This window comes from Zea mays, chromosome 6 (genome assembly GCF_902167145.1).
Source record: "Zea mays cultivar B73 chromosome 6, Zm-B73-REFERENCE-NAM-5.0, whole genome shotgun sequence".
Lineage (NCBI taxonomy): Eukaryota > Viridiplantae > Streptophyta > Magnoliopsida > Poales > Poaceae > Zea > Zea mays.
The window spans coordinates 170864118-170935966 of NC_050101.1; the positions used below are offsets into that span (position 1 = coordinate 170864118).

Genomic DNA, 71849 nt, shown 5'->3' on the forward strand with positions numbered 1-71849 from the left:
CACGCCAGACAGTCCGGTGTATTCTGACTTTGCAAACTGACTTCTGACTTCTATGCTGCAGACTGCGCCATAGTCAACGCAGTCGACCGTTGGACGAAGTTGACAGTTGCTCCGTTGTCTCACCGGACAGTCTTATAACTTACATGTAAAAAACCAACTTTGATTTTATGTTTTTTTAAAAAGAAATCCAGCTACGTGAAGCACGTTTGACCATACTCTATACAACACATAGGAGCAACATAATTGAAACTAACCAAAATTGCGGCTTACATTCAAAAACTACTTAGTTGGACAGCAACATATCAACAAATGTATGTTCCCCTAATATGGTCCAGATTCGTAGACACTGCATGAAAAAAACTACAAAGACAGTAAAAGATTACTCCCTCCGTTCTAAAATATAATTTGTTTTAGACTAATTAAATATTTATTAAATGATATATGAATGTAGTTTGCATGTATGTCTTTATTATTATTTGAATAAATATGGAGAGAAAAAGGCTAAAAAGAACTGTATTTTAGGACCGAGGAAGTACATTATCTCTGTTGAGAAACCCTAAAAGGGGTTTAATGGGCTAATACCGAAACTGCCCTTAGGGGGTACACAGGTTATATATATGTACCCATAACCATCATAATAAAGATAGACAGAAAGAGCTTCCATCCACTGTGTCTCTTGTTCCTCTCTGTGTTGGGTTGCTGGGAAGGGAGCGGGCTTCTACAACTTCTTACGTCCCTACTGCTGTTGGGAGGGTTCGGAGTCCAGATCGGGGATCTGCGACAACTACGTTATTCAACACGTCATCAGCACTGCTCTACCCCGACTCGTGGATCCGATCGGCACCGACTCTCCATCACGCCGGCAGGTCCTCTGGCCTTGCCGAACTGTCCTACGCGACAGGCTTCGCTTCCGTTCATCGACACAAGAAAAGCAGTATGAAGTAGATCTGTAATTTACTATCTACCGTGGAAAAAGAGTAGTAATGCTATGCCACCATCTTGTCGCAAGCTTGTGCTTCTCATCGTCATAGACTACGCAGTCACCGGCTCTCGCGCTATGCCTCGCATGGACTATCCCGCTGGTGGCCATGCACACGCCGCGCCACACAAATTCGCTCCGCCCATCGGCGAAGCTCATGCTCGATACATGATGGCCCTGCTGGCCACACGTTGTGTGATCCGCCGCCGTCGCGAGGCCTGGAGCCGCACCTTCATGGCATTGAGGCCTGAATTAGCGGCACTGCCACCGCCCATACTGCCCATATCCGTGATCCTTTTTTCTAGGATCTGCATGATTAGTTGCCACCTTTCTCGCGCGAGATGCGGTTCGTCTGTGGCTGCATGCCGCATATGCTCATGGTCCATGCATGCCTCGTCCATGCACGAATCTATTTTTGAGTGCACTCAGAAAAATCTCGCATGGTGCATGGCCGCATGCATGCATATGGCGGTTGACGTTCTTTTAGGAAAAAAAAGGAAAGATAGCCCCCCGCATATTCCTGTGGCATGCAACATTTTCTGATCGGGGCCGTTGCGATTGTGACCTGCATGTCGTCCGTCCTAGGATCCCTGTGAGTGCATGCAGCAGCACCAGGAGGCAGCGTTGAACTGACTGCTGGAGCTGGGAAATATATTGGCCGACATTCGTTTCAGTCTCAAGTCTCAACAGCAGCTGGCGGCCCACCAAAAAGACATGGATCATGTACCGGCTGACGTCCCGCAAAAGGCCCATGAGCTGAAACAGTAACCTACATATTAATCCCTTGCACCAATTTTGTGATCTTCTGTGATGAAAAATCCCTTGTGATTGCCCCCTATTAACCAGCCTGAGTTTTTGGATTTAGTTACGTATGAGTTTTGCAAGGTGGCTAGCTGCATTATTTATTTTGTGTTTCCTGTTGAAAATAATAAAAATGCATGCTTATGATTTTTTTATATATACGTTCCGTACATCATTTTATTCTATTTTATTTATATATAAATAGAATAATGCACGTATAACCATTTAAATTTATGTTATGGATAATTGGCACGCCTAATTAACCTGGAGTTAATTTTGCGTGACATGTTATGGCTGAAGGCAGCAAGACTGACTACGCAGAGCTTGCCCTAGCAGAGGCAAAGACAAAGGCAAAAGCAACCCCCAGCAGGGCGATGCAAGTGCCTTAAAGCATGGTGGCGAAATATGTTTCAGGTGCGGGTCTCAGCAGCACTTGTCCCGTACATGCACCACTAAAAAATAACTGATTGACATATATCAGGAATGAAAGAAACGCCAGAACTCAGAGGCTCACTTTATCCAGGCGCCTGTAGACGCCACAACTGGAGAGCACCTTGAGTTGCCTCAGCCTGCTGCACAATTTGAGCATGCTGCCATAAATGTCGATGCCACAGCTAAGAACGGTACTCCGTTAGGCAAAGTCGACTTCGATTTCGATACTGATGATCTCCCGTAGTCGATCACGTTATCAGTCATTAGCTCCACATTTATTTCCATAGCAATTTTATTTCTAGAAGAACATTTATTTGGTTATGATGTAATAAATGCTCCTGCTGAGCCCATACTATTTGGTTGATTGAGATTAATTGCTTTGCAATTTTATTTATTCCTCATTCATGGTTTAATTGTTCTTGCTCTATTATATGTTGTCATCATGAATGATGAACTAAATCAATATTATATATTATTTATATAGAACAAGACTTACTTCCCACGATGGAGGAAAACGATGAACCATGCCTGATTGATAGCGCAGCCACAAATTCGATTCTTAGAGAGACGAAATATTTTCAGACACTCCTGAAGAGGACTGAGAATATCACTACAATTGTCGGCAACAATGGCCGCATTGTAGGCTCCGGTCGAGCCATTGTTGTCCTCCCTAACGGTACTAGGATCTTTATTGAAGAAGCATTCCTATACCCAGGAGCAACTCGTACTCTCCTCACGTTCAAAGATATCCGTCGTAGCGGCTATCACGTTACAACTGCATGTGTGGGTGGTGCTGAATACCTCCATATCACATCAACAAACGAATGTGAAACAAAAGTGGTAGAGAAAGCGCAAGGCACCTCCTCTGGGTTGTATTACTCAAGAATTAAACCACCCCCTGAATTTGTTGCGATGTCTACTATATTTAAGAATCCTGAGTCTTTTCGAGTATGGCATGAAAGACTAGGACACCCTGGATTAAGAATGATGCGGAACATCATAACTAGCTCTATTGGCCATGGCATGAAAACCACACAAATTCCTAAAGACTTCCTATGCGTCTCTTGTGCTAAAGGAAAACTGATAACTAAGCCCTCTTACCTGAAAGTAAAGGCTGAGTCCCCGAATTTCCTGCAGAGACTTCAGGGTGATATCTGTGGTCCAATCAACCCCCTATCAGGGCCCTTCAGATATTTTATGGTTCTTATAGATGCTTCTACTAAGTGGAGCCACGTGTGCCTGTTGTCCACGCGGAACCACGCATTTGCAAAATTTATTGCCCAAATTATCCGTTTGCGTGCGAGCTTCCCGGAGAACCGCATTCAGTCAATCAGGATGGATAATGCTGGAGAGTTTACCTCAAAGGCCTTTAATGACTATTGTCTTGCTTTGGGCATAAATGTAGAGCATTCTGTACCGCATGTCCATACACAGAATGGACTTGCTGAGTCCTTAATTAAAAGAATAAAATTCATAGCCAGGCCACTTCTACAAGATAGCGAACTCCCGACCAGTTGTTGGGGACACGCAGTTTTGCACGCTGCGGCCTTAATCCAATATAGACCATCTGCTTACCACTCTGCTTCTCCCCACCAGTTAACGCGTGGTCAACAACCAGTGGTTTCCCATCTGCGAAAATTCGGCTGTGGTGTATACGTGCCGATATCACCACCCCAGCGTACATCTATGGGACCTCACCGGAAGTTGGGGATCTATGTTGGTTATGAATCTCTGTCCATAATCAAATATTTAGAGCCTAGAACTGGGGATTTGTTCACGGCTCGGTACACTGATAGCATCTTCGATGAAGAGCATTTCCCGGCATTAGGGGGAGGATTGTACCTTAATAACAAAGAATGCCGAGAAATAGAATGGAGTGCTAGTAGCATCCAATCGCTTGACCCACGCACTAGATAAACCGAACTTGAAGTTCAACGAATAATACACCTGCAAAACTTAGCAAATAATCTGCCAGATGCCTTTACTGATATAAGAGGAGTGTCGAAGTCGCATATTCCTGCGGCAAATGCACCGGAGAGAGTGGAGATACCTCTGTAGGGTATGGACTCTACTCGTACTCCCCATCCTAGGAAAAGGGGGAGAAAACCGGATGATTCAGTATCAGCTAAGCGGGGACGCCTGCACCAGCAAGTTACTGAAGATAATGCAACACGCTTCCTTTCAGATGTTCCAGCAGTAACACACCTTGAAGTTGAACGTCCTAGTGCAAATGTGCGCACAAATAAAAGCACAAGGACTTTGGAACAACCGGTTTCAATTAACTTGGGAAATCACAAAGAACCGGATGATTCAGTTGAAGAAATTGCCATAAACTATGTTGAGACGGGAGAGTTATATAACCGAAAGACTACAGTTGTCGACATTGATTTCGTCTCTATGATCGCTGTTGTGATTGCTGAGGATCCTGAACCAAAGTCCATGGCAGAGTGCCAGAAGCGCTCAGATTGGGTCAAATGGAAAGAAGCAATAGAGACGGAATTGCTCTCGCTTTCAAAGAGGCAAGTATTTGGGCCTGTCGCCCGCACGCCCCCCAATGTTACCCCAGTCGGGTTCAAATGGGTGTTCGTCCGAAAGAGGGACGCGAACAACGTGGTGGTGAGATACAAAGCGAGACTTGTAGCACAAGGGTTCACGCAGAGACCCGGCATCGATTACGATGAAACTTACTCCCCGGTAATGAGTGGCACAACGTTCCGATATTTGATATCACTGGCAGCAGGTTTAAACTTAAAAATGCAGATGATGGACGTAGTGACCGCATACTTGTATGGGTCATTGGATTCGGAAATCTATATGAAGGTCTCGGATGGGCTGAGAGTTCCGGATGCCAAGTCAAATCGCAACATGTACAGCGTTAGGTTGCAGAGGGCGCTGTATGGGCTTAAACAATCTGGGCGGATGTGGTACAATCGGCTCAGCGAATTCCTCCTGAAGAAGGGATACTTAAATAATCCAGATTCTCCTTGCGTATTCATTAGAAAATCCTAAAAGGGTTTTTGCATAGTTTCGGTCTATGTTGATGACTTGAATATCATTGGATATGCTGAGGATATTGAGGAGGCCAGCGCCTACCTCAAGACAGAGTTTGAAATGAAAGACTTGGGAGAAACCAAGTTTTGCTTGGGCCTACAGATCGAGCATCTCCCAGAAGGAATATTTGTACACCAGTCGACCTATTGTAAAAAGGTCCTTGAGAGATTTAATATGATTAAAGCTCACCCTTTAAAGACCCCGATGGTCGTGAGATCCCTTGAAATGGATATCGACCCATTTAGACCAAAGAGTGATGATGAGAAATCGTTGGGACCTGAAGTTCCTTACCTTAGCGCTATTGGAGCACTGATGTACCTTGCGAATTGCACCAGGCCTGATATTGCATTCGCGGTAAATCTACTAGCTAGATACAGTGCAGACCCAACCAGAAGACATTGGGTAGGTGTTAAGACTATACTTAGATACCTCAAAGGCACTCAAGATCTTGGCCTGTTTTTTCCAAAGAATCAGGACCAGACTATGGTGGGCTATGCTGATGCTGGATATCAGTCAGATCCCCATAATGGTATATCTCAGACTGGCTTTGTATTTCTATGTGGTGGCACTGCTGTATCCTGGAGATCGTGCAAACAGACATTAGTAACGACGTCTACTAACCACTCAGAAATAATCTCACTATATGAAGCCGCACGAGAATGTGCTTGGCTACGACGGATGACTAACTACATCCAGAAGTCATGTGGTTATAACACCGCAAATACCCCCACCATTATCTATGAAGATAATGTTGCATGTGTTGCACAAATGAAAACGGGCTATATTAAGAGCAATATGACTAAGCATATCTGTCCTAAGTATTTTTATCCTCATGAACTCCAGAACGAGGGTGAGGTAAAAATCCTGCAAGTCAAGTCTTGTGATAATCTGGCTGATTTATTCACTAAATCCTTACCTGCAGTCACATTCAGAAAATGTGTACGAGGTATAGGGATGAGGCATTTGAGAGACCTGCGGGGTTCAGGGGGAGATCACCTCTGAATTTTAGCCCTTACAATTCGACCTGAAGATCGTATATTATACACCTTGAAGGTTATAGTTGTCCTGAAGACACCCGTTGTACTCTTTTTCCCATTGTGAGTTTTTCTGAAGTTTCTCACAGATGGTTTTTAACGAGGCAACAAGTGCAATACATCGAGTGGCACTATGCTCTCTTTCTCCATTTTTTCCCACTGGGTTTTTTCGGAGTTTTGATGAGACATAAGTCGTCACGGTATTCGCCCAAGGGGGAGTGTTGAGAAACCCTAAAAGGGGTTTAATGGGCTAATACCGAAACTGCCCTTAGGGGGTACACAGGTTATATATATGTACCCATACCCATCATAATAAAGATAGACAGAAAGAGCTTCCATCCACTGTGTCTCTTGTTCCTCTCTGTGTTGGGTTGCTGGGAAGGAAGCGGACTTCTACAACTTCTTACGTCCCTACTGCTGTTGGGAGGGTTCGGAGTCCAGATCGGGGATCTGCGACAACTACGTTATTCAACAATCTCTGTGGTTATCTTTGTGGCGCTCATGAGTGACAATACAGTTAGTGATCATGGAACACGGTCTTGTGTTGTGTCTCCCCTTCTAGAGGCTAGAGCGAGGCTACGGCCCAATCCGAAGCCCATCGAGCCGTAGGCAGCAACCTAGCACTAGGCCACTAGCAGAGACTGCCAGCTAGGACTGGGCATAAAACCCGAGCCCGAAGCCCATTACCCAAAATACCCGAACCCGTGCCCGTTTAGCCCGAGACCCGTTACCCGAACAGCTCAAACGGGCAATAAAACTGGATACCCGAACTAAGTTCGGGCCTAATCGTGTATTAACCCACGGTACCCGAAGTACCCATTGTACCCGAAATTAGCTAGCACGCGCTAGGCCGAGCGTTAGCCGCTAGCCCAACAGCGACACAGCCCATGGGCTAATCCCTTTCTTGCACTCCGGCTATCCCAGTATCCCTGACGCGGCACCAGCAGCAGCTAGGCTACGGCGGCGCCACCCCCTCGGCTATTGCCAGTTTGCCGCTGCAAGTCTACAACTTCAAGTCTTCTCAGGCGGCGTCCTCCCAGTCCCAGGCGGCTGCAGGCGCACTGCGGCACCGCACAGTCGCGCACCAGCCAGTCCAACACAGCAGGTGGCACGCGCGCAGCCACCAGCCAGCCAGGCGGGCTAGCCGGCGGCCAGCCACGAAGGTACGTATTCTTAAATCTTGCTTTGCTTGTATCTGTAGATTATTATTAGGTAGTAGTGTAAGTGTGTAACATTAGTATTTTGTGATTTTATTGTCATATAGATGCTAGAAATTAAGAAACACACAGATATAGAGGTTGAATCAGGTTGAGAATTAATAATAGCGGGTACCCGAATTTTACCCAAACCCAAACCCGAAATTGCGGGTACCCGAAATTGCGGGTACCCGAAATTTTGGGTACGGGTACGGATTCAACTGTTGGAAACCCGAAATATAAAAAATCCGAAAAGCCCGACCCGAAATTTCGAGTAAACCCGAACGCCGAGTCCTACATCATCGCACCAGCCCACCTGTCCCGTGCTCGGCAAATATACACTGCGCCCGTCCGCCTCCGCAATCGACAACGAACCACTGGGCACCGGCCGCGGCTCGCAAGTGGCCTGCGTTCCTCTTCCACGCTCCGCCCACCCGTCCCGGGGCCCGCCGCAACCCGATCCCTCCCCGCGCCCAACGATGCCGGCCGGCCAGCCGCACGCGCACGAAGCCGCTGCCGCCGCCTGCGTCGGCAGCGGCGCGAACCACTCCAACCACCGAGTGCCGGCGCACTCGCCACCGCCGCTCCCCGCGGAGGTGGTGCCGGCGTACCCGCCCCCGGAGTCGGAGGACGACGAGACCTGGGTGTGGACGCAGATCAAGGCGGAGGCCCGCCGCGACGCGGACGCGGAGCCGGCGCTCGCCTCCTTCCTCTACGCCACCGTGTTGTCCCACCCGTCCCTGCCCCGCTCCCTCTCCTTCCACCTCGCCAACAAGCTCTGCTCCTCCACGCTCCTCTCCACGCTCCTCTACGACCTCTTCCTCGCCACGCTCACCGCGCACCCCTCTCTCCGCGCCGCCGTCGTCGCCGACCTCCTCGCGGCCCACTCCCGCGACCCCGCCTGCGTCGGCTTCTCCCACTGCCTCCTCAACTACAAGGGCTTCCTCGCCATCCAGGCCCACCGCGTCGCGCACGTGCTCTGGGCGCAGCAGCGACGGCCCCTCGCGCTCGCGCTCCAGTCCCGCGTCGCCGACGTCTTCGCCGTTGACATCCACCCCGCCGCCGTCGTCGGGAAGGGAATCCTCCTCGACCACGCCACCGGCGTCGTCATCGGTGAGACGGCCGTCGTCGGCGACAACGTCTCCATCCTCCACCACGTCACCTTGGGCGGGACCGGGAAGGCGGTGGGTGACCGGCACCCCAAGATTGGGGATGGCGTGCTGATTGGAGCAGGGGCCACCATTCTTGGTAACGTGAAAATTGGTGCCGGGGCTAAGATTGGAGCCGGATCCGTGGTGCTGATAGATGTGCCGGCGAGGAGCACGGCGGTTGGGAACCCTGCCAGGCTGATTGGTGGGAAGAAGGCCGAGGGTGCGAATGAGGAGGACATGCCAGGGGAGTCCATGGATCACACGTCCTTCATACGTCAATGGTCGGACTACACCATTTGAGAGCGGTTATCCAAGGTCTATTGCTCTTCTTTTGTATCACTAGTAATGGTGATGTACCAAATACCGAGTACTTGCTCTTTGTTGTGTGCTATGGTTTGTGTATTGTACTTAGAAGCCTAGTGGTGTTTATGATCATTGTCAGCTGAGTGTGCCATGCCTGAATACTGGTAAATTTCGATTGATGGATGGACAAATCTGTATGAGAGTTGGTTGGAATTTGTCACATTCCTTATGAAACAAATTCTGAGGACAGAATGAAGCGTGTAAAGCGATTATCTTATCTGATGCAGTTTTTGTTATTTGATATTATGCCATTTATTCTCTGAAGAGACTTATTAATCTTAGAATAGCCTCTCATCAAGTTTGTTTTGCATGTCCACTCTGTAAATAAGTACAAAGTTGGTTGGAATTTGTCACAGTCCTGAACCAAGCTCCAAGGACAGAATTAAGCATGTAAATTGATATATTATATATTGCAGTTTTTGTTATTTGATGTCATGCTATTTATTCTCTGATACTGTGGTTTTGTTAATTGAATAATTGAATGTGGTGCATTGTCCCATCTAGAAGATACTAGATCTTAGAATAACCTTCCATTGAGTTTATTTTGCATGCCTACTTTATAGATAAGTATGCTTTACTGCCACAAACTTGTTATGAAACGTAGTCCTGGAGTATTTTCGTTAGTAACTATTATCTGGAAAAAAATATGTCTAGAGGTGATGCATGTCTGTATGATATATTCTGTTTCGTTGGAACACTTAGGGTGTGGATACAAGGGCTAATTATTAGCTAGCTATTTTTAAGCCCAAATTAGTTCTAGTGCATTCAAACAAGAGAGTTAGTAGATGAGATAATTTTTAGCCAAGTCTTCAACTAGTTATTATACAACTAGCTAGCCAACCACAGCTAATTTGGGTTATATTTTAGCCTCACCTAGGAACAAACAGGCCCTTAAAATTGCTGCTGCTCTGTTCAGGAAGAAAACTAATGTTAGTGTATTATATAAACAAGTTTTCGCTGTTCGTGATGGATGCGGCTTTAGTTCATTCTCATCAACTTTCACATGTTTTCTTATTCATTCATTTCTGGAAGGACACAGATTCACCATCGTTTGTCTGCCCAGAGGGAGTACTTAACTACCAAATTGGTCAGTTCACATTTTTGTTAAACCTTTTTCTTGGTGTGTTTCTTTTAACTTTAGTTATTTGCTTTGACAATTAATGTCCAAGTATCAGACAATGCGGAAGGCACTGGTTGAAATCACATGACATCACATGTGACCTTTTCAATTTCAAAACTATGGATTTCTATATCTGAAAAGTAACTCTCATATCTGTTTTTTTCCAATCTCAAAACATGTGACCTTGGTATCTGTGATTAAGCACAATTATATTTATATGCAATAGGGTACATATAGTAAGTGTTTATTCTTGGTTACCTTCTGTTTTGTTGTGTTAATTTGTTCAGATTTTTGCACAGTTTAGTATAAGTAGTTTATTTCTTACATAAGGGGATCGGGGAATCCGATTCTGAACTCTAAGGACTATTTACTCAACATCCCTCGCTCTCCTGGACTCTAGTTATCTGGGCAGTATTCCATCTGATTCAAATACATGTTGTTTACTACATCAACATGGTAAACTTTGCCAACTTCTTTAAAACTATGGATTTCTATATCTGAAAAGTAACTCTCAGATCTGATTATTTTTTATTTCAATCTCAAAACATGTGACCTTGGTATTGGTATCTGTGATTAAACATAATTATATGCAATAGGGTACATATAGTAAGTGTTTATTCTTGGTTACTTGTTCAGATTTTTGCACAGTTTGGTATAAGTAGCTTATTTCTTACATAGGGGGATTGAGAAATCCGGTTCTGAACTATAAGGACTTCACTTAGAACATCCCTTGTTCTCCTGGACTCTAGTTATCTGGGCAGTACTCCATCTGATTCAAATTCATGTTGTTTACTACATCAACATGGCGAAAGGGCCTCTAACGTAATGGTTAAGGCTTTCGAGAAGCACCACCAGGTCTCGGGTTCGATTCCCCTCGGAGGCCTCGCTATGTCTTGTCCGCTCCCTAGTTACGTCCTGTGCGGTTGCTAGTGATGCGGGGCTAAGGTTTAGAGATTTTCTCGATCGGGATCATGTTTTGATCTCTTAATACCGGGAGTGCAGTCTTTCCCTCCCTAGCCGAGTTTTTTTTACTACATCAACATGGTGACATGGTAAGCTTTGCCAACAACTTCTTTAGAAGAATATGACATTTCAAATAAATATTTTGGAAGGACTTTCTATGACAAATCTAATAACATCCATATAAAAAGTGTGTCAATCTATGTAGTCTTTTATGTCTTGATTGGTAGTCAAAATTTAAAATATGTGATCAACAGGAATCCTAAAACGACATATATTTTAGGGGCTATTGCGTTTCTATCCCTGGATGGAAGTTCAATTGTGATTACCCTCTAAAATTTAACTTTGTGATTTTAGGCCTCCTTTTAGAAACAAAGAATAAGCTTGGGATTATTCTGTTAGAGGCACTTCACGGTGTGAAAAATGGTTCATTCTTTTTTCAAGTGTCCTTCCCTGTCATGCTCGCCCTGGACTCGCTCCTGCGGCTGTTCACGCTGGCCTCATGCGCCATCCTCAGGCTGACGCCCCTCAGACCGTCCATCTACGGCCCAAAAATATTGTTTTGCACCCGTAGATTGTACTGTTTGTATAATAAAATTTAAATATAGGTATAATAATGAATAAGTTGATGGAGATAGTAGCCGACCCTCGGCACCCAGTGGGCCCACCTCGCCCCTCCCGCCGTCCGCACGTCCTTGTAATTTTTGAGTGGGGTGTAAGCGCCACTCAATGGATTTTCAAATTAGGTCGCTGTCTTGGTACAACAGTCTTGCCTTGTTGATGATGGATATAGCACCTTGTTTTCTCAAAGTATTAGATCCTGTGTGCTCCAATGGGCCTAGTTGCTTAAAAATAAGCATAGAAACTACTGGTTCTTGAACATCCTGGTTTATGTACCACTCCAGTTGTGCCAAGTTGACGCATCACAGACGTTATGCATTATTCTGACTGAAAAGTACTAGTGATTTGCTTAGATTTACAGCGGAACTGAAGCATCATGTTCTCTACCAATTTTGGGATCAATATCAGCAGTGACATCCTACTACTGTGCATTTCAATTGAACAACTACATAATCTGGTGCTGCTTACATGTGATTTCAAGTGTGAGTTGAGGTTTTATTTTGCCGGACCAAGCACCTTGTTATACATGTGCTACACATAGGGCTGAACGATATGCTCGTGGCGCGTCGGCTCGCTCGATTCGTGGTCAGTTTGGCTCGGATCGGCTCGTTTAATTTTTTTATGAACTGAACTGACATTCTAGCTTGGTTCGTAACGAGCTAACTCGGTTTGTTAACAAGCCAACGAGTCTTTTATATGCACTTTGTCCTCACTCATGCGCACCCAGGAAAATCGCCCATCCCAAGGTTGCTTCGGGCTAAGCATCGCTAGGGACCCTCAAAGCCTTCTCCCAACCGCTGATGCCAACCTCTAGCTGCGGTTTCGTGTGTCGCCCTCTCCACGCATTCGTGCGTGTGCGTCTGCCATTCCCATTCCGTCTTTCATCTTGGGAACCACGAGTGAGAGTCTCGTGCACAAAATGGGACGTAAAAGCCCACGAACCATGAAGGAACTTCTCGACATCATGACTAGCCATGCGTCAGGGGAAGATGCGGTGGGGGCGATTTTCGATCACCACAGGCAGAGTGCCAAGCGCGACAAAGAACTCGATGGTGGCAATGGTGGATAGCCCGTCAAAAAGAAAAATAAGGACATGTAGCAGCATGATGATATTCTAGTGGCCGCAGCAGGTCAGAAAGGGAGGAAGACTCCGACTGAGTAGGCCACCGACCATTTTGAGAAGATGCTCGAGGCCCCATGTCCGGACCAACATTACCTCATCCAGCACGCCTACAAAGACTGTGAGCTGCTCAGGAAGTTTCTAAGCAAGGAGGCGTTGCCCCGGAGGGGTTTCGAACCCCAGAAGAGGCGACGAGAAGGAAAGAAAGGGCCTCGTTTTTTTTCGACGAAACCAAATGTCTCCTCAGGAAGTTTCCGACGAGCAAGTACCTGATGTGAAGAGGGTGGGCACAACTTTCAAACTAGCGAACGACACGAAGGAAGTACCGTTGGATCACGAGCGTGTCGACGGACGAACGATACTCATCAGGGAAGTACGCTTGTTGGTTTCCTCCGTGTGAAGAAGGATATATTTGCATGGAAACCCTCCGGCATTAGGGGCATCTCAAGGGAAGTTATTGAACACTCTCTATGGGTCAAGCTCGAATCCAAACCCATGAAGCGGCAGTTGTGCCATTTCGATGAAGAAAAACGAAGGGCCATCAGGGAAGAGGTCGACAAGCTCCTCATGGTCAAGTTCATCAGAGAGATGCACCACCCCAACGCTCCTAGACATTTGAGTATACTAGACTAAATGTCTAGATTTGTCTCAGCTTATTGATAGACTAAGGGCATGTTTGGTTCACTACCTCAGTTGTCACACTTTGCCTAACTTTTCTGCCTAAGGTTAGTTATTCAATTCGAACGACTAACCTTAGACAAAGTGTGACACATTTAGCCACAAAACAAACAGACCCTAAATGTCTAAATTTGTCTCACACTTTAGCTTATCGAAAGTTGACTACTTGATCCTTCGTCAATGAAACTACTAGGTACCTATCACAAAATATTCTAGACGGCCTTCGTAGTGTTTTAGAGGTAACTAACAAATATGCATGTAGGTGAATTGTAACGTGATGTACATTTTTTTTTGCACGATGTCTAAATCGATGGTAATGAGATAGCTATTTTTTGTTGAATTTATTTAGGAATGGCCTAATTTAATTGAACAGATTTCAAGGCTCATATTAAATGTTAGTGCATTAACGAATTAATCATGTACGTGGAATTGTTTTAGCATAGATAGATAGCTATTATGTGCACTTATTGCGAGTTTAAAAATGATGGAACGTGAGCTATATCATGAAGCGAAGGGAGAGGACGGACAGGCCATGATATGAATGATTTTGCAGCTCTAAAAACTTTACTCCCTCCGTCCATGAAAGTTGGACGTTTCAATTCCGTTCAAATGTCCAGGACGCTATGGGCTTTGAGCCCATCGGTTGAACGCGGCAGGGGTACAAAAGTGACGAAAGAAAGAGGTGTCACTTGGCTACTGCTGCTGTAGAATGACATTAGCTTTAATTGTAATTACTCCAAACTTGTAATCAAACAGAAAAAACAAGGGTAAAAGCGTATTTTAGTAGTACTGTTAATCTGTCTTATAATCCCTGGAACATCCAACTTTCGTGGAGGGAGGGAGGGAGTAAGAGACAAGAGCGAAATGAGGGACAACGTACGTAGCAAGGATAATAAAAGTGTGATAGTTGATTTTCTTCTTGTCAAGGGTAAGACAGGCACAAGGGAAGAGGTTGAAGGTCTATCGGTGTCATCTTACCGTGACAAGAGAGATGCCGGTGACAATAATGGCTTAGTGACTATAGCTGTGAATCAAGAAATATGATGTAATGGTTACAGGAGATCGAGGGCTTGTTTGGACAATCTCGGATTGAAGTCGATTGAGCTCGTATGGAATGTATGGAAGTGTAATATGAACTAATTTCTCTTTCAAACCCTTCAATACACCCCAATTCACTTCAATCCCTCTTTATCCAAACAAAGCCTAAAGGGGATCAAATATTGTTCTATTGCTCTCACCATGATGGGGTGTCTATTATCGCCACATCGTCAACGTGAGTAGTAGTATATAGGTAAGCTAATCACTATCGCTAGTTTTGATAAAAGGGGATAGAGTATTTGATTTTATAGAAAGTGTATTAAGCTAACTTGGCCCAAATAGATGACAGTGAAGGTGTAATACTCAAAAGTATAATAAAAGTGGATAGAGATAAACCCATTAGTTTATGGCCTCTACTATTCATTGCATGTGATCAACACTAGTTAAAAGTGGGTAATTAGAACCAAGAACACCTAAATAATCTGTGCATCATGCTGGATCTTACTTTGTGTGCATTTTGTGATGATATAAAAATATGGTAAACAAAAAAATAATATAATAATTATGTTAATACCCCAATGGGAAATTAAATCCTAAAAGAAATTCTAGAGTTTGGAAAAGAAATTCTAGAAGTGAAACCAAAAAGAGAAAAGATATAAAAAATAATATAAATAATAATATATCTTCAAAGTAGTACTGTTTATGGCGCAATATCATCTGAGAATATTTGGTCACAAGAGTTTGAATTAAATTTGAACACAACTTGAATTTGAAAAGAGAAAGAAAAAGAAAAAGAAAAGAAAAGAGGAAGAAATCCTGTTTGGGCCGGCCAAACCCTATTCGGCCCAATAGCACTTTTCCCCCTTGCGCAGCCCACTTAACACACGCACGCCTCCCCCTCTCTGCGGCTGCCAGGCGGGGCCCGCAACCCAGCCTCAACGCTCCTGATCCCCAGCACGCAGTGACTTCGCGGTGGGACCCTTGTGCCAGTAGTGTTCACATCTGGCCGCGTAGGCACTGACGGTGGACCCCATTGCCTGGTCGTCCGCTTCCCCGAGCTCGTAACAGACTTCGCCGAACTCTTGGGAGATCCAGCCGATTGTCCCGGGCACGCATGGAGACCCCCCCCCTTTCTCGGACCGTTGCGGTGCCCTCGCGGGAATAAGGTCGGGCGTCGCTATCCTCTCGAGCATCTACCCCATCTAGCCGTGCCCTGGTGAGCCCCGTCGCCGAGCACCCCCATGGCTGGTAGCGAGAAATTGCCGCCGTCATAGGGCCAGCGTACGCATCGACCTCAGGACCACGACATGGGTCCAGGGAGTTTCGCCATTCAGCGCTGGACTCGACTGTGGCCTGTATTGGGCGATGCCGGGCTCCGGGCTACTGGGATTGCTCGCCGGAGTCTCTGCGCTGCCGTAGATCCGCTCTCCTCCGTGGGCGAGCTCGCAACCTCCTCCACAGCCGGTGAGACCCCTCTCCGCAGTTTCGCCATTTTCCCCTCTCAGTGTAGTAGCGATCAATTTCTAGATGGGGCCGGTTTGGCACCGAATTTCGTGCTCGCCAGCGAACCGGCCACCGCGTTGGGCTCAGTCCCGTCCGCAAGCACTCGTGGGCCAGGCTCCATGCGGCATAATCGAAGGTGAGACCCCCCTCCATGTAGTTCGCGTTGCCTTCCTGCACGTTTGGCACTAGTTCGTATTAGGATTCGTGCTCCGGTTGCCGCTCAAGGCTGTAGCCGTCCATGGCACCGCCGTGGGCAGTGCCCTCCGCCGTGCTGGGCGCGTCGAGTGAATGGAAGATTGGGGAGGAAACGTCAGCCGTTAGATCCTTAGTGTGCGGCCAGGATTAGAGTAAGCATACCCCCCCTCCGCGCGTGTAACTCTGGGCCGTAGATTTGAGGGTAGACGGTTGGGATTAGAAATTGCTTATTCCTTCGCGATATTGAATCCGGCCCGTCCATCTGAAATCGAGCAGATCCGGAGGGCTTGGGTCTTGCGCTAGCATCAACCGTCGGATTTTAATCTAGCAGTCCACATCCGGTACCGGTTCGGGTAATGAATGATCTAATTCGAGCCCTTGAATTTGGATCCAATGGCTTAGATGGCCGCGTACCCCTTCGCGGAACAAAATTGCACAAGAGCCCCTGAAGTTTTAGATTAACAACCCGCCGTCCATTACAGCTATACACTGTGTCTTGAGATTCTTACCCCGCAGCCCCTCTATTTTACAGAATTTGATGCCCAGTCCAGAGATTTATAAAATTCAGAAAAGGGATTAGAAAATGATTTTAATGTGAAAATAAATGATAGAATTTGTTTAATTCATATAAAATTCATATGAAGTCCAATTTAATCCATCCCAGTTCCTAAAATTTTGTAATTTTATTCTCCATCACTTAGTGCCTCTGTTTTGGCATGAAAACAGTAAGAAAATTAATTTCTCATCTAATCCTATTTTAATCACATTAAATCTTAGGAAATTCATAACTTGAAATCTATAACTCCAAATTTAGTGATTCCAGTTCCTATGATCTTATTTTAATGTGTAGATTTTTACTGTATATTTTATTCACATGTTTGATGTAATGTTAATTTATGCTATACTATGTATGTATTGTGTTGATGCGAGTAGACGAGCAAGCCACTGTGGATTCTGAGGTTCAACAAGTAGAGATAGCTGAGCCGGAGCTCATTAAAGGCAAGTTGTGCCCTTGATCACTTACTTTTCCCAGACATGTTCTTATTAATTTTAATGATCTGCATAGGTTAATTTTGATGGGAGCCTTTATGTTACCCCAGTTTTGATTACCTCTATACCTTGTTCACCCCTGAAATATTTTTGGGTAGTACTTGCTATTGCGTTATGTGGATTGGGTATGGAGATACACTATTCATGATTATTCTGTTATTATCTTGTTATTATTACTATTCATGTTAAGATCATTAAATTAATGGGAACATGGAGCGACCACCCGGGAAAACAGTGCTACCACAAGGGTATAATGGGACGCCCTTGGCTGATTAACTAGGAAAGCTAGTGGAGGTCTTCCTTACCCGAAAGGGGCAAGGGCAGTAGGGGAGTGGTCAGTGTAGGGAGGTCCTTGTTTGATTTTGCTGCGATGGCGGTCAGGCAAGAACCCTACACTGGAGCTTTCTATAAACTGTAGCGGGATTTCTGAAGCTAGTGGAACTTTGTAAAGGCCTCGTAGTGTTACCCTGCCTCGCCTCCTCGGTAGAGGTGTATGGGATTGGCCATCTCTTGGCAGATGGGTAACATGACTTGTGGGTAAAGATGCGCAACCTCTGCAGAGTGTAAAACTGGTATACTAGCCGTGCTCACGGTCATGAGCGGCTCGGACCCTCACATGATTAATTATGGAACTTAAATTTAATTTGACATTTGCATCGCATTTGGGATTATTTTACTATTACTGTTCTTTATTATTATTAAGGTTTGGTATTTACTTACACTTAGTAATTGCTAATAAAATTTTGACCAACTTATAAAAGCAATGCTCAGCCTCAGCCTTTATTTCATTGATCAGCCTTACACTACATGAACTCCCACCTCTGGTGAGTTCATGCCACATTATTCCCCACGACTTGTTGAGCTATGAACGTATGTGAGCTCACTCTTGCTGTCTCACACCCCCCACAGGAGAAGAACAGGTGGTTTCAAGTGGAGTCAAGTATCGAGGAGTTTGATCTGATCTAGGTGGCGTTTCTCAGTCGACATTGGCGCCGACGATCCTTAGTTCGTTTTATATTTAGTCTTTTACTTTGTAATAAGTCTTCCGCTATGTAATAAATACTCTGATGTTTTATGACATTTATCTCTGTACACTCTGTCATTATATATGTTGTCTTCTTTGGCGCATGTATGAGATGCACCCGGCTTTGTCCTTTAAAACCGGGTGTTACAGAAGTGGTATCAGAGGAAATGTTGACTGTAGGACGAAACCTAGATAGAAATGGACCAACCCTTACCTACTTATCTTACTCTGATTCATTTTATACTTACCTTACTCTAAATCTCTCTATACTTATCTTGATCCTGTCTCACCTTCTACTGTTCTACTCTGATTATTCTTATCTTTTCTACTTCAAGACAAGATGGATTTCACACTTTGGAATCCTACAACTATGAACTTTTTCAGAGACAGGGAACCTAAGACGAAATTTAAAATTATTTTATCTATTTAAAATGTTGGTTGATTGTTCTGATGATCAATGTCTGATTTGCTTCTTTGATTGATTGAAATAGTATAGACGAGCATCTTAGCATGTACCACCATAAGGCAATGTATTAGCTTTAGTGGATAACACACTAATCTACTTAGCTAATAAATCCCCCGCAGTAACATTTCTCGTAATTACATGCCTTATCTACAATTCTTCCCTTCTTACCCTGTGTTTCTAACCCAGATGGGCTATACCCCTATAGTGTTAGAAGAGAGCACTATAGACGTAATCCTTGGTATGTCATGGTTAAGAAAGTCAAATGCAGTTTATACACTGTGCTAAAGGAACCATAGAACTCACCAGTTCCAAAGAAGAAAGATTTGAAGTTGGAATTGCAGTAACTATCGCCACCAAACTAGCGGCATTCTTAGTAGATGGGAAGTTTGTTAGTGACAACATCCGTGTGGTTAGAGATTTTCCGGATGTCTTCCCAGAAGAATTATCTAGGACTGCCCCTATTTCTAAACGGCCATACATGATGTTCGTAGAAGAGCTAAAGGAACTTAAAAAGCAGTTAACGGAATTATAGGATGTTGGGTACATTCGTCCGAGTTCTTCACCTTGTGGAGCGCCAGTTCAATTCATACAGAAGAAAGATGGATCGCAAGGGATGTGCGTGGATTATAGATCCCTTAATGATGTCACTATGGAGAACAAGTGTCCATTACCCCGCATTAAGGATTTATTTAATCGGATGAGAGGTGCAAGGGTATTCTCGAAGATTGATCTCCGATCGGGTTACCATTAAATGAAGATTAGTGAAAGGGAATTAGGCTTTCACCTAGTTCCTAAATAATTTTGGTGGTTGAATTGCCCAACACAAATAATTGGACTAACTAGTTTGCTCAAGTGTATAGATTATACAGGTGTAAAAGGTTCACACTCAGCCAATAAAAAGACCAAAAGTTGGATTCAACAAAGGAGCAAAGGGCCAACCGAAGGCACCTCTGGTCTGGCGCACCGGACTGTCCGGTGCACCACCGGACATGTCCGGTGCACCAGAGGACCCCAACGCAAACTCGCCACCTTCGGGAATTCACAGAGGCACTCGCGCTATAATTCACCGGACTGTCCGGTGTACACCGGACAGTGTCCGGTGCGCCATGGAGAAGCGGCCTCAGGAACTCGCCAGCTTCGGGAAACTCCAACGGCTAGTCCGCTAAAATTCACCGGACTGTCCGGTGTGCACCGGACTGTCCGGTGCGACTCCGGAGCAACGGCTATCTCCGCGCCAACGGCTCTCTGCCGCGCATTTAATGCGCGCTCTGCGCGCGCAGAAGTCAGGCGCGCCCATACTGGCACACCGGACAGCAAACAGTACCTGTCCGGTGTGCACCGGACACCCAGGCGGGCCCACAAGTCAGAAGCTCCAACGGTCAGATTCCAACGGCAGTGATGACGTGGCAGGGGGCACCGGACTGTCCGGTGTGCACCGGACTGTCCGGTGCGCCATCGAACAGACAGCCTCCCAACGGCCACTTTTGGTGGTTGGGGCTATAAATACCCCAACCACCCCACCATTCATAGCATCCAAGTTTTCCACTTCCCAACTACTACAAGAGCTCTAGCATTCAATTCTAGACACACCAAAGAGATCAAATCCTCTCCAAATTCCACACAACGCCATAGTGACTAGAGAGAGTGATTTGCTTGTGTTCTTTCGAGCTCTTGCACTTGGATTGCTTTCTTCTTTCTTGATTCTTTCATTGCGATCAAGCTCACTTGTAATTGAGGCAAGAGACACCAAACTTGTGGTGGTCCTTGTGGGAACTTTGTGTTCCAAGTGATTGAGAAGAGAAAGCTCACTCGATCCGCGGGATCGTTTGAGAGAGGGAAGGGTTGAAAGAGACCCGGCCTTTGTGGCCTCCTCAACGGGGAGTAGGTTTGAGAGAACCGAACCTCGGTAAAACAAATCCACGTGTCTCACTTCATTATTCGCTTGCGATTTGTTTTGCGCCCTCTCTTGCGGACTTAATTATATTTCTAACGCTAACCCGACTTGTAGTTGTGATTATTTTTGAGAAATTCAGTTTCGCCCTATTCACCCCCCCTCTAGGCGACTTTCAATTGGTATCGGAGCCCGGTGCTTCATTAGAGCCTAACCGCTCGAAGTGATGTCGGGAGATCACGCCAAGAAGGAGATGGAGACCGGCGAAAAGCCCACTACAAGCCACGGGAGCACTTCATCGGAAGAGTCCCGCACCAAGAGGAAAGAGAAGAAGAAGAGCTCCTCCAACAAAGGAAAGGAGAAGAAATCTTCTTCGCACCACAAAGAGAAGAAGGAGAGATCTTCCTCCCACAAGCCACATCGGAGAGGGGACAAGCACAAAAGGATGAGGAAAGTGGTCTACTACGAGACCGACACTTCATCAACATCGACCTCCGACTCCGATGCGCCCTCCGTAACTTCTAAACGCCAAGAGCGTAAGAAGTTTAGTAAGATCCCCCTACATTACCCTCGCATTTCTAAGAATGCACCTTTACTTTCCGTCCCATTAGGCAAACCACCAACTTTCGATGGTGAAGATTATGCTAGGTGGAGTGATTTAATGCGATTTCATCTAACCTCACTCCACAAAAGTATATGGGATGTTGTTGAGTTTGGTGCACAGGTACCATCCGTGGGGGATAAAGACTATGATGAGGATGAGGTGGCTCAAATCGAGCACTTCAACTCTCAAGCGACAACAATACTCCTCGCCTCTTTAAGTAGAGAGGAGTATAACAAAGTTCAAGGGTTGAAGAGCGCCAAGGAGGTTTGGGATGTGCTCAAAACCGCGCACGAAGGAGATGAGCTCACCAAGATCACCAAGCGGGAAACGATCGAGGGGGAGCTCGGTCGGTTCCGGCTTCGCAAAGGGGAAGAGCCACAACACATGTACAACCGGCTCAAGACTTTGGTGAACCAAGTGCGCAACCTCGGGAGCATCAAGTGGGACGACCACGAAATGGATAAGGTTATTCTAAGATCTCTCATTTTCCTTAACCCTACTCAAGTTCAATTAATTCGTGGTAATCCTAGATATACTAAAATGACCCCCGAGGAAGTTATCGGGAATTTTGTAAGTTTTGAGTGCATGATCGAAGGCTCGAGGAAGATCAACGAGCTTGATGATTCCACCACATCCGAAGCTCAACTCGTCACATTCAAGGCGACGGAGGAGAAGAAGGAGGAGGCTACACCAAGTCGACAACCTATAGACGCCTCCAAGCTCGACAATGAGGAAATGGCGCTCGTCATCAAGAGCTTCCGCCAAATCCTCAAGCAAAGGAGAGGGAAAGACTACAAGTCCCGCTCCAAGAAGGTTTGCTACAAATGTGGTAAGCCCGGTCATTTTATTGCTAAATGTCCTATATCAAGTGACAGTGACCGAGGCGACGACAAGAAGGGGAGAAGAAAGGAGAAAAAGAAGTACTACAAGAAGAAGGGCGGCGATGCCCATGTTTGTCGGGAGTGGGATTCCGACGAAAGCTCAAGCGACTCCTCCGACGACGAGGACGCCGCCAACATCGCCGTCACCAAGGGACTTCTTTTCCCCAACGTCGGCCACAAGTGCCTCATGGCAAAGGACGGCAAACAGAAGAAGGTTAAATCTAACTCCTCCACTAAATATGAGTCTTCTAGTGATGATAATGATAGTGATGAGGAGGATAATTTGCGTGTTCTCTTTGCCAATCTTAACATGGAGCAAAAAGAAAAATTAAATGAATTGATTAGTGCTATTCATGAAAAGGATGACCTTTTGGACTCCCAAGAGGATTGTCTAATTAAAGAAAATAAGAAACATGTTAAGGTTAAAAAGGCTTATGCTCTAGAAGTAGAAAAATGTGAAAAATTATCTAGTGAGCTAAGCTCTTGCCGTGAGATAATTGACAACCTTAGAAATGAAAATGCTAGTTTAAATGCTAAGGTTGATTCACATGTTTGTAATATTTCAATTCCCAATCCTAGAGATAATAATGATGATTTGCTTGCTAGGATTGAAGAATTAAACACTTCTCTTGCTAGCCTTAGAGTAGAAAATGATAATTTGATTGCTAAGGCTAAAGATTTTGATGTTTGCAAAGTTACAATTTCCGATCTTAGAGATAAGAATGATATACTTCGTGCTAAGATTGTTGAACTTAATTCTTGCAAACCCTCTACATCTACCATTGAGCATGTCACCATTTGTACTAGATGTAGAGATATTGATGTTGATGCTATTCATGATCACATGATTTTAATTAAACAACAAAATGATCATATAGCTAAATTAGATGCTAAAATTGCCGAGCATAACTTGGAAAATGAAAAGTTTAAATTTGCTAGAAGTATGCTCTATAATGGGAGACGCCCGGGCATCAAGGATGGCATTGGCTTCCAAAGGGGAGACAATGTCAAACTTAATGCCCCTCCTAAGAACTTGTCTAACTTTGTGAAGGGCAAGGCTCCCATGCCTCAGGATAACAAGGGATACATTTTGTACCCTGCCGGTTATCCTGAGAGCAAAATTAGGAAGTTTCATTCTAGAAAGTCTCACTCTGGCCCTAACCATGCTTTTATGTATAAGGGTGAGACATCTAGCTCTAGGCAACCAACCCATGCCAAGTTACCTAGAAAGAAAACTCCTAATGCATTAAATGATCATGCTATTTCATTTAAAACTTTTGATGCTTCTTATGTGCTTACTAGCAAATCCGGCAAGGTAGTTGCCAAATTTGTTGGGGGCAAACACAAGGGGTCGAAGACTTGTGTTTGGGTACCCAAAGTTCTTGTGTCTAATGCCAAAGGACCCAAAACCGTTTGGGTACCTAAAGTCGAGAACTAAAATTGTTTTGTAGGTTTATGCATCCGGGGGCTCAAGTTGGATACTCGACAGCGGGTGCACAAACCACATGACAGGGGAGAAAAGAATGTTCTCCTCATATGAGAAAAACCAAGATCCCCAACAAGCTATCACATTCGGGGATGGAAATCAAGGTTTGGTCAAAGGTCTTGGTAAAATAGCTATATCCCCTGACCATTCTATTTCTAATGTTTTTCTTGTAGATTCTTTAGATTACAATTTGCTTTCCGTTTCACAATTATGTCAAATGGGCTACAACTGTCTATTCACTGATGTAGGTGTCACTGTCTTTAGAAGAAGTGATGATTCAATAGCATTTAAGGGATTGTTAGAGGGTCAGCTATACTTAGTAGATTTTGATAGAGCTGAACTCGACACTTGCTTAATTGCTAAGACTAACATGGGTTGGCTCTGGCACCGCCGATTAGCCCATGTTGGAATGAAGAATCTTCATAAGCTTCTAAAGGGAGAACACATTTTAGGATTAACAAATGTTCATTTTGAGAAAGACAGGATTTGTAGCGCATGTCAAGCCGGGAAGCAAGTTGGAACCCAACATCCACACAAGAACATTATGACGACCGACAGGCCGCTTGAGCTGCTCCACATGGATCTATTCGACCCGATTGCTTACATAAGCATCGGCGGGAGTAAGTACTGTCTAGTTGTTGTGGATGATTATTCTCGCTTCACTTGGGTATTCTTTTTGCAGGACAAATCTCATACCCAAGAGACCTTAAAGGGATTCTTGAGACGGGCTCAAAATGAGTTCGGCTTAAGGATCAAGAAAATTAGAAGCGACAATGGGACGGAGTTCAAGAACTCTCAAATTGAAGGCTTCCTTGAGGAAGAGGGCATCAAGCATGAGTTCTCTTCTCCCTACACTCCACAACAAAATGGTGTAGTGGAGAGGAAGAATCGAACTCTATTGGACATGGCAAGAACCATGCTTGATGAGTACAAGACTTCGGATCGGTTTTGGGCCGAGGCGGTCAACACCGCTTGCTACGCCATCAACCGATTGTATCTACACCGAATCCTCAAGAAGACATCCTATGAACTCCTAACCGGTAAAAAGCCAAATATTTCATATTTTAGAGTTTTTGGTAGCAAATGCTTTATTCTTGTTAAGAGAGGTAGAAAATCTAAATTTGCTCCTAAAACTGTAGAAGGCTTTTTATTAGGATATGACTCAAACACAAGGGCATATAGAGTCTTTAACAAGTCCTCAGGACTTGTTGAAGTTTCTTGTGACGTTGTGTTTGACGAGACTAACGGCTCTCAAGTAGAGCAAGTTGATCTTGATGAGATAGGTGAAGAACAGGCTCCATGCATAGCGCTAAGGAACATGTCCATTGGGGATGTGTGTCCTAAGGAATCCGAAGAGCCTCCACATGCACAAGATCAACCATCCTCCTCCACGCTAGCATCTCCACCGACTCAAAATGAGGATGAAGCTCAAGTTGATGAAGTAGAAGATCAAGCAAATGAGCCACCTCAAGATGACGGCAATAATCAAGGGGGAGATGCAAATGATCAAGACAAGGAGGATGAAGAGCAAAGGCCGCCACACCCAAGAGTCCACCAAGCAATCCAACGAGATCACCCCGTCGACACCATCCTCGGCGACATTCATAAGGGGGTAACTACTCGATCTCGGGTTGCACATTTTTGTGAACATTACTCCTTTGTTTCCTCTATTGGGCCAAACAGGGTAGAGGAAGCACTCCAAGATTCGGACTGGGTGGTGGCAATGCAAGAGGAGCTCAACAATTTCACTAGGAATGAGGTATGGCATTTAGTTCCACGTCCTAACCAAAATGTTGTAGGAACCAAATGGGTCTTCCGCAACAAGCAAGATGAGCATGGTGTGGTGACAAGGAACAAAGCTCGACTTGTGGCCAAGGGATACTCTCAAGTCGAAGGTTTGGATTTCGGTGAAACCTATGCACCCGTAGCTAGGCTTGAGTCAATTCGCATATTATTAGCCTATGCTACTTACCATGGCTTTAAGCTTTATCAAATGGACGTGAAAAGTGCCTTCCTCAATGGACCAATCAAAGAAGAGGTCTATGTTGAGCAACCTCCCGGTTTTGAAGACAGTAAGTATCCTAACCATGTCTATAAGCTCTCTAAGGCGCTTTATGGGCTCAAGCAAGCCCCAAGAGCATGGTATGAATGCCTTAGAGATTTCCTTATTGCTAATGGCTTCAAAGTCGGCAAGGCCGATCCTACACTCTTTACTAAAACTCTTAAAAATGACTTGTTTGTATGCCAAATCTATGTTGATGATATTATATTTGGGTCTACTAACGAGTCTACATGTGAAGAGTTTAGTAGGATTATGACACAGAAATTCGAGATGTCTATGATGGGGGAGTTGAAGTATTTCTTAGGATTCCAAGTAAAGCAACTCCAAGAGGGCACCTTCATTAGCCAAACGAAGTACACTCAAGACATTCTAAACAAGTTTGGGATGAAGGATGCCAAGCCCATCAAGACACCCATGGGAACCAATGGGCATCTCGACCTCGACACGGGAGGTAAGTCCGTGGATCAAAAGGTATACCGGTCGATGATTGGTTCATTGCTTTATTTATGTGCATCTCGACCGGACATTATGCTTTCTGTTTGCATGTGTGCAAGATTCCAAGCCGACCCTAAGGAATCACACCTTACGACCGTAAAACGAATCTTGAGATATTTGGCTTATACACCTAAGTTTGGGCTTTGGTACCCTCGGGGATCCACATTTGATTTGATTGGTTATTCGGATGCCGATTGGGCGGGGTGTAAGATTAATAGGAAGAGCACATCGGGGACTTGCCAGTTCTTGGGAAGATCCTTGGTGTCTTGGGCTTCAAAGAAGCAAAATTCGGTCGCTCTTTCTACCGCCGAGGCCGAGTACATTGCCGCAGGCCACTGTTGCGCGCAATTGCTTTGGATGAGGCAAACCCTGCGGGACTATGGTTACAAACTAACCAAAGTTCCTCTTCTATGTGATAATGAGAGTGCAATCAAAATGGCCGACAATCCCGTCGAGCATAGCCGCACTAAACACATAGCCATTCGGTATCATTTTCTTAGGGATCACCAACAAAAGGGGGATATCGAGATTTCATACATTAACACTAAAGATCAATTAGCCGATATCTTTACCAAGCCACTTGATGAACAAACTTTTACCAAACTTAGGCATGAGCTCAATATTCTTGATTCTAGAAATTTCTTTTGCTAGTTTGCACACATAGCACACAAGTATACCTTTGATCATATCTCTTTTGTCTATGCTATGACTAATGTGTTTTCAAAAGTATTTCAAACCAAGTCATAGGTATATTGAAAGGGAATTGGAGTCTTCGGCAAAGACAAAGGCTTCCACTCCGTAACTCATACTTCGCCATCACTCCAAGCAACTCTCTATTCTTTGGGGAGAAATGAGCATCAAAGAAAAGGACTTCGTCTTTGGGAGAGAGTAAGAGCCTAAAGCTAAAGGACCGGACTTCTCTTTTGGTATAATCTTAACTCATTTATTTATGACCAAAGGGGAAGATAGCACTTCAAAGGGCTCTAATGATTCCACTTTTGGCGATTCATGCCAAAGGGGGAGAAAATATGAGCCCAAAGCAAAAGGACCGCACCACCACCCTAATTTTAACATATGATTTTCAATTGGTTGAAAATTTCAAAATTGGTATCTCTTTGTGTTCTAAAGGGGGAGCAAGTAGTATTTTCAAAACTTCATATCTTAAAACCCTCTTGAACACTAAGAGGAGAATTTATTTGAGGGGGAGTTTTGGTTAGTCAAAGGAAAAGCATTTAAAACAGGGGGAGAAAATTTCAAATCTTGAAAATACTTTGCAACTCTTATTCATTTACCTTTGACTATTTGCAAAAGAACTTTGAAAAGAATTTACAAAAGAATTTTGCAAGAACAAAACATGTGGTGCAAGCGTGGTCCAAAATATTATATAAGAAAGAAACAATCCATGCATATCTTATAAGTATTTATATTGGCTCAATTCCAAGCAACCTTTGCACTTAAACTATGCAAACTAGTTAAATTATGCACTTTGATATTTGCTTTGGTTTGTGTTGGCATCAATCACCAAAAAGGGGGAGATTGAAAGGGAATTAGGCTTTCACCTAGTTCCTAAATAATTTTGGTGGTTGAATTGCCCAACACAAATAATTGGACTAACTAGTTTGCTCAAGTGTATAGATTATACAGGTGTAAAAGGTTCACACTCAGCCAATAAAAAGACCAAAAGTTGGATTCAACAAAGGAGCAAAGGGCCAACCGAAGGCACCTCTGGTCTGGCGCACCGGACTGTCCGGTGTGCCACCGGACAGTGTACGGTGCACCACCGGACATGTCCGGTGCACCAGAGGACCCCAACGCAAACTCGCCACCTTCGGGAATTCACAGAGGCACTCGCACTATAATTCACCGGACTGTCCGGTGTACACCGGACAGTGTCCGGTGCGCCATGGAGAAGCGGCCTCAGGAACTCGCCAGCTTCGGGAAACTCCAACGGCTAGTCCGCTAAAATTCACCGGACTGTCCGGTGTGCACCGGACTGTCCGGTGCGACTCCGGAGCAACGGCTATCTCCGCGCCAACGGCTCTCTGCCGCGCATTTAATGCGCGCTCTGCGCGCGCAGAAGTCAGGCGCGCCCATACTGGCACACCGGACAGCAAACAGTACCTGTCCGGTGTGCACCGGACACCCAGGCGGGCCCACAAGTCAGAAGCTCCAACGGTCAGATTCCAACGGCAGTGATGACGTGGCAGGGGGCACCGGACTGTCCGGTGCGCCATCGAACAGACAGCCTCCCAACGGCCACTTTTGGTGGTTGGGGCTATAAATACCCCAACCACCCCACCATTCATAGCATCCAAGTTTTCCACTTCCCAACTACTACAAGAGCTCTAGCATTCAATTCTAGACACACCAAAGAGATCAAATCCTCTCCAAATTCCACACAACGCCATAGTGACTAGAGAGAGTGATTTGCTTGTGTTCTTTCGAGCTCTTGCACTTGGATTGCTTTCTTCTTTCTTGATTCTTTCATTGCGATCAAGCTCACTTGTAATTGAGGCAAGAGACACCAAACTTGTGGTGGTCCTTGTGGGAACTTTGTGTTCCAAGTGATTGAGAAGAGAAAGCTCACTCGATCCGCGGGATCGTTTGAGAGAGGGAAGGGTTGAAAGAGACCCGACCTTTGTGGCCTCCTCAACGGGGAGTAGGTTTGAGAGAACCGAACCTCGGTAAAACAAATCCACGTGTCTCACTTCATTATTCGCTTGCGATTTGTTTTGCGCCCTCTCTTGCGGACTTAATTATATTTCTAACGCTAACCCGGCTTGTAGTTGTGATTATTTTTGAGAAATTCAGTTTCGCCCTATTCACCCCCCCTCTAGGCGACTTTCAATTAGGCCATCAGATATTCCCAAGACGGATTTCTCGACTCGATATGGATTATATGAGTTTACTGTTATATCGTTTGGATTAACCAATGCACCAGCTTATTTCATGAACTTGATGAATAAGGTGTTTATGGAGTATTTGGATAGATTCGTCGTGGTTTCATCAACGATATTTTTATTTGAAGAGTGATAGTGATCATGAGAAACACCTGAGATTGGTGCTATAGAAGCTACGAAATAATCAACTCTACGCCAAGTACAGCAAATGCGAGTTTTGGATAGGCGGGGTGCCCTTTCTTGGACATATCATTTCTAATGGAGGAATATCAGTGGATCCTGCTAAAGTCAAGGAGATAGTGGTGTGGAGCATACCCACTATAGTTATGGACATTCGGAGTTTCTTGGGACTTGCAGGATATTATCGGAGATTTATTGAAGGGTTCTCTAAAATTGCCAAGCCTATGACATCGCTTTTGAAGAAAGGAAGAGAATTCAAGTGGGATGAGAAATGCCAAGAGAGCTTTGATCAATTGAAGGAGAGATTGATGTCACCTCCAGTATTGATTATGCCAGATCTGCAGAAGGGATTTGACATTTATTGTGATGCATGTGGCCAAGGCTTAAGATGTGTGCTCATGCAAGAAGGACATGTGACCGACTACGCGTCTCGACAGTTACGGAAACATGAATTGAACTACCCCACTCATGATTTAGAATTGGCAGCTGTTGTGCATGCGCTTAAGATTTGGAGACATTATATCATGGGAACCAAGTGTCAAGTGTACACCGATCATAAGAGTTTTAAGCACATATTCACTCGGAAGGATCTCAACCTTAGGCAACGTCATTGGTTGGAGCTTATTAAGGATTATGATTTGAAAATTCACTATCACCCGGGCAAGGCGAATTTGGTTACAGATGCCTTGAGTCGAAAGGAGCATGTTCATTTAGCTGTTGTTGCCCAGCTACCTGATGAGATTATCGAGGATTTCAGGAGACTTAACCTGGGGATAGTTGCTCACACTAAAGGAGTTACTATTGATGTGGAATCTACTTTGGAGCAAGAAATCCGCAAAGGACAAATTGATGATGCTAAGATACAAGAGATTAAGGATCTGATTACTGAAGGTCGAGGTCCAGAATTCACGGAAGATGAGCAAGGCACAGTATGGTTCAAGGATCGGATATGTGTTTCCTGAGATTGATAGTTTTCGTGAGGCTATTTTAAAGGAGGCCCATGACTCAGATTATTCTATTCATCCTAGGAGTACCAAGATGTATCAGGATTTGAAGCAGAAATATTGGTGGTATGGACTAAAGAGAGATGTGGTTGCACATGTGGCTATGTGCGATGTGTGTCAAAGAGTTAAGGCCGAACACCAAAGACCAGCTAGACTAATATACCCACTTAAGATACCCGAGTGGAAGTGGGAAGAGATTGGTATGGACTTCATTACTGGATTGCCTCGAACCTCGAAAGGATATGGTTCTGTATGGGTTATGGTGGATAGACTGACCAAAGTGGCTCATTTCATTCCGGTCAAGACTACTTATAAGGTATCTCAATTGGCAGAGTTATATATGGCTCGAATTGTGTCTCCACATGGAGTACCAAAGAAGATCGTTTTGGATAAGAGGATCACAGTTTACCTCCAGATTTTGGAAACATTTTCATGAGAATATGTATACAAAGTTGAAATTTAGTGCAGCCTATCACCCTCAGACTGATGGATAGACTAAAAGGACTAATCAAGTATTGGAGGATAGGTTGAGAGCTTGTGCCCTTCAGCATGGTGGCAGTTGGGAGAAGAGCTTACCCTATGCTGAGTTCTCTTATAATAATAGTTATCAAGCCAGTTTGAAGATGTCTCCGTTTGAGGCTCTGTATGGCAGAAAGTGCAGGACTCCACTGTATTGGGATCAAACTGGTGAAAGGCAGTTGTTTGGACCTGAGATTATACAAGAAGCAGAGGAACAAGTTCAGCAAATAAGGGAGAATTTGAGAACTGCACAATCCAGGGAGAAAAGCTATGCTGACATCCGGAGAAGACTGCTTGAGTTTAAAGAGGGAGATTATGTCTATTTGAAGGTGTCACCACTCCGAGGTATGAGAAGATTCAAAGTCAAAGGAAAGTTGTCCCCTCGCTTTATTGGACCCTTCTTAATCTTAAAGCGAGTGGGAGAGGTTGCATATCAATTGGAGTTACCGGATCATCTCGCGGATGTTCATGATGTATTCCATGTATCTCAGCTGAAGAAATGTCTCAGGGTACCTGAGGAACAATTACCAATGGAGGACCTTAGTGTTCAGGGTGATTTGACTTACACGGAGTACCCGATCAAGATTCTTGATACCTTGACTCGAGACACAAGGAGCAAAAGTGATAAAGATGTACAAAGGACAATGGAGTCATCATGGAGAAGACGAAGCTACATGGGGAAGAGAAGAAGAGCTTCGCATAGATTTCCCTCATCTTTTCCCTAGAACTTCTTAAATCTCGAGGACGAGATTATTTTTAAGGGGGGTAGGATTTGTAATACTCAAAAGTATAATAAAAGTGGATAGAGATAAACCCATTAGTTTGTGGCCTCTACTATTCATTGCATGTGATCAACACTAGTTAAAAGTGGGTAATTAGAACCAAGAACACCTAAATAATCTGTGCATAATGCTGGATCTTACTTTGTGTGCATTTTGTGATGATATAAAAATATGGTAAACAAAAAAAATAATATAATAATTATGTTAATACCCCAATGGGAAATTAAATCCTAAAAGAAATTCTAGAGTTTGGAAAAGAAATTCTAGAAGTGAAACCAAAAAGAGAAAAGATATAAAAAATAATATAAATAATAATATATCTTCAAAGTAGTACTGTTTATGGCGCAATATCATCTGAGAATATTTGGTCACAAGAGTTTGAATTAAATTTGAACACAACTTGAATTTGAAAAGAGAAAGAAAAAGAAAAAGAAAAGAAAAGAGGAAGAAATCCTGTTTGGGCCGGCCAAACCCTATTCGGCCCAATAGCACTTTTCCCCCTTGCGCAGCCCACTTAACACACGCACGCCTCCCCCTCTCTGCGGCTGCCAGGCGGGGCCCGCAACCCAGCCTCAACGCTCCTGATCCCCAGCACGCAGTGACTTCGCGGTGGGACCCTTGTGCCAGTAGTGTTCACATCTGGCCGCGTAGGCACTGACGGTGGACCCCATTGCCTGGTCGTCCGCTTCCCCGAGCTCGTAACAGACTTCGCCGAACTCTTGGGAGATCCAGTCGATTGTCCCGGGCACGCATGGAGACCCCCCCCTTTCTCGGACCGTTGCGGTGCCCTCGCGGGAATAAGGTCGGGCGTCGCTATCCTCTCGAGCATCTACCCCATCTAGCCGTGCCCTGGTGAGCCCCGTCGCCGAGCACCCCCATGGCTGGTAGCGAGAAATTGCCGCCGTCATAGGGCCAGCGTACGCATCGACCTCAGGACCACGACATGGGTCCAGGGAGTTTCGCCATTCAGCCCTGGACTCGACTGTGGCCTGTATTGGGCGATGCCGGGCTCCGGGCTACTGGGATTGCTCGCCGGAGTCTCTGCGCTGCCGTAGATCCGCTCTCCTCCGTGGGCGAGCTCGCAACCTCCTCCACAGCCGGTGAGACCCCTCTCCGCAGTTTCGCCATTTTCCCCTCTCAGTGTAGTAGCGATCAATTTCTAGATGGGGCCGGTTTGGCACCGAATTTCGTGCTCGCCAGCGAACCGGCCACCGCGTTGGGCTCAGTCCCGTCCGCAAGCACTCGTGGGCCAGGCTCCATGCGGCATAATCGAAGGTGAGACCCCCCTCCATGTAGTTCGCGTTGCCTTCCTGCACGTTTGGCACTAGTTCGTATTAGGATTCGTGCTCCGGTTGCCGCTCAAGGCTGTAGCCATCCATGGCGCCGCCGTGGGCAGTGCCCTCCGCCGTGCTGGGCGCGTCGAGTGAATGGAAGATTGGGGAGGAAACGTCAGCCGTTAGATCCTTAGTGTGCGGCCAGGATTAGAGTAAGCATACCCCCCCTCCGCGCGTGTAACTCTAGGCCGTAGATTTGAGGGTAGACGGTTGGGATTAGAAATTGCTTATTCCTTCGCGATATTGAATCCGGCCCGTCCATCTGAAATCGAGCAGATCCGGAGGGCTTGGGTCTTGCGCTAGCATCAACCGTCGGATTTTAATCTAGCAGTCCACATCCGGTACCGGTTCGGGTAATGAATGATCTAATCCGAGCCCTTGAATTTGGGTCCAATGGCTTAGATGGCCGCGTACCCCTTCGCGGAACAAAATTGCACAAGAGCCCCTGAAGTTTTAGATTAACAACCCGCCGTCCATTACAGCTATACACTGTGTCTTGAGATTCTTACCCCGCAGCCCCTGTATTTTACAGAATTTGATGCCCAGTCCAGAGATTTATAAAATTCAGAAAAGGGATTAGAAAATGATTTTAATGTGAAAATAAATGATAGAATTTGTTTAATTCATATAAAATTCATATGAAGTCCAATTTAATCCATCCCAGTTCCTAAAATTTTGTAATTTTATTCTCCATCACTTAGTGCCTCTGTTTTGGCATGAAAACAGTAAGAAAATTAATTTCTCATCTAATCCTATTTTAATCACATTAAATCTTAGGAAATTCATAACTTGAAATCTATAACTCCAAATTTAGTGATTCCAGTTCCTATGATCTTATTTTAATGTGTAGATTTTTACTGTATATTTTATTCACATGTTTGATGTAATGTTAATTTATGCTATACTATGTATGTATTGTGTTGATGCGAGTAGACGAGCGAGCCACTGTGGATTCTGAGGTTCAACAAGTAGAGATAGCTGAGCCGGAGCTCATTAAAGGCAAGTTGTGCCCTTGATCACTTACTTTTCTCAGCCATGTTCTTATTAATTTTAATGATCTGCATAGGTTAATTTTGATGGGAGCCTTTATGTTACCCCAGTTTTGATTACCTCTATACCTTGTTCACCCCTGAAATATTTTTGGGTAGTACTTGCTATTGCGTTATGTGGATTGGGTATGGAGATACACTATTCATGATTATTCTGTTATTATCTTGTTATTATTACTATTCATGTTAAGATCATTAAATTAATGGGAACATGGAGCGACCACCCGGGAAAACAGTGCTACCACAAGGGTATAATGGGACGCCCTTGGCTGATTAACTAGGAAAGCTAGTGGAGGTCTTCCTTACCCGAAAGGGGCAAGGGCAGTAGGGGAGTGGTCAGTGTAGGGAGGTCCTTGTTTGATTTTGCTGCGATGGCGGTCAGGCAAGAACCCTGCACTGGAGCTTCCTATAAACTGTAGCGGGATTTCTGAAGCTAGTGGAACTTTGTAAAGGCCTCGTAGTGTTACCCTGCCTCGCCTCCTCGGTAGAGGTGTATGGGATTGGCCATCTCTTGGCAGATGGGTAACATGACTTGTGGGTAAAGATGCGCAACCTCTGCAGAGTGTAAAACTGATATACTAGCCGTGCTCACGGTCATGAGCGGCTCGGACCCTCACATGATTAATTATGGAACTTAAATTTAATTTGACATTTGCATCGCATTTGGGATTATTTTACTATTACTGTTCTTTATTATTATTAAGGTTTGGTATTTACTTACACTTAGTAATTGCTAATAAAATTTTGACCAACTTATAAAAGCAATGCTCAGCCTCAACCTTTATTTCATTGATCAGCCTTACACTACATGAACTCCCACCTCTGGTGAGTTCATGCCACATTATTCCCCACGACTTGTTGAGCTATGAACGTATGTGAGCTCATTCTTGCTGTCTCACACCCCCCACAGGAGAAGAACAGGTGGTTTCAAGTGGAGTCAAGTATCGAGGAGTTTGATCTGATCTAGGTGGCGTTTCTCAGTCGACATTGGCGCCGACGATCCTTAGTTCGTTTTATATATTTAGTCTTTTACTTTGTAATAAGTCTTCCGCTATGTAATAAATACTCTGATGTTTTATGACATTTATCTCTATACACTCTGTCATTATATATGTTGTCTTCTTTGGCGCATGTATGAGATGCACCCGGCTTTGTCCTTTAAAACCGGGTGTTATAGAAGGAGATTTGTTCCACGATAGACTGTATCTTTTTAGAAGCAAGTTCAGTTTTATATAAATAAACAACACTACATCTTGGTCGCAAGCTATGTGAAAACAGAAACATTTGCATAACTCAAAATGATCAAACACTAAGCACACGTATATATGTATTATGCCCCCCGTCTATAAATGTTTGTCGTTATGGTATTTATGTTGGTCAAACCTTTTAAAATTTGGCTAGATTTATAGAATATGTCAGTAACATTTGTATCTTCAACTGCAAAACTAGATTTAAAGACATATCTAATGGTACTAATTAATGGTATTAATTATGTACTATAAATATTAATAGTTTCTTATATAAACATGATCGAAGTTAAAATTGGTTGATACTCAAAAAGTGAGAACGATAAATATATGTGGACAAAGGGAGTTTTTTTTTGGTTAGCGGCCAAGGTCTTTTCGATAAATGTTTTATAAGCAAAAACTAAGGAAGCATCGAAACTACTAATAGTGTGTTTGGTTTGCGAAATTTAACTATACTAGACGAGATGGTCTACCGTGAGCCTATTTTATAAATTTTATAGAAAATCACGGTATATGAGTAGCTTGCAAGGAATAAAATCATTTCTATTTTGCAAACAAAACATAAAAAGTGGATAATAAAAAGACGATAGGCTAACTTATTAAATTTATTCATATACAACTATAGTTATTATATTTATTCATCTGGTCGTTTTAATTACATTACATATACAACTATAGTTATTATATTTTACTCATCACATTTGTATATACAATTTACTTTTCTAAGGACTAAAAATCATGTTTTTATAGAAAACAAATGAGTACATGGATACTTATTACGCGAACTTTTATCGTGTTAGAAACAAAATTATCAAATAATAATGAGATCTCTTATAAAAAATAGTGTGTTCCTACTTTATCAGATATATAATATAACAGCTCTAAAAAAGCATCCAAGTTGCTGTGGTGTAGTGGTTATCACGTCAGTCTTACACACTGAAGGTCTCCAGTTCGATCCTGGGCAGCAACATTTTTAGGAATATTAATTTTTTTCCTCACGTTTTTTGTTATTTTTTTTTAGTTAATCACCTGTGGGTTTTTTTTTCTCGTAACATGTTCGCTTAGTCTTCTTTCTCCCCCCATATTTTTTTCTCATTTCCAATCAACACATTAACACATCTTGGGTGTTTTAGTTTTCGATTAAATCTCGGCATTCCGTGGAGCAACGTGATAAGCGTGGACAATTTCGCCTTAGGTTGCAACACGTCCGATTCTTATCATTTCGGCTTTAACTACGCTACAAAATTTACAGTACAAGGCTGTGCACTATAGTATATTTATACGGTAAATTACAGAGTCAAGTTTGAAAGAGAATGAGATAGGTATTTAGGGTTTATGATGTTTGGTTTCTAGAGACTAATTTTTAGTAAGAGGGAGTTTGATTTCTAAAGACTAATTTTTAGTCCCTACATTTTGTTCTATTTTAATCCTAAAATTGCTAAATAAGGTTAGTTTCCATATTTAGTAAGTTAGGGACTAAAATGGATGAACTAAAAATTAGTCCCTAGAAATCAAATACGCCATAACTATGAGAAATGAAGTGGTGTTTACAAACCAAACAAAAAAAAGAAGAATAAGAAAATAATGGACTAGCTTATTCTTTAAACCAAACACTCTATTAAAGAATGAACTTATGATGTACTAACTTATTTTGAGTAGAGTGACCAAACGCTCACTTAACAAGCCAGAGAATGCAGGCACTGCTGCCAATCCGTGGCTGGGGAGTGGACTCGCCTATGTGTGGCGTGTGGACTGGGCTCATGCTGTTGTGCCAACAGCCCAACACCGGCACAGGTCCGACACTCCCGAGTAGATATGTCAATGGGAAATTCTCCACTGGTTTATAGTATCTTAGATTCATCTTCATTATGTTTGATCCATCCTTATACCCATCATGGGTGTAAAACTCATCTCATAACCATCTTGAATGGGTTTCGGGTCTTCAATGGTTCCACATCACCACCTGTCAAGCACTCATCCATGATCCATTCATTCATCCATCAGAAAAGAAATCAGTACTTTAGGACCAATAGAAGAAATGGAGAAAGAGTCTGCTCACCTTCCTTGGTCACCATCCGAGTTCGTTGGCGCTTGAAAATCCATGGTCATCACCGTCGTCCTAGGCTCCTAGCAGTCGGTGGTGCTCCTTGTCGATGGTGAAGTCGCCAGTGTGCAGTGCCAGCGCAACTTTCCAAGCGTGTGGCGGTTGGCCGAGTGGGCAGGGTTTAGCGTATGGCTGGTTAATTTAGGGTTTTGTTTTTTGATAGTCTGCTAGTTGCCTTGTCGTGTTGCCTTGTTGGGCTAGGACCTAGGCCTGGTGTGCAGCCGTGCTGGGCTTGGTGACCGATTCGACCTCAACTCATTCATACAAACAGAACAAGTGTACACGTATGAAATACTAATGGGTAATCGGATTCGGATTATTGCTTTCCAAACCCACACCCGTTTACCCAATGAGTAAAGATTTTGTCCCATATCCATACCCATGTAGACAATTTTTGTCTCATACCCGTACCCTAATAGGGAAATTCCCCCGAGTTAACGGATATCAGATCCCCATTGACATCTCTACTCCCGAGTTCAAGTCAAAGCTCTCAACGCCCCTGGCGCAGCGGCTACCTTTTGAACGAATAGTACTAGTTCTATTTGTACAAATTTTACAAAATAAAGAGAAGTGTCTAGGCAGGGGGCGCCCCCTGACACGAGCACAAATAACTGAACATAACATCAATGAACAAAATTGAATATTGGTTTGGAGATGTTATGTACAACAACGATGAAGAGTAATATGAACAAATTTCGCCGGGGCACGATTACAAGCCCCAGACCTAAGTAATGGAACATTGTTTGTATTCCGGTACACGCTGTATAAGTGTGTGACTGTGGGAGTATCAAGACTCTGCTACTCGACGAAAACTTAGGTCACATAGCACCCAAACCACCGGCGACGGGTTTCGGGAGACGCCGTCGCGAGCTCGATTTCTTCTCTTTTTTCCGCTTCACGGAGGGCTTCTTCGACGGAGTAGCCTTCCTGCTACCTGCCCGGACTTTCCGAGATGGTGCTGCGTCGGTCACCACCACAGCCCCCGAAGGGGGCATCCTACCTGATGCAATCATCTGCTCCAGTAGCTCTCTGTGGTACGCCTGGTGCAACGTCAACAGCAGCGATGTGCTTGTGAGCTTAACATGTGCGGCCGGTAGGAGCACACCCAGAATAAAATAAAGGGCCGCTTTGGTTGCTAGTTTATTTGTGCCCGCTGTCAGGCAACCGTGCAACCAAAAAAGGTGGGGGAGGACCGAATGGCATAATGGGTTGTGGGTCAGCGGCAATACCTGAACGACAAAGTTGCGCCTCTCGCAGTCCATGAACATCTCGGGCATCCAGCCAACTCTAGCCCTGATTTTGTCCCGGACGGTGCTGAAACTTATTTGGTCCCTGGAGGTGAAGCGATCAACTTCATTGAACCATAAGCACGTGAAGAGGTTCGTGATGGGGATGTGTTCTCTGATGATCACACAGCCTTCAGGGACATCTGCATGCCAAGCAAAAGGGGCCGCTCAGCATTAGGATTTCCAGCAAGAAACTGAAGCGACGTTATTACCATAATCTGATGAGTTCACTGACCACTTGTGATGGGAAGCTTGGCAGGAGAATAATGTGTTAGGCCCTCATTTCTGTAAAACTCTATTTGGTAATCGATGGATGCGTTGTAATACTTTCCAGCAGCTTTGTTAGCTTCTGCTTCTTCGAACACATCAAAGCGTTTGTAATGCCGAGAGATTGCAAAAGTGGTATTCTTCCTCCACAGGAACCTAATATGCAGAGTAAGAAATCAGATTGCTCCTTATCAGTTACAGCAGTCCAATTTTCATGGAACCGTCAAATAAATGCCGTATTGAAATGATAAGATACAAATAGAACAAAACCCCGCCACTGATCCAAATTTGCTGTAAATAGTTCAGGCTAGTGTTGGTTATAAGAAATTAAAGTGAAGTTGCTAGGGTACAAGACAGCCCATATATCTTTTCCAGATTCTCTCTTTAAGAATAGTTATAGAACCATCAAAATGTAGGACATTATGGGTAAAGCTCTCTACATCAAGAATACCTCTCAAGCAGGAGATAGGGATCCGCAACAAGCTGAAGCTTTGCATCTATCCAAACTGAAAATTTCACGTTTGGAAAAAGCCTATGGAGCAGAAGTTTTGGAATCTGCACAGATAAGTATTTGTCCATTTAACTTGATCAAATCAATGTACAGATAAGGAGGTAACCATGCTGATGCAAATTTAAAATACATTTCCTGCAATCAAACTACTACTGAAGTCAATGAAACTAAAAGCTACATATAGAAGAATTTTCAGACACCTGAAAGGAATTACTTTAACGACACCTAGGAAACACATAAAAAGGTGAAACTTGTGCCTTCTCCCATGATAAGTTTCCTCGACTACTGAATTATAGAATAGTTACTTGTTTGAAAACAAATAAAGGTTACATCAGCTAAGTCCAGGCAAAAGAACCTCTAATGAAAATCAATTATATGCGCCAGCATATGTTGAGACAAACATGATGGATAAGACAAGAGCATAATTTGCATAGTAGCTCCCTCGATAAGTTTGACAAGCATACAGACTATCAATTTATACAAGCACTTAAATAGTCCCAAATTCCTTATGATGTTCTAAGATATGGCTATAATTAAAAACCTAGTGCCATTAATGTATAAATTATATGAACACTGTAGTTCTTTCTGTTCCAAAACAAGCTTCGTTGTGTTTAGGTTAGGTGCTATGTTGATATGAGATTTGGTTTCTATTGGATTTCAACTCTAGCCTACCCCAACTTCCTTGGGACTAAAAGGCTTTGTTATTATTGTAGGCATAAATGACGAGCCGGCAACTTTTTGCTGATTTTTAAAACGGGTGCCGATAATAGAAGCACAAATCACAAGAAAGAATTGTTGATTGTCGCAATTTAAAAGATAGGCACCTTTCCCGTACGCCTTGGATCTTCATAAGGGAGGTTTCGGACAACCACCAGCCTCCACAGTCCAACTTTATTATTATTGTACAAAGAACTAGAATTCTTGACATAAGCCTCTGTTTCTTCATCTACAAACATATAGAAACATGCATTTGCCTTTGAAAATTCACTGATGTTCCTCGGATGCTGAATCATATCATAATTTCCTGAGCAACGGTATACGAATAGTGAGCAGAGAAATTCATTGCAATCACAGTGAAGACATTTTTTAGGGCAAAGAGTGGATACTATTAGTGAAAAGTGATGCATACCAAAAATAGCAGAAGCTACGACTAGCTCACGGCATTGCTCCATCTCTAGCAGATCATCATCCTTGATATCGAATCCAGTACCTTGGCCAGGCTTCTTTCCTCTAACAAAGCTGATAGAAATAATACAGAACATTCACTTCAGTATTCACGTTTGAAACAACATCTATTTGAATAAGCGTGGATTTAGTATGGACAAGGGATGCATGTAACCTACCCACAGTGGACAGTCATTGACTCATTAATGTTGAAAGATTTGTTTCTCTGCTCCAGAGATGGATGCCCTCCAAATCCAGATCCTAGATTTGATAAATTTGCAGTAACACCATCTTCTGATACATAGTTTAAGTTCTTTACGACAGGTGATGGTGAAGCTTGTAGGGGCATCAAGGCAAATGCCTGATCCACAGAAACATAGCAAACAGGGCATGCTACAGGGAAAATGAGAAACAGATAACACGATCAGTGATTATTTACGAACTATTCTGCAATGCTAGTAGAAAGGTGCAAATAATAACTCTTACGTCGGGGTCCAGTGCGTTTCTTATCAACCAGGGGAGGAGGGACTGAGAAACCTTCGCAAGGATGTGTGAAGTTTGCATACGTAAGATGAAGCCGATTTGGAAGCTCGATTTTGTTGACAACACTGGTGGAGTATTGGTTTCCAGACATCATTAGAGGCCGTGTTGTGCTGGGATACACTGACTTCTGTATGGCATTTGGTACTTCATAATTATTTACGATACTGATTGAATTGCTGTCATCTGAAACACAGTATTGAGGTACATAGTCAGTGGCTATACTAATCTGTAACCACAAGGCACGCTCCAATAGAAAACGTCAGTTGACGATTCGTGGGGAAATTGCCTACATTAACAAAAGACGTACAGCACAAGCAGGAAACTGAAATGACCATCGATGGCTTGGATCAGCATGCAAGTGTACTCGTTTGGCTATTTCAATTAACAACAAAATCGATTGCTAAAGACCATGCAAGATAGGTACAAGCACAAAAGAGCTCAGCTCTACTCCACCATCTGATTTCTCAAAAAATAAAAAACAAGAAGACCAAAAACTTCTCAGAGCGAAGTCCCTAATCATTCTAGCCATATCATAGCCATCAGCACTTCAGCGTCATGAAACATAATTTACACGGACAAAAAATTATCCACTAGTTTGCAGTAGACCAAGTCATTGGGTACACTATTATCCAGTTATCCCTGACGACACAGGACTACGACATTGTAGAATTGAGAAGGGGGTCGTCACACCATCAGCGTGGGGAGTATGTAATGTAACAGGTCCAAGCATTTGACAGCATCCTCTACACGGAGACGGAGTGGAGTATGCACACACGATTGTTCCCCACTGTTTAAAACATAACAAGCCAGTTCAAATTCTGTAAACGCCACCTGCATGACCCCAGCACACTGCTCTAGTATCTTCTGAACTAAAAGGCACCCACGTCACAAGGCTCAGGCCGGCAAAGCAGAGCGCCAAAGTGCGGCAGAAGCTGCAACATTAGAGGAGAGGAGACGGGCAAGCTAGCGGGAACGGGGGCGCGGACCTTTGACGACGGCGAAGAGAGAGGAGAAGACAGCGGCGGACACGACGGCGAGCAGCAGCAGGACGCCGGCCCTGCGGCGACCGCCCAGCCGCAGCGCGCGGTGCAGCAGCTGCAGGCGGTCCTTCTCCCCGCGCAGCGGGCGGCAGGCGGCGGCGGCGCCGGCCTTCCTCCCGCCGCCGACGGCGGCCGCGAGGGAGCCGTAGCTCCCGGACCGCAGGCCCAGCGAGGCCGCCGAGCCGGTCATCGCCGACGCCCCACTCTCATCCCGATCCGCCGGGTCGTGGGGCCGGGGCCCGCGAGATCCCGCGCCGCGAGCGCGAGATTCGGCGGCGGCGGCGGCGGCGGCGGGGATGTGATGCCCGCGGGTGGGAACCAGATCAGATGGAGGGGGGACGAACGCAGGCGGATACTTAACGCGCGGGCGCGGGGCGGGTGGGTGGGTCGGATCAGAGGCAGAGTTGGGTGGGGGTTAGAAGCGCGGGGCGAGCGGGCGGCGACGCGGTTTGCCTGTTCGGAATCGGAGAGCGAGCGGGGCAGCGGAGCCGGGGACGGGGAGGGTAGGTGGTGCGCCGGCCGAGCTCGCGATGCGATGTGGTTTTGCGCGTGCCAGTGCCAGGCGAGGCGAGGCGAGGCGAGACCGCGAGACGAACAACGCGCTCGCGCTTGGGAGGGGGGCGGTTTCTACTGCGCGCGCGGCGCCCACGCGCTGGTTTCCTCACCTCGCCTCGTCTGCTTCCTCTCCTCCGCCACGGCCCACAGGCGACTGGGTTACTGCGCCTGACGCAGACCCGCTAGGCGCCTAGACGGACGGTTAATAAAATAAATAAACGCGGCCGCCGGGTGACGTGGGGACGTCAGCGAGACGACGACGACGACGACGCCGCCCCGCCCTGGTCTGGGACTGGGAGCGAGCCCGAGCGCGCTCTAGTGTGGGTGTGGGTCCGCGCCGTGCTTGCCGGAAAAAAAAAACATGGCCTGCTTTTTGCTTGGTTGGTGCCATTTCCATTTGGAACTTCGCGTCACATCGCAGGCAGAGGACGGCCGGGTCCGGTTGGTCCGGTCCGTCGGTGCGGCGAGCACGTTTGATGATGCAGAAGCTGAAGCTAATAAAAATCGTTTTGTTTATTGCCAGAAAAGAAAGCTAGCGAGGGGGTGCCGCCGTGCATCCGCACCGCACAGACGTGGACTTCTCGCCGTGGAGAGATCGCGTGCCTTCCTCCGAAACGACGTTTCAGCGGCCAGCTCCCCTCCGAAACGTTGTGGTGGCAAGTGGCATCCATCGGCTCGGCGTCGACTGCACATGGACTCGTGTACTTCCGAAGCTTTCATTCATTGAACGCTTGCTTCACATCACAACGTTTGAGCGAGGAAGGGTAGTCGTGCTCAATTAATTGCTCCTGATCATGCATGCATCTCAGGCCTAATATATTTTTTTGGTTTTTTTAAGGTGGTGACTTTAGTTTTGTTATGTCCTTATTTTTACCGTCGTAGTTGTGTTTTTTATTCATTTTTGCACTTCCAGTATTATATAACAGAACGGTAAAACTGAACAAAAATTATGACTAGGAGGAAGAATAAGTAATGCGACGAAACTAAGAGTATGAATTTAAATAGCCTATTTTTCACTACTAGTACGTACGTACGTACGTAGGATCTGAACATGGATAGTACATCTATGACGAGGCCGAGGCTGGTTGGCCGAAACAATCAAACAACAGCCAAGCGTGGGGCTAAAGCTGGGCTCGTGGAGAGCTGCTAAAGCATCGTGTATATATACACGTTCGAAAGCGGCTGGACAAGGCGCGCAGAGCAAAGAAAGACTGGCTGCTATGGTACCACAAGCTTAACGCGACGTACACATATAGAGAGATCTGGCGTATACGAAGTGAACCAAGCAAAGCCACCAAGCGCTTGCTTATCCTGTTCCGGCACATACAAATCCGTGCACCACGTGTGTATGCTCTCCACAAACGCGAGGGCGATCCGTTGTTAAATATGGGTAGTATATACGCTACAGGCTAAAACCGAACTACATAAAACAGAATCATATAATATATACTATCTTGTAGTGACGGGCCTAGAAAATTTCAAGAGCATATGGTCAAAGATTAAAAATAGATAGACCTTGTTCAATTGTTGTCCACCTCAAACTATATTTTACTCGTGAATTACGTATATGTAGCAGTGATTTATGGCATAAGAAGCCCGTACGTCTGACCAGGACAGCGGGGCGGTGAACCCGTCACCGATATCTATATATTATTGCGCGGTGCAATGCAGAGTTGACAAATCACGTGTAGTCGATATAATTGATATTACAAATTATATGGACAACCCAAGCAAATCGTATAAAATAGAAAAAATTGGATTCGTAAAGTTTGAATAGGAAATGAGATATGATAGGCTTAAGCTCAGTTTGGTTCCATTAGTCCTATGAACTAAAGTTTAGTCCCTATCTTTTTGGATTATAAGAACTAAACAAATTCTAAATATATTAAATGCAACATATAAAAACCAAAATACATTTTTTTTTGTTTCATGCTAGTTTTCTAGACAAGGGCAATCAAGTAAATGTTATCTTTTAGTCACTTTTAGCACCCATGTGAGGGACTATAGAGACTAAAGTCAATTAATTGGTCCCTACTTTAGTTCTTATGTTTGTCAAAATAGTAACTAAACAGGACTAAAAACCAGAGACTAGATTAGTTCCTCTAACCAAACGGTGCTTTTATATAATATAGTGGGCAAATCAGAAACACATGCACTACAGTCCGTGCGAAGGAGAACGAAACCACGCGCAGGGGGCACTGTAGTGCAGTATACTTTCCATACAAACAGTGAACTTTGTTACTGGCTTACTGTAGCGAAGTACTAGTGCAGCGCGGTTCGCACAGGCAGTAATCATGTTTACCGTAGCGCTGGTTTGATTATTTCCTGCCCAACTATTATGATCCCTCCCTCTAGAGACGTTACTAGTGGGTTGTCATTGTCAACACTTGCAGCCCCATTAAAACTCAAAGTGTGGTGGACCGTATCCCATCAGATCCTGATCCCTCCCTTTTATCAAGCTAGGTGGACGAACGCACGCGGCAATTTTTTTTTCCTTTTCAAAATTTGCTCAAGACTAATTCAATAATTGGTAAGCATGCAGATAACAGTGCAAAAAAAACCCCGGCAGGTATGCAGCAGTATGCTCAATCGTTCTTGATTATGAGTACATCAATATATCCAATCGACCGAGCAGCAGCGAAACTAGTTTCACTGATTCAGTCTATAACAGAAACGGTCTAACGACCAACTGCAACTAAAATTACCCGACTAACTGATGAACGATCTCAACAGCCAATTAACCTAGCTTGCTTATTTTTCTTTTAAAGAAAACTATTCATGTCCCTGCATGCAGCTGGCTCTGGCTTGCATCAACAGATACACGTACGTACGCATGGAGCATGGACAGGGACGATCTGGGTCGATCGGTGAGTAGATAGCTAGCACTTGGCGGGGTTCTTGGGGCGGAAGAGGCGGTTGCCGACGGAGTACATCCCCTGCAAGCCGTTGTCGCGCTTGACGAACTCCTGGAACTTGAGCGGCATCCCCCTGCGCCCCGCCGGGTAGGCGGGCACCCCGCAGGCGCGCACGGGCGAGCGCGGCACGTACACCCGGCACTGCTGGCTCGTGAACGCCGACACCTGCTGCGACGTCTGGATCAGGAAGTAGCCGCCCGGGCCGCACTGCCCCGCCACCGTCAGCGCGCGTAGCCCGTGTTTGCACCGCAGGTACACCTTCGCGCCTGCAATGCAATGTGTATATATGCGTCTCGACGTCCAGGAGCACTGGCAACAATGGACAGACGACTGGGCTAGCTGCTACTGGCTGTCGTATATATATATACCTGGGAGCGGGGACGCGTCCATGGGCGCGAAGTAGCCGGGGTACCTGCACGTGTTGCACCACACCACGCCCTGCACGCCGATGCTGAAGTTCACCATCGGCGGTGGCGGGGGCAGGCTGCCCATGGCGGAGGCGCCGCCGCCGAGACAGAGGACCACGACGACGGAGAGGGACAGCAGCACGCACTTATTACTGGCGAGCAAATAAGCCATCGTCGTCGTCATCGTGTGGCGTCGTCGATTCTTGCCCAGCTGCAGCGTAGAGTACGCTAGTAGCTACACAGTAGCTAGCTAGCTAGCTAGTCGTAGGATATAGAGCAGCAGGTTGCGAAGACCAGAAGCGAGATGGCTGCAATTTATAGCCGCAGAACTGGCAGTATATAGCTACCTCCTCCTCTGATTTGCAGGCTTGGTGCGTACGTGATTTACATTACTTCGCTCGTGATTGCCGTTTTGGCTTGTGGATCAGCGCGCGGAGATGGATCCTCTTCAAGTTGCGCGGAAATCAGGAGGGCTCGTCGGAATCATCGAGGGCCAGACATGATCCCATGTGGCTTGGAGTACACTGCAAGCGAACACTGCTTCGTTATTAGCAGCATCAGTCGATCGACACAGTCCAGTAGTCCAGATCGATAGCTTCCTTAATTACGGAGTTTCAGGTGCGTTAGATTGTGCGTGTGTAGTCCCTAGCTGGCTAGCTCCATCAATCAGAATTGAACTGAATGTCAGTTTCAGCAAGGTGTATGCATGGTAATTAGTAAGTAAACACAGGGCCAGCGTCCACGTCCCGGCTTCTGTTCTGCTTCTGCCCACGCTAGCTGCTAGCACCATCCTCGGTTCAGCATCTTGGGCCGCTGCGAGGCCGTATGGGGTGAATACATATAAGCTAGAGGCGGGCTGGTGGTACTTATGCAGCAGAATAATGCAATCGAGTTGAGGATACGTAACGTTCAAGGCATCGGATCCATTTCGATGGGGGGTAGTGCAAAATATAAGATGCTGCTGCGTAATTGAATGCTATCTTTCGATGATTTAGATCGTTATTTAGAGTCATTTGCATAAACGTTGTTTTTGACTCTCCAGCAGTTTTTTATATCTTATTTGTATTTTAGACAGCCATTCTGGTTCCCTATCTTTAACTAGCGAAATTTTTTGAAATGGAAGATGCCTATAGTTGGGTAACCAACTAAAGAGTATGTTAGAGGGTAAATCTCTGTTCCTAGTAATTAGAAGGGATTTAGAGAATCTCTTGGAAATTTGACTTGTCCTTTGATAGATAGAAAATTTCAATAGCGATTTAATCCACAAATAGATAATGTATGACCTACGGATGTACAATATACTAACTGGTGTAAAAATGATCCAAAAAATTATTGGATATTGAGCAAGAGAAATATACCAAACCTCAAAGCTGGATAAACTCGACATAGTGCTTGTTAGTGTAGTCGTTTCGCTTAGACTAGCTCCAACAAGGGGCTTTAAAGGGTCCTGTACCCTAAATTTAGAGGACGATGACGTCCTCTACTCCCTCCAGCAACGTCCTCTAAACGGTCCTCTAAATTTAGAGAACGCTGCTGGATCCTCTATATGTAGAGTTTCTCTAAACGGTTCTCTATCTATTTGAATACTTTAAACAACCGGTTTAATAAAACTAAAATATGTACAGTACATTTTAGAGTATGACAAATACGTATGTATAAAAATTAAAAAACTAAAAATGTCTTTAATATATGTATTTACATATAGAGGACGTGATTTAGAGGACGTTGTTGGAGAGAAAGTAGATATAGGAGATGAAATCTTTTAGAGAAGAGTGTAAAGAACGGATATAGAGGATGTATATAGAAGACGTTGCTGGAGACAGTCTTAGTGCGGTGCAGAGGAGTAGCCGTGTTGATCACGTTAAGAAGATGATGAACTAAGCAATAGTGCCACTTACGTACACTCCCTCAAAACGTGATTGTCGGTATTCACCTAAGCAAGTAAACTCGAAGCCTCCTCTTTCAGTGGTCATGCACACAAGAAACTCGAATGGAAAACTTGGCTAACGGTAGAAATGCAGGCAAACCAAGCTGATGAATGAATGACAAGATGAGGCTTTCATATTGAAGCTAGGAAAACGAGTGGGTGCGAGGAGAATCGAGCAGATAGAAGAGATCAAGAGATGTGGGAAACTCCCGTGGCTCCAACAATTACGGCACGAGATCATCAAGAGACGGTAAACTCCTGTAACTCTACGAGTTATGATGAAAGATCAATAGACGGCAAACTTCCATAACTCCACATGCAGTACTTTAAGTGGCAAAACATCGACACGTCGCGCTACACTCGTGTCTTGCCATGTCGCACCACAGCATGTCAAACCACGCCTCGCCACGCCACACTCGGTTCCACGGTGGTGGCATGCGCGCTCACATATGGCACACCTTCACGTAAACAGACAGAGTCCAACCATATAAACCGAATTAACATTTGGTTAGCATTTCATATGGTACTAAACTACAAAACAAACTTTAATTAATAGGAGTCTTAAGATTTATTTAACTTTTTGTATGAGCCAAGCCCACATTTTAACTAATAATCCCCACCAAAATCTAGGGCTTGTATTAAAGAATCTCAAGTTCATTGTTCTTTGATATGCCAAGGGTTTAGAGGAGACTCATAGGTTGAACATCCACCTAGAACTAGGGTTACATTCATTCACAATTGAATAGTGAAATATGCCTAGAATTGATAGTTTTGTGCAAAGTGAGATTCACCAAAGTTCTTTTCTAGTATTCCCTCTATTTGAAGCATATAAGTCACACTTTGAGGCCTTTTATGAGTATCTAGAGATTAACCACATCTTATAAATTTTGTCTAGCAATTAAACTCATATTATGTATGTTCCTTCTAAAATATTCTATACGACAATATCCCTGCTTAAATAAGCCAATTGGATCATATTAAGAATTCAATCAACCTGTCATATAGTTTTGGAGAAATGTGCATCTCTAACGATCCTTATTATAAAGATCTTTCAATCAGTAAACAACTAGCTTCTTTCACCATTCTACTTCATGGGATCTTCGGTCGTATGTAACGGGTTACCACTTTAGAATACTTCAAGTGGCTCTCAAGCTCATTTCTATCGATGCACCTTCTATCATATTACTTGGAAGTCCCTTTATAATCTAATTTGGTAGATTTTTAGATGCATGAATATTGTCGGGGACCATAATTAGGGGTACCCTCAAGGCTCCCAAATCTCAGCTGGTAACCCCCATCAGCACAAAGCTGCAAAGGCCTGATGGGTGCGACTAAGTCAAGGATCGGTCCATTCGGGGGACGCGATCACGCCTCGCCCGAACCCAGCCTCGGGCAAGGGCAGTCGACTCCGGAGGATCTACGTCTCGCCCGAGGCCCCCCTCCAGCAACGGACACACCTTCGGCTCACCCGAGGCCCAGTCTTCGCCAAGAAGCAACCTAGGCCAAATCGCCACGCCAACCGACCAAATCGTAGGAGCATTTAATGCAAAGGTGGCCTGACACATTTATCCTGACGCGCGTCCTCCGGTCGACAGGGGCGAAGTGACGGCTGACCGGTCTGACAAGAGGACAGCGCCGCCTGCGCCGCTCCGACTGCTGTGCCACTCGACAGAGTGAGGCTGACAGCAGCCAAGTCCGGCCCTAGGCGCCATGGGAAGCTCCGCTCCGCCCGACCCAGGGCTCGGACTCAGGCTCAACCCCTGAAGACGACGAACTCCGCTCCGCCCGACCCCAGGGCTCAGACTCGGGCTCAACCCTGGAAGACGACGAACTCCGCTCCGCCCGACCCAGGGCTCGGACTCGGGCTCAGCCCCTGAAGACGACGAACTCCGCTTCGCCCGACCCCAGGGCTCGGACTCGGGCTCAGCCCCTGAAGACGACGAACTCCGCTCCGCCCGACCCCAGGGCTCGGACTCGGGCTCAGCCCCAGAAGACGACGAACTCCGCTTCGCCCGACCCCAGGGCTCGGACTTGGGCTCAGCCCCGGAAGACGACGAACTCAGCTTCGCCCGACCCCAGGGCTCGGACTCAGCCCTGGCCTCAGCCGACGGTCTCCGCCTCGCCCGACCCTGGGGCTCGGACTCGACCTCGGCCTCGAAAGACAGACTCGACCTCGACCTCGGAGGAGCCTCCACGTCGCCCAACCCAGGGCACGGACCGACCACGTCAACAGGAGGCGCCATCATTACCCTACCCCAAGCTGACTCAGGCTACGGGGAACAATACCGGTGTCCCATCTGGCTCGCTCCGCCAGACAAGTAATGATGGCGCCCTGCACGCTCTACGACGACGGCGGCTCTCAGCCCCCTTACGGAAGCAAGAGGACGTCAGCAAGGACTCGACAACCCCGACAGTTGTCCTTCCGCCAGGCTCCAGCGCTCCTCCGACGGCCACGACACCACACGAACCGGGTGCCAAAACCTCTCCGGTTGCCACGATGGCATGTACTTAGGGCGCTAGCTCTCCTCCGCTAGACACGTTAGCACACTGCTACACCCCTCACTGTACACCTGGATCCTCTCCTTGCGCCTATAAAAGGAAGGACCAGGGCCCTCTTGCGGAAGGTTGGCCGCGCGGGGAAAGGACGGGACAGGCGCTCGCGTGAGGCCGCTCGCTCCCTCCCGCGTGGACGCCTGTAACCCCCTACTGCAAGCGCACCCGACCTGGGCGCGGGACAAACACGAAGGTCGCGGGATTTCCACCTCTCACGCCCGTCTCCCTCCAGCTGCCTTTCCCCCCTTCGCGCTCCGTCTCGCGCCGACCCATCTGGGCTGGGGCACGCGGCGATAGTTTACTCGTCGATCCAGGGACCCCCAGTCTCGAAACACCGACAGTTGGCGCGCCAGGTAGGGGCCTGCTGCGTGTTGACGAACAGCTTCCCATCAAGCTCCAGATGGGCAGTCTCCAGCAACCTTTCCAGCCCGGGACGATGCTCCGTTTCGGGAGTCTTAAGTTCATGTCCCTCGACGGCGGCTACGACATGATACTCCTTCCCCCGCCATGCGACAGCGACAATGGCGGCCGACAGCCTGCCCGCCGGCGGCGGAATCGACGACGTCTTCCCCGCGTGGTGGAAGAACAACATTCGAGCTCACCCCGTCCCCTCCCCCGCCGACGGAGGAGGAGGTGGGGCAACCAAGGCCAAGCAGGAGGCGACACCTCGTCGGCTGTCGAGCGAGTCGACGGCGCCAGCGCCCCAACGGGGGCACGTCGGGCATCGATCTCGCGTCTGAGACGAAGACGAGCGCCGTCTCCCCGCAACACGCCAATCCCAAGCAAACAGACGACGCCAGCACGCTCGCGAAAGGCTTGCTGGGCGTCACCCTCGTACCTGAGACGACGGTGCAGTCAGTCCCTGACGTGACTTCGTCACCGCCCGTCGACCAAGAGGTACCCACCGATTCCCATCTCACGCCTTTTGGATTCAACCTCGACCCGCCAAACGATTTCGCTTTGGAGGACGCTCTCGTAGAGGCGAGTCCAAACCCTCTGGGGTGTCGTATGCGGTCACCCTGGGACCGGCTGACGGACGTCTCGACCTACGGGCCCTCAGGGTCCGAGGAAGATGACGAGCCCGACTTCTGTTGGGATTTCTCCGGACTTGGTAACCCCAGTGCCATGCGGGACTTCATGACCGCATGCGAATACTGCCTTTTCGACTGTTCTAACGGTAGCCGCAGCCTCGGCGACGAGGACTGCGGCCCAAGTCGTGAATGTTTCCACGTCGATCTAGGGGGTCCTTTCGAAGGCAACCATCTTGGTATGCCGGAGAACGGTGATCTCCCTAGGCCTGTGCCTCGCGTTGACATCCTACGTGAGCTAGTTGTGGTCCCCGTTCCGGCGGGGGGTCATGACCCACAGCTCGAGCAAATCCGCGGGGTGCAGGCCAGGCTCGACGAGGGAGCAGGAACACTTGAGCCGATCCGCCGGGACATCGGGCAGGAATGGGCGGGCCAACCTCCGGCCGGAGAAGTTGAGAGCACCTAGAGGGGGGGTGAATAGGTGATCCTGTGAAACTGGAAAACTTAAGTCACAAAACTTGGTTAATCGTTAGCACAATAATTTGCCAAGTGGCTAAAGAGATGTCTTTAGCAAAACACAATAACCACAAGAGAACAATCACAGAGATGACACAGTGGTTTATCCCGTGGTTCGGCCAAGACCAACGCTTGCCTACTCCACGTTGTGGCGTCCCAACGGACGAGAGTTGCACTCAACTCCTCTCAAGTGATCCAATGATCAGCTTGAATACCACGGTGTTTTGCTTTTCTTTTCCTATCCCGTTTGCGAGGAATCTCCACAACTTGGAGCCTCTCGCCCTTACACTTTTGATGTTCACAAAGAATCATGGAGTAAGGGAGGGATGAGAAACTCACACAAGACTCACAAATCAGAGCAACAACACGCACACAAGTCGCAACACGAGCTCGCAACACAACCCAATGAGTTCACAACTCTACAAGAGCTCTATATGCTATCACAAAGAAACAAATGCGCGGAATCGATGACTTGGTGCTTAGGAATGTTGTAAGTATGCTTGATGTACTCCTCCATGCGCCTAGGGGTCCCTTTTATAGCCCCAAGGCAGCTAGGAGCCGTTGAGAGCAATCTGGGAAGGCAATTCTTGCCTTCTGTCGTCTGGCGCACCGGACAGTCCGGTGCCAGATTTCTTTCCTTAAATGGCGAAGCCGACCGTTGGCAGACTTGGAGCCGTTGGCGCACCGGACATGTCCGGTGCACACCGGACAGTCTGGTGCCCCCTTCTAGCCGTTGGCTCGGCCACGTGTCCCGCGCAGATCGCGCGGCCGACCGTTGGCTCACCGGACAGTCCGGTGCACACCGGACAGTCCGGTGAATTATAGCCGTACGTCGCCGGTGAATTCCCGAGGGCGGCCACTTCGCTCGAGCCAGCTTGGCGCACCGGACACTGTCTCCCAGACTCAGCAGAGTCTTGGCTGCTCGAGCCAAGACATTTCCAATTGGATTTTTCCTGTTTCCAGTACTTAGACACAATACATTAGTCTCTAAAACAATGTACTAAGCCTGAGAAACATACCTTTATCCTTGGTTTGTTCTTTGTCCACCATTTTACATTTAAGCACTTGTGTTAGACACTAAATCACCAAAATACTTAGAAATGGCCCAAAGGCACATTTCCCTTTCAATCTCCCCCTTTTTGGTGATTTATGCCAACACAATATAAAGCTAGTAGAACAAGTATAAAATCAATTCAACTAAGAACTCAAAGTTGTTTTGAATCAAATTTGACATATATGGATCACTCCATGCCACCACTTGGTTTGTTTTTGCAAATCAAACTCAAATTCCTTTCTCTAAGTCAAATCCACTTGTAGAGACATAAAGAGAGGTTTTCCAAAGAAATTTGATCAAGGATTTCAAAAACTCCTCTTTTTTCCCATAATCAACACTTCTCCCCACAAGAGGCCAACTTTTGACATAAGAGACAACAAAAGAGTTTTGACAAACCAAAAGCTCTAATCTACTATTTTCAAAATTTCTCAAGTGGTAGCTGATCCATCTATTGCTTTGGCCTTTATTTTCTCCCCCTTTGGCATCAAGCACCAAAACGGGATCAATCTTGGCCCTTGAACCCCATTGCCTCACCAAAATCTTCAATAAGAATACAAAGACAATAAGAGTACATAAGATGAACTTGGAATAAGTTACCCTCTCATCGGAGTGCAGTGGAAGTCTTTCATGGTCCAAGTCCACCTTTTCCCTTTCAAGCCTCCTTTGAGACTAAAACAAGCAAACTCAAGCACATGGTTAGTCTCAAATGGTCAAGTTGTAACACATCTCCCCCTAAACATGTGCATCACTTTGCAACGGACTTGTGAGGTCCAGGGAGTGTTTGTACAACTTGATCACCATTACTAAGCAATGAAATGCATAAGGAACATGATCAAAAGCATAAGCACATGTATGCTATAAATCAATCCAAGTTCCGCGAATCTAAGACATTTAGCTCACTACGCAACCTGCAAAAGGTCTTCTCATCTAGAGGCTTGGTAAATATATCGGCTAGCTGGTTCTCGGAGCTAACATGGAACACTTCAATATCCCCCTTTTGCTGGTGGTCTCTCAAAAAGTGATGCCGGATGTCAATGTGCTTTGTGCGGCTGTGTTCAACAGGATTTTCCGCCATGCGGATAGCACTCTCATTATCACATAGGAGTGGGACTTTGCTCAGATTGTAGCCAAAGTCCCTGAGGGTTTGCCTCATCCAAAGTAGTTGCGCGCAACACTGTCCTGCGGCAACATACTCGGCCTCAGCGGTGGATAGGGCAACAGAGGTTTGTTTCTTAGAATTCCATGACACCAGGGACCTTCCTAAGAATTGGCACGTCCCCGATGTACTCTTCCGATCGACCTTACATCCAGCATAGTCGGAATCTGAATATCCAATTAAGTCAAAGGTAGACCCCTTTGGATACCAGATCCTGAAGCAAGGCGTAGCAACCAAATATCTAAGAATTCGCTTCACTGCCACTAAGTGACACTCCTTAGGATCGGATTGAAATCTAGCACACATGCATACGCTAAGCATAATATCCGGTCTACTAGCACATAAGTAAAGTAATGACCCTATCATTGACCGGTATGCCTTTTGATCAACGGACTTACCTCCTTTGTTGAGGTCGATGTGTCCGTCGGTCCCCATCGGAGTCTTTGCGGGCTTGGCATCCTTCATCCCAAACCGCTTCAGCAAGTCTTGCGTGTACTTTGTTTGAGAGATGAAGGTGCCGTCCTTGAGTTGCTTCACTTGGAACCCAAGGAAGTAGTTCAACTCGCCCATCATCGACATCTCGAATTTCTGCGTCATCACCCTGCTAAATTCTTCACAAGACTTTTTATTAGTAGAACCAAATATTATGTCATCGACATAAATTTGGCACACAAAAAGATCACCATCGCAAGTCTTAGTGAAAAGAGTTGGATCGGCTTTCCCAACCTTGAAAGCATTAGCCATTAAAAAGTCTCTAAGGCATTCATACCATGCTCTTGGGGCTTGCTTAAGTCCATAGAGCGCCTTAGAGAGCTTACACACGTGGTCGGGGTACCGTTCTTCCTCGAAGCCAGGGGGTTGCTCTACGTACACCTCCTCCTTGATTGGCCCATTGAGGAAAGCACTCTTCACATCCATTTGGTACAACCTGAAAGAATGGTGAGCGGCATATGCTAGCAAGATACGAATTGATTCTAGCCTAGCCACAGGAGCAAATGTCTCCTCAAAATCCAAACCTGCGACTTGGGCATAACCTTTTGCCACAAGTCGAGCCTTGTTCCTCGTCACCACCCCGTGCTCGTCCTGTTTGTTGCGGAACACCCACTTGGTTCCCACAACATTTTGCTTGGGACGAGGCACCAGTGTCCAAACTTCATTGCGCTTGAAGTTGTTGAGTTCCTCCTGCATAGCCAACACCTAGTCCGGATCTAGCAAGGCCTCTTCTACCCTGAAAGGCTCAATAGAAGAGACAAAGGAGTAATGCTCACAAAAATTAACTAATCGAGATCGAGTAGTTACTCCCTTGCTAATATCACCCAGAATTTGATCGACGGGATGATCCCTTTGAATTATCGCTCGAACTTGGGTTGGAGGTGCCGGTTGCGCTTCTTCCTCCATCACGTGATCATCTTGTGCTCCCCCTTGATCACACGCCTCCTTTTGATGAACCTGTTCATCGTCTTGAGTTGGGGGATGCACCGTTGTTGAGGAAGAAGGTTGATCTCGTTCATCTTGTTCCTGTGGCCGCACTTCTCCAATCGCCATGGTTCGTATAGCGGCCGTCGGAACATCTTCTTCATCTACATCATCACAATCAACAACTTGCTCTCTTGGAGAGCCATTAGTCTCATCAAATACAACGTCGCTAGAGACTTCAACCAAACCCGATGATTTGTTGAAGACTCTATACGCCTTTGTATTTGAGTCATAACCTAACAAAAACCCTTCTACCGCTTTGGGAGCAAACTTAGAATTTCTACCCTTCTTCACTAGAATGTAGCACCTGCTCCCAAATACACGAAAGTAAGATACATTGGGTTTGTTACCGGTTAGTAGCTCATACGAAGTCTTCTTGAGGAGGCGATGAAGGTAGACCCTGTTGATGGCGTGGCAAGCCGTGTTCACGGCTTCCGACCAAAAACGCTCGGGGGTCTTGAATTCTCCAAGCATCGTCCTCGCCATATCGATTAGCGTCCTGTTCTTCCTCTCTACCACACCATTTTGCTGTGGTGTGTAGGGAGCGGAGAACTCGTGCTTGATCCCTTCCTCCTCAAGGAACTCCTCCACTTGAAGGTTCTTGAACTCGGACCCGTTGTCGCTCCTTATCTTCTTCACCTTGAGCTCAAACTCATTTTGAGCTCTCCTGAGGAAGCGCTTGAGGGTCCCTTGGGTTTCAGACTTATCCTGCAAAAAGAACACCCAAGTGAAGCGGGAAAAGTCATCAACAATAACTAAACCATACTTACTTCCTCCTATGCTTAGATAGGCGACGGGTCCGAAGAGGTCCATATGTAGCAGCTCCAGAGGTCTTGAAGTGGTCATCACATTCTTGCTGTGATGTGCTCCTCCCACTTGTTTACCTTCTTGACAAGCTGCACAAGGTCTATCTTTTTCGAATTGCACGTTAGTCAAACCTATCACGTGTTCTCCCTTTAGAAGCTTGTGAAGGTTCTTCATCCCCACATGTGCTAAGCGGCGATGCCACAGCCAGCCCATGCTAGTCTTAGCGATTAAGCATGCATCTAGACCGGCCTCCTCTTTTGCAAAATCAACTAAATAAAGTTTGCCGTCTAGTACACCCTTAAATGCTAGTGAACCATCACTTCTTCTAAAGACGGACACATCTACATTTGTAAATAGACAATTATATCCCATATTGCATAGTTGACTAACAGATAGCAAATTGTAACCAAGAGACTCAACTAAACACACATTGGAGATAGAGTGCTCATTAGAAATTGCAATTTTACCTAACCCTTTTACCTTGCCTTGATTCCCATCACCGAATATAATTGAATCTTGGGAATCCTTATTCTTGATGTAGGAGTTGAACATCTTCTTCTCCCCCGTCATATGGTTTGTGCATCCGCTGTCGATAATCCAGCTTGAACCCCCGGATGCATAAACCTGCAAGGCAAATTTAGGTTTGGGTCTTAGGTACCCAACTCATGTTGGGTCCTACAAGGTTAGTGCAAATATCCTTAGGGACCCAAATGCAAGTTTTGTCTCTCTTGCATTTTGCCCCTAACTTCCTAGCAACTATTTTCTTATCCTTTCTACAAATAGCAAAGGAAGCATTTAAAGCATGATAAATTGTAGAGGGTTCATTCATTACTTTCCTAGGAACATTAACAACATTTCTCCTAGGCATATTATGAACAACATTTCTCCTACCAATATTTCTATCATGCACATAAGAAGAACTAGAAGCAAACATGTTATGAGAATCAAAAGCATCATATGCGTTACAACTCCTATAAGCATTTCTAGATTGTCTCCTATCATGGTACATAAAGGCATGGTTCTTTTGCACACTACTAGCCATAGGGGCCTTCCCTTTCTCCTTGGCGGAGATGGGAGCCTTATGGCTTGTCAAGTTCTTGGCTTCCTTCTTGTAGCCAAGTCCATCCTTAATTGAGGGGTGTCTACCAATCGTGTAGGCATCCCTAGCAAATTTTAGTTTGTCAAAATCACTTTTGCTAGCCTTAAGTTGAGCATTAAGACTAGCCATTTCATCATTTAACTTTGCAATAGAAGCTATGTGTTCACTACAAGCATCAATATCAAAGTCTTTACATCTATTGCAAGTAACAACATTTTCTACACAAGTTGTTGATTTACTAGCTGTCGGGGACCATAATTAGGGGTACCCTCAAGACGCCTAATTCTCAGCTGGTAACCCCCATCAGCATAAAGCTGCAAAGGCCTGATGGGTCCGATTAAGTCAGGGATCAGTCCACACGAGTGACTCGATCACGCTTCGCCCGAGCCTAGCCTCGGCCAAGGGCAGCCGACCTCGAGAGACTTCCGTCTCGCCCGAGGCCCCCCTTTTTACGGCAGACACACCTCCGGCTCGCCCGAGGCCTTGGCTTCGCTTAGAAGCAACCCTGACTAAATCGCCGCGCCGACTGACCAGGTTGCAGGAGCATTTAACGCAAAGGTGGCCTGACACCTTTATCCTGACACGCGCCCCCCGGCAGAGCCGAAGTGACCGCCGTCACTCCACCGCTCCACTGACCAGTCTGACAGAAGGACAGCGCCACCTGCGCCACTCCGACTGCAGTGCCACTCGACAGAGTGAGTCTGACAGGCAGTCAGGCCTGGCCAAAGGCGCCATAGGGAACTCCGCTCCGCCCGACCCCAGGGCTCGGACTCGGGCTAAGACCCGGAAGACGGCGAACTCCGCTCCGCCCGACCCCAGGGCTCGGACTCGGGCTAAGACCCGGAAGACGGCGAACTCCGCTCCGCCTGACCCCAGGGCTCGGACTCGGGCTAAGACCCGGAAGACGGCGAACTCCGCTCCGCCCGACCCCAGGGCTCGGACTCGGGCTCAGCCCCAGAAGACGACGAAACTCCGCCTCGCCCGACCCCAGGGTTGGACTCCGCCCTGGCCTCGGCCGAACGATCTCCGCCTCGCCCGACCCGGGGGCTCGGCCTCGGCCACGGAAGACAGACTCGACCCCGGCTTTGGAGGAGCCCCCACGTCGCCCGACCTAGGGCACAGGCCCGCCACGTCAACAGGAAGCGCCATCATCATCCTACCCCGAGCCGACTCGGGTCACGGAGAACAAGACCGACGTCCCATCTGGCTAGCTCCGCCAGATGGACAATGATGGCGCTCCGCAAGCTCTGTGACGACGGCGGCTCTCAGCTCTCTTACGGAAGCAAGGCGACGTCAGCAAGGACTCGATCGCTCCTACAGCTGTCCCTCCGCCAGGCTCCATTGCTCCTCCGACAGCCCCGACATCACGCCAGCAAGGTGCCAAGACCTCTCCGGCTGCCACATTGGCATGTACCTAGGGCGCTAGCTCTCTCTCCGCTAGACACGTAGCACTCTGCTACACCCCCCGTTGTACACCTGGATCCTCTCCTTACGACTATAAAAGGAAGGACCAGGGCCTTCTTAGAGAGGGTTGGCCGCGCGGGGACGAGGACGAGACAGGCGCTCTCTTGGGGCCGCTCGCTTCCCTCACCCGCGTGGACGCTTGTAACCCCCCTACTGCAAGCGCACCCGACCTGGGCGCGGGACGAACACGAAGGTCGCGGGATCTCCACCTCTCTCACGCCCGTCTCCGGCCACCTCGCCTCTCCCCCCTTCGCACTCGCCCACGCGCTCGACCCATCTGGGCTGGGGCACGCAGCACACTCACTCGTCGGCTTGGGGACCCCCCGGTCTCGAAACGCCGACAGTTGGCGCGCCAGGTAGGGGCACGCTGCGTGTTGACGAACAGCTTCCCGTCAAGCTCCAGATGGGCAGTCTCCAGCAACCTCTCCGGCCCAGGACGGTGCTCCATTTCGGGAGTCTTGAGTTCATGTCCTTCGACGGCAGCTACGACATGATACTCCTTCCACCGCCGTGCGACAACGACAATGGCGGTCGACAACCCGCCCGCCGGCGGCGGAATCGGCGACATCTTCCCCGCGCGGTGGAAGAACAACATCCGAGCTCGCCCCGTCCTCTCCCCCGCCAACGGAGGAGGAGGCGGGGCAACCAAGGCCAAGCGGGAGGCCGCGCTTTGTCGACTGTCGAGCGAATCGACGTCCCCAACGCCCCGACGGAAGGCACGCCGGGCGTCGACCTCGCGTTCGAGACGGAGGCAAGTGCTTTCCCCCCGCGACACGCCAACCCCGAGCAAGTTGACGACGCCGGCGCACTCGCGAGGAGCTTGCAGGACGTCGCCCTTGTCCCTGAGATGACGGTGCAACCAGTCCCCGATGTAACTACGTCGCTCCTCGTCGACCAAAAGGTACCGACTAACTCCCATCTTACGTCATTTCGACTCGGCCTCAACCCGCCAAGCGACCTCGCTTTGGCGGGCGCTCTCATTGAGGCGAGTGCAACCCCACTGAGGTTTCGTATGCGGTCGCCTTGGGACCGGTTGACGGACGCCTCGACCTACGGGCCCTCCGGGTCCGAGGAAGATGATGATCCCAGCATCTGTTGGGATTTCTCTAGACTTGGCAACCCCAGTGCCATGCGGGACTTCATGACCGCATGTGACTACTGCCTCTCCGACTGTTCCGACGGAAGCCGCAGCCTCAACGACGAGGGCTGCGGCCCAAGCCGCGAATGTTTCCACGTTGAGCTGGGGGATCCCTCCGAAGGCAACCATCTTGGCATGCCAGAGGACGGTGATTTTCCTAGGCCCGTGCCTCGCGCCGACATCCCGCGGGAGCTAGCTGTGGTCCCCGTTCCGACGAGGGGTCACGACCCACAGCTCGAGCAAGTCCGCGGGGCACAGGCCAGGCTCGACGAGGGAACAGGAGCGCTTGAGACGATCCGCCGGGACGTCGGGCAGGTATGGGCGGGCCAACCCCCGGCCGGAGAAATACGTCACCTGCCCCAGGGTCTCCAGCACCGCGTCGCCAATAATGTCAGGGTTAGGCCGCCGCCCGCATCCAGCGGGGTTGGTCAGAACCTGGCAGCCGCAGCGATACTCCTCCGCGCGATGCCGGAGCCATCAACCACCGAGGGTCGGCGAATCCAGGGAGAGCTCAAGAATCTCCTGGAAGGCGTTGCGGCCCGACGGGCCGAGAGCACTGCCTCCCGAAGGCAGGGATATCCCTCGGAACCTCATGCCGCGACTTCCCGATTCATGCGGGAAGCCTCGGTCTACACCGGGCGCACGCGCAACACCGCGCCTGCGGCCCCGGGCCACCTCGGCAACGAGCACCATCGACGCGACCGTCGGGCCACCTCGACGAAACGGTGCGTCGAGGTTACCACCCTAGGCGTGGGGGACGCTACGACAGCGGGGAGGATCGGAGTCCCACGCCCGAACCACCCGGTCCGCAGGCCTTCAGTCGGGCCATCCGACGGGCGCCGTTCCCGACCCGGTTCCGACCCCCGACTACTATCACGAAGTACTCGGGGGAAACGAGGCCGGAACTATGGCTCGCGGACTACCGCCTGGCCTGCCAACTGGGAGGAACGGACGACGACAACCTCATCATCCGTAACCTCCCCCTGTTCCTCTCCGACACTACTCGCGCCTGGTTGGAACACCTGCCTCCGGGGCAGATCTCCAACTGGGACGACTTGGTCCAAGCCTTCGCCGGCAATTTCCAGGGCACATACGTGCGCCCCGGGAATTCCTGGGACCTCCGGAGATGCCGGCAACAGCCGGGAGAGCCTCTCCGGGACTACATCCGGCGATTCTCGAAGCAGCGCACCGAGCTGCCCAACATCACCGACTCGGATGTCATCGGCGCGTTCCTCGCTGGCACCACCTGCCGCGACCTGGTGAGCAAGCTGGGTCGCAAGACCCCCACCAGGGCGAGCGAGCTGATGGACATCGCCACCAAGTTCGCCTCTGGCCAGGAGGCGGTTGAGGCTATATTCCGAAAGGACAAGCAGCCCCAGGGCCGCCCATCGGAAGAGGCTCCCGAGGCATCTACTCCGCGCGGCGCCAAGAAGAAAGGCAAGAAGAAGTCGCAATCGAAACGCGACGCCGCTGACGCGGACCTTGTCGCCGCCGCCGAGTACAAGAACCCTCGGAAGCCCCCCGGAGGTGCAAACCTCTTCGACAAGATGCTCAAGGAGCCGTGCCCCTACCATCAGGGGCCCGTCAAGCACACCCTCGAGGAGTGCGTCATGCTTCGGCGTCACTTCCACAGGGCCGGGCCACCCGCCAAGGGTGGCAGGGCCCGCGACGACGACAAGAACGAAGATCACCAAGCAGGAGAGTTCCCCGAGGTCCGCGACTGCTTCATGATCTACGGAGGGCATGCGGCGAATGCCTCGGCTCGGCATCACAAGCAAGAGCGCCGGGAGGTCTGCTCGGTGAAGGTGGCGGCGCCAGTCTACCTAGACTGGTCCGACAAGCCCATCACCTTCGACCAGGCCGACCACCCCGACCGCGTGCCGAGCCCGGGGAAATACCCGCTCGTCGTCGACCCTGTCATCGGCAACGTCAGGCTCACCAAGGTCCTGATGGATGGGGGCAGCTGCCTCAACATCATCTACGCCGAGACCCTCAAGCTCCTGCGCGTCGATCTGTCCTCCGTCCGGGCGGGCGCTGCGCCCTTCCACGGGATCGTACCTGGGAAGCGCATCCAGCCCCTCGGACGACTCGACCTCCCCGTCTGCTTCGGAATGCCCTCCAACTTCCGAAGGGAGACCCTGACGTTCGAGGTGGTCGGGTTCCGAGGAACCTACCACGCTGTACTGGGGAGGCCATGCTACGCGAAGTTCATGGTCGTCCCCAACTACACCTACTTGAAGCTCAAGATGCCGGGCCCCAACGGGGTCATCATCGTCGGCCCCACGTACAAACACGCGTTCGAATGCGACGTGGAGTGCGTGGAGTACGCCGAGGCCCTCGCCGAGTCCGAGGCCCTCATCGCGGACCTGGAGAACCTCTCCAAGGAGGTGCCAGACGTGAAGCGTCACGCCGGCAACTTCGAGCCAGCGGAGACGGTTAAGGTCGTCCCTCTCGACCCCAGTGGTGACACCTCCAAGCAGATCCGGATTGGGTCCGGGCTTGACCCCAAATAGGAAGCAGTGCTCGCCGACTTTCTCCGCGCAAACGCCGACGTCTTTGCGTGGAGTCCCTCGGACATGCCCGGCATACCGAGGGATGTCGCCGAGCACTCGCTGGATATTCGGGCCGGAGCCCGACCCGTCAGGCAGCCTCTGCGCCGATTCGACGAGGAGAAGCGCAGAGTGATAGGCGAGGAGATCCACAAGCTAATGGCAGCAGGGTTCATCAAAGAGGTATTCCATCCCGAATGGCTTGCCAACCCTGTGCTTGTGAGGAAGAAAGGGGGGAAATGGCGGATGTGTGTAGACTACACTGGTCTCAACAAAGCATGTCCGAAGGTTCCCTACCCTCTGCCTCGCATCGATCAAATCGTGGATTCCACCGCTGGGTGCGAAACCCTGTCCTTCCTCGATGCCTACTCTGGGTATCACCAGATCCGGATGAAAGAGTCCGACCAGCTTGCGACTTCTTTCATCACACCGTTCGGCATGTACTGCTATGTCACCATGCCGTTCGGTTTGAGGAATGCGGGCGCGACGTACCAACGGTGCATGAACCATGTGTTCGGCGAACACATCGGTCGCACAGTCGAGGCCTACGTCGATGACATCGTAGTCAAGACAAGGAAGGCTTCCAACCTCCTCTCCGATCTTGAAGTGACATTCCGATGTCTCAAGGCGAAAGGAGTCAAGCTCAATCCTGAGAAGTGTGTCTTCGGGGTGCCCCGGGGCATGCTCCTGGGGTTCATCGTCTCCGAGCGAGGCATCGAAGCCAACCCGGAGAAGATCGCAGCCATCACCAGCATGGGACCCATCAAGGACTTAAAAGGCGTACAGAGGGTCATGGGATGCCTCGCGGCCCTGAGCCGCTTCATCTCACGCCTCGGCGAAAGAGGTCTGCCTCTGTACCGCCTCTTAAGGAAGACCGAGTGTTTCGCTTGGACCCCTGAGGCCGAGGAAGCCCTCGAGAACCTGAAGGCGCTCCTTACAAAGGCGCCTGTCTTGGTGCCCCCAGCTGATGGAGAAGCCCTCTTGGTTTACGTCGCCGCCACCACTCAGGTGGTTAGCGTCGCGATTGTGGTCGAGAGGCAAGAGGAAGGGCATGCACTGCCCGTTCAGAGGCCAGTCTACTTCGTCAGCGAGGTACTGTCCGAGACCAAGATCCGCTACCCACAAGTTCAGAAGCTGCTGTATGCTGTGATCCTGACAAGGCGGAAGTTACGACACTACTTCGAGTCTCATCCGGTAACTGTGGTGTCATCCTTCCCCCTCGGGGAGATCATCCAGTGCCGAGAGGCCTCGGGCAGGATCGCAAAGTGGGCGGTGGAAATCATGGGCGAAACGATCTCGTTCGCCCCTCGGAAGGCCATCAAGTCCCAGGTGTTGGCGAACTTCGTGGCCGAATGGGTCGACACCCAGCTGCCGATGGCTCCGATCCAACCGGAGCTCTGGACCATGTGTTTTCGACGGGTCGCTGATGAAGACAGGAGCCGGCGCGGGCCTACTCTTCATCTCGCCCCTCGGAAAGCATCTGCGCTACGTGCTGCGCCTCCATTTCCTGGCGTCCAACAATGTGGCCGAGTACGAAGCTCTGGTCAACGGGTTGCGAATCGCCATCGAGCTAGGGGTCAGACGCCTCGACGCCCGCGGTGATTCGCAGCTTGTCATCAACCAAGTCATGAAGAACTCCCACTGCCGCGACCCGAAGATGGAGGCCTACTGCGATGAGGTTCGGCGCCTGGAAGACAAGTTCTTCGGGCTCGAGCTCAACCACATCGCTCGGCGCTACAACGAGACCGCAGACGAGCTGGCTAAAATAGCCTCGGGGCGAACGACGGTCCCCCCGGACGTCTTCTCCCGGGATCTGCATCAACCCTCCGTCAAGATCGACGACGCGCCCGAGCCCGAGGCACCCTCGGCTCAGCCCGAGGCACCCTCGGTTCGGCCCGAGGCACCCTCGGCCCCCGAGGCCGAGGCACTGAACGTCGAGGAGGAGCAGAGCGGGACCACGCTTGATCGAAATTGGCAGGCCCCGTACCTGCGATATCTCCGCCAGGGAGAGCTACCCCTCGACCGAGCCGAGGCTCGACGGGTAGCGCGACGCGCCAAGTCATTCTTCTTGCTGGGCGATGAGGAGGAGCTCTACCACCGGAGCCCCTCGGGCATCCTCCAGCGATGCATCTCCATCGCCGAAGGTCAGGAACTCCTGCAAGAAATACACTCGGGGGCTTGCGGCCATCACGCAGCGCCTCGAGCCCTTATCGGGAACGCCTTCCGGCAAGGTTTCTACTGGCCAACGGCGGTGGCTGACGCCACTAGAATTGTCCGCACCTGCGAAGGGTGCCAATTCTATGCGAAGCAGACCCACCTGCCCGCTCAGGCTCTGCAGACGATACCCATCACCTGGCCCTTCGCTGTATGGGGTCTGGACCTCGTCGATCCCTTGCAGAAGGCGCCCGGGGGCTACACGCACCTGCTGGTCGCCATCGACAAATTCTCCAAGTGGATCGAGGTCCGACCCCTGAACAACATTAGGTCTGAGCAGGCGGTGGCGTTCTTCACCAACATCATCCATCGCTCCGGGGTCCCAAACTCCATCATCACCGATAACGGTACCCAGTTCACCGGCAAAAAATTCTTGGATTTTTGCGAGGATCACCACATCCGGGTGGACTGGGCCGCCGTGGCTCATCCCATGTCGAATGGGCAAGTAGAGCATGCCAACGGCATGATTCTACAAGGGCTCAAGCCTCGGATCTACAACGGCCTCAACATGTTCGGCAAGCGATGGATGAAGGAACTCCCCTCGGTGGTCTGGAGCCTAAGGACGACGCCGAGTCGTGCCACGGGTTTCACGCCGTTCTTCCTGGTCTACGGGGCCGAGGCTATCTTGCCCACTGACCTGGAATACGGCTCTCCGAGGACGAGGGCCTACACCGATCAAAGCAACCAAGCTAGCCAAGAAGAATCGCTGGACCAGCTAGAGGAGGCTCGGGACAGGGCCTTATTACACTCGGCGCGGTACCAGCAGTCCCTGCGACGCTACCACGCTTGAGGGGTCCGGCCCTGAGACTTCCAGGTGGGCGACCTGGTGCTTCGACTGCGGCAAGACGCCCGGGGAAGGCACAAACTCACGCCCCCCTGGGAGGGGCCATTCGTCATCGCCAAAGTTCTGAAGCCCGGAACATACAAGCTGGCCAACAATCAAGGCGAGATCTACGGCAACGCTTGGAACATCAAACAGCTACGTCGCTTCTACCCTTAAGATGTTTTCAAGTTGTTCATATACCTCGCACCCACGCAAAGTTTAGTCATCAAGGAAGGGTCGGCCTCGCCTCGGCAAAGCCCGACCCTCCCTCGGGGGCTAAAAGGGGGGAGACCCCCTCTGCGTCGAAATTTTCCTCGAAAAAGGATCTCTTTTTAGCATAATTTCTTTCGTGCTTTTTGACTACTTCGAAAAGCGGATCCTGGAAACGACGGAGTACATGTAAGCAGCCAAGGCTGACCGAGCCGAGGGACTCCTACACCTCCGGGATACGGATACCTCACTCATCACCTTCTGCGATAAGTAACTCGCGTTCGGATAAAGTGATTCCGCGGACCGAATGTCTTCACGCTCGGAAGCTCTTCTGCTGAGACGGTCCTTCAAGCCTTCTCGACTGAATCAGTGACAGAGCCTCATGGACGGGCGAAAGTACGCGTAAGCGGCAAGGCCGACCGAGCCGAGGGACTCCCACGCCTCTGGGATACGGATACCTCACTCATCACCTTCCGCGAGAAGCAACTCTCGCCCACACAAACACCCCTGTTACCGACGGAAAGTCCAGATGCTCGACATGAGAGGAAAGGAGACGCGGCTTTGCAACGCAGCGAGGGTGTGTTTTCTGGCCTCGGCGGCCGCAAAAGGCACACGCTACAAGACGATCTGATCCTGCAGGCTCGGGTCTTCACGCTGAAGGGGGCTGTAGCACCCTCGGCATCGACGACGCCTTCAGCGAGGTCCGACCCAGCCTCGGACGGCGACGCGGTCCAGGGACTTCTCCGGGAATCCGGCCCGAGCAGGCGGCTCGGCCGGTTACCCCTGGGGCCTCGGCCAAGCCTCTTCCAAGGGCGCCAGCCCGACCCGAGGCCTCGGCTGATCGACTCCGACGTCGACCCCCGCTGACGGGCAACCCGGCTAGGCTCCGGCCAACCAGGTTCCCATTTTCGAGCCAACTCCGCCTCTATTCGTACTGATATCGCTACCCCTGGCCTCGGCTCATCGAAGAGCGGCCAAGGGGTCCCTTTAACTAAGCTAGAGGAGCCTCAGACAACAAGGCCGATCGAGCCGAGGGATTCCTACGCCTCCGGGATACGGATACCTCACTCGTCACCTTGACACGGGGCGACTCATGCTTGGTGAAGCGGTTCAGATAATCAACAGGCGAGACTTAGTGCTCGAAAATGAGGAAAAAACACGGCTCCGTGCCGAAGTTACATACATGTTCAGACCTCGACAGCCACAATGAACAAAAACACTGGCATTCGAAGTGCCATTACAAACGGAACTCCGGTTCCCCCTCCGCAGGTACGAACAACCCCACTCCGAGGGGGAAGGCCTGCGGAGCAACGGAAGGCCGACGAACGGTGCGCCGTCACCTGCTCCAGCAGCGGCGACGACGACGACTTATGTTCCGGGGGGTCGAACAGCGGCAGCACTAACCTCAGGGCAGGTGCTGCTGCCAGGAGGCCCCCGCCCACGCCAAAACTCGTGAGGCAAGGACGAGCAGAAGGCCGTAGTGTTGGAGGTCAGTCCATGGCCGGCCCGGGCTGTCGCGCCGGCGGAAGAACCTCTTCCAGCTGCCGTGGCGGACACCGGCGCCGCGAGCGGCTCCAAAGCCACTCGCGTCCGAAGACCGGGCACGCTGCAGCTGCCAGCGCCACGGACAACAACCGCTCCTCCCCCCCATCACTGAGTGAAGGAGCGGGCCACCGCCCACGCAGGGGCTGACCCCAACTCGGCACTCTCCCCTCCCCAGCCTTGGTGATGAAAATCCTTGAGGCTGAGGGAGGGGAAGGGGCCGCAGCCCGGCTCGCTTTCCCCCACCATCAAGCCGGAGGTCACCATCCTGGGTGACCACCGGTGGAGGGGTGCGACCGGGCTGCATGATGAAAATCCTTGAAGTCGAACGATGGCTGAAAGGTACCAACTCCCACGGAGTTGCGTTCCTCCAACGAGGAGGCGGAAAGACGGCGGGTACCCCCCATCCGGGGGCTTAGAAGATGGAAAGACACGACGCATAAGGGAGGAAGAAGACATGGTTGCCTTCCGAAAGGGGTCGCCCTCCTTTTAAATGCGACTCTCCCTACGTGCGCCCCAAAACGCCACGGGCCGAGTCTTCTCCAACACGCTCCAAGGCCCTCCCCTACGGTGCGGGGGCTGGGTCCCGCATGTCATGCAAACCAGCTCAGAAGCAGAAGAAGCCAAACCGCCGCGCGCGGTGCACACAACCGCCCAGCGGTTACAAGCGATTCCCCACTTTCGCCCAGGCCAACGGGCGGAAGGGGCGGGCAGCCATGCAGGCGGCATGCAACCGCGCCAGGTGGGCGCGCTTCTCCGACTTCTGACACGCCGGCTTGGAGGCCCAGGCCCACGCGTCGTGCAACCAGCGCGCCAGTTGCTGCATGCAAGCAACCGCACCGCCACTTGTGCCACTGTCGCACCCGAGCCGACTCGGGTCACGGAGAACAAGACCGGCGTCCCATCTGGCTAGCTCCGCCAGATGGACAATGATGGCGCTCCGCAAGCTCTGTGACGATGGCGGCTCTCAGCTCTCTTACGGAAGCAAGGCGACGTCAGCAAGGACTCGACCGCTCCTACAGCTGTCTCTCCGCCAGGCTCCATTGCTCCTCCGACAGCCACGACATCACGCCAGCAAGGTGCCAAGACCTCTCCGGCTGCCACATTGGCATGTACCTAGGGCGCTAGCTCTCTCTCCGCTAGACACGTAGCACTCTGCTACACCCCCCGTTGTACACCTGGATCCTCTCCTTACGACTATAAAAGGAAGGACCAGGGCCTTCTTAGAGAGGGTTGGCCGCGCGGGGACGAGGACGAGACAGGCGCTCTCTTGGGGCCGCTCGCTTCCCTCACCCGCGTGGACGCTTGTAACCCCCTACTGCAAGCGCACCCGACCTGGGCGCGGGACGAACACGAAGGTCGCGGGATCTCCACCTCTCTCACGCCCGTCTCCGGCCACCTCGCCTCTCCCCCCTTCGCGCTCGCCCACGCGCTCGACCCATCTGGGCTGGGGCACGCAGCACACTCACTCGTCGGCTTGGGGACCCCCCGGTCTCGAAACGCCGACACTAGCTATTTCTATCTTAGCATTCAAATCATCATTAATGCTCCTTAAGCTAGAAATCGTCTCATGGCAAGAAATAATTCACAAGAAAGCATTTCATTTCTTTTAACTTCTAAAGCATGAGATTTTTGTGCTTCTACAAATTTGTCATGTTCTTCATACAACAAATCTTCTTGTTTGTCTAAAAGCCTATTCTTATCATTCAAGGCATCAATTAATTCATTAATTTTATCTACCTTGGTTCTATCTAGGCCCTTAAATAAACATGAATAATCTATTTCATCCTCATCACTAGATTCGTCCTCACTTGAAGAAGCATAAGTAGAGCTTCGACTACATACCTTCTTCTCCCTTGCCATAAGGCATGTGTGGCGCTCGTTGGGGAAGAGGGATGACTTGTTGAAGGCGGTGGCGGCGAGTCCTTCATTGTCGGAGTCGGAGGAGGAGCAATCCGAGTCCCACTCCTTTCCTAGATGTGCCTCGCCCTTGGCCTTCTTGTAATTTTTCTTCTTTTCCCTCTTGCTCCCGTGTTCCTGGTCACTTTCATTATCGGGACAGTTAGCAATAAAATGACCAATCTTACCGCATTTGAAGCATGAGCGCTTCCCCTTGGTTTTGGTCTTGCTTGGCTGTCCCTTGCGACCCTTAAGCGCCGTCTTGAATCTCTTGATGATGAGGGCCATCTCTTCATCATTAAGTCCGGCGGCCTCAATTTGTGCTACCTTGCTGGGTAACGCCTCCTTGCTTCTTGTTGCCTTGAGAGCAACGGGTTGAGGCTCATTGATTGGACCGTTTAGAGCGTCGTCCACGTACCTCGCTTCCTTGATCATCATTCGCCCGCTTACAAATTTTCCAAGGACTTCTTCGGGTGACATTTTGGTGTACCTGGGATTCTCACGAATGTTATTCACCAAATGAGGATCAAGAACGGTAAAGGACCTTAGCATCAATCGGACGACGTCGTGGTCCGTCCATCGCGTGCTTCCGTAGCTCCTTATTTTGTTGATAAGGGTCTTGAGCCGGTTGTATGTTTGTGTCGGCTCCTCGCCTCTTATCATTGCGAATCGTCCAAGCTCGCCCTCCACCAACTCCATCTTGGTGAGCAAGGTGACGTCGTTCCCCTCATGTGAAATCTTGAGGGTGTCCCAGATCTGCTTGGCGTTATCCAAGCCACTCACTTTGTGATATTCATCCCTGCACAATGAAGCTAGAAGAACAGTAGTAGCTTGTGCATTCTTATGAATTTGCTCATTAATGAACATGGGACTATCCGAACTATCATAGTGCATTCCACTCTCTACAATCTCCCATATACTAGGATGGAGAGAGAACAAGTGACTACGCATTTTGTGACTCCAAAATTCGTAGTCCTCTCCATCAAAATGAGGAGGTTTACCAAGTGGAATAGATAATAAATGAGCATTTGTACTTTGAGGAATACGAGAGTAATCAAAAGAAAAGTTTGAATTGACCGTTTTCTTTTTCTTGTAGTCATCGTCGTCCTTTTGGGAAGAGGAAGATTCGTCGCTGTCGTAGTAGACGATCTCCTTGATGCGCCTTGTCTTCTTCTTCTTCCCGTCCTTGCGCTTGTGGCTCGAGCCCGAGTCGGTAGGCTTGTCATCCTTCGGCTCATTGAAGATAGACTCCTTCTCGTTGTTGTTGATCACCATCCCCTTTCCCTTAGGATCCATCTCTTCGGGCGATTAGTCCCTTCTTGAAGAGAATGGCTCCGATACCAATTCACTACCGGAATTTGGCTCTTTGCCGAGTGCCATATTCTTTGCCGAGTGTTTTATTTCGGGCACTCGGCAAAGAGCTCTTTGCCGAGTGCCATGCAAAAAAACCCTCGGTAAAATAAAACACTCGGCGAAGAAGCTCTTTGCCGAGTGTTTTATTTTTGACACTCGGCAAAGAGTTTCTTTGCCGAGTGTCTTTTTTTGACACTCGGCAAAGGGCTCTTTGCCGAGTGTCACAAATACAACACTCGGCAAAGAGCTCTTTGCCGAGTGTTTTTTCTCCAACACTAGGCAAAGACAATTTAAAAATCACATTTTAAAGTAGTAAATTAATTCAAATGAAAACGTTTTCAACTACAAATTTGTATAACTCATCATGATGTACAATTTATATATTGAACATTTCTTCATATGACAAAATAAAAATAAATTTGTTCATAAAACCTATATCTCTCTCGTAGTTTATGAAACTACGAGAGAGACGTATAGAATTTGTGCATATTGTTAGAACCATCATCTGAGATAAACAAATTACCAAACAACCAAAATAAACTTTGTAGATCTTGAGAAGTTATAGAAGTTTATAGTTGACAACTTTTTCATTTGAAGTCATATTGTCAACGAAAACTACGTCTGAATTTAAAAAATTTAAATTTTGAATTTTGAAAACGACTTCGAAAGGAAAAACCACCAACATGAAGGTTGTAGGTATTGAAGAGTTATGAAACTTTGTAGTTGACAATGTTTTAGTTTGAAATCATCTTGTTATGCAAAACTATGTTTGAATTTTGAAATTTGAATTTTTCAAACTGTCTCGGATGGAAAAACCACCAAAATAAAAGTTGTAGGTCTTGAAATGTAATGAAACTTTGTAGTTGACAATTTTTTGATTTGAAATCATCTTATCATTGAAAATTTCGTGTGAAGTTTTAAAATTTAAAATTCAAATTTTATAAACGGTCTCGGATGTAGAAACTATTAAAATAAAACTTTTAGATCTGAAAAAGTTATGCAACTTTATAGTTGGTCACATTTTCAAATGAAC

At 48.1% G+C, this 71849-nt stretch overlaps 3 protein-coding genes and 1 non-coding gene across 4 annotated transcripts; 2 read left to right on the forward strand and 2 right to left on the reverse strand.

Moving 5' to 3' along the window:
* Positions 1-7820: 7820 nt before the first annotated feature.
* On the forward strand, positions 7821-9247 carry LOC542499 (serine acetyltransferase 3). Its single transcript, NM_001112049.2, has one exon. The coding sequence runs from the start codon at positions 7973-7975 to the stop codon at positions 8942-8944; it is 972 nt and encodes a 323-aa protein (NP_001105519.2). The 5' UTR covers positions 7821-7972; the 3' UTR covers positions 8945-9247.
* A 26866-nt stretch (positions 9248-36113) lies between these two features.
* On the forward strand, positions 36114-36186 carry TRNAV-UAC (transfer RNA valine (anticodon UAC)). Its single transcript has one exon. It is a non-coding gene; the product is annotated as a tRNA-Val (tRNA).
* A 1752-nt stretch (positions 36187-37938) lies between these two features.
* On the reverse strand, positions 37939-42679 carry LOC103630624 (uncharacterized). The gene is made up of 9 exons (NM_001364975.1): positions 42078-42679; positions 41035-41274; positions 40728-40941; positions 40514-40623; positions 40209-40408; positions 39325-39428; positions 38842-39029; positions 38550-38749; positions 37939-38360 (listed from the first exon to the last, which is right to left on the reverse strand). The coding sequence occupies exons 1-9, from the start codon at positions 42319-42321 to the stop codon at positions 38139-38141; spliced, it is 1722 nt and encodes a 573-aa protein (NP_001351904.1). The 5' UTR covers positions 42322-42679; the 3' UTR covers positions 37939-38138.
* A 2589-nt stretch (positions 42680-45268) lies between these two features.
* Positions 45269-46294, reverse strand: LOC100280781 (arabinogalactan protein). Its single transcript, NM_001153703.2, has 2 exons — positions 45970-46294; positions 45269-45867 (listed from the first exon to the last, which is right to left on the reverse strand). The coding sequence occupies exons 1-2, from the start codon at positions 46190-46192 to the stop codon at positions 45566-45568; spliced, it is 525 nt and encodes a 174-aa protein (NP_001147175.2). The 5' UTR covers positions 46193-46294; the 3' UTR covers positions 45269-45565.
* Positions 46295-71849: the final 25555 nt, after the last annotated feature.

Bases quoted from the DNA above. Each gene is read 5' to 3' on its own strand.
- LOC103630624 (NM_001364975.1), bottom strand. From the start codon at position 42,321: ATGACCGGCTCGGCGGCCTCGCTGGGCCTGCGGTCCGGGAGCTACGGC. The intron at 40,624-40,727 runs GTAGGTTACATG...TATTTCTATCAG, and splicing joins TCAATGACTGTCCACTGTGG to CTTTGTTAGAGGAAAGAAGC. The intron at 40,409-40,513 runs GTATGCATCACT...ACCGTTGCTCAG, and splicing joins CGTAGCTTCTGCTATTTTTG to GAAATTATGATATGATTCAG.
- LOC100280781 (NM_001153703.2), bottom strand. From the start codon at position 46,192: ATGACGACGACGATGGCTTATTTGCTCGCCAGTAATAAGTGCGTGCTG. The intron at 45,868-45,969 runs GTATATATATAT...ATTGCATTGCAG, and splicing joins GGACGCGTCCCCGCTCCCAG to GCGCGAAGGTGTACCTGCGG.
- LOC542499 (NM_001112049.2), top strand. From the start codon at position 7,973: ATGCCGGCCGGCCAGCCGCACGCGCACGAAGCCGCTGCCGCCGCCTGC.